At 43.7% G+C, this 72,089-nt stretch overlaps 1 protein-coding gene across 2 annotated transcripts; it reads left to right on the top strand.

The window, feature by feature from the left end:
* The first annotated feature begins 30,325 nt into the window (after positions 1 to 30,325).
* Positions 30,326 to 71,555, top strand: APMAP (adipocyte plasma membrane associated protein). 2 transcript variants are annotated; one of them, XM_073672511.1, is made up of 9 exons: positions 30,326 to 30,514; positions 43,365 to 43,481; positions 46,356 to 46,471; positions 47,222 to 47,314; positions 51,892 to 52,008; positions 52,082 to 52,256; positions 63,318 to 63,452; positions 67,512 to 67,704; positions 68,749 to 71,555. In XM_073672511.1, the coding sequence occupies exons 1-9, from the start codon at positions 30,417 to 30,419 to the stop codon at positions 68,956 to 68,958; spliced, it is 1,254 nt and encodes a 417-aa protein (XP_073528612.1). In that variant the 5' UTR covers positions 30,326 to 30,416; the 3' UTR covers positions 68,959 to 71,555. The 2 variants fall into 2 exon arrangements, with proteins under 2 accessions (XP_073528612.1, XP_073528613.1); XM_073672512.1 differs by lacking the exon at positions 30,326 to 30,514 and adding an exon at positions 41,778 to 41,913.
* The last annotated feature ends 534 nt before the right edge of the window (positions 71,556 to 72,089 follow it).

Here is a 72,089-nt window from a genome sequence, read left to right as displayed (position 1 = left end):
TGGGATAGTGGGCTAAAAATTGCTGGACAACCAGGTTCAACACGTGAGCCATACAAGGCACGTGTGTGACATTGCCCCGGCGAAGGGCCGCACCCAGGTTTGCAGCATTGTCGCACACGGCCTTCCCTGGTTTCAGGTCCAGTGGAGACAACCATTCATGAAATTGGTTCTCCAGAGCTGACCACAACTCCTCAGCTGTGTGACTCACATTTCCCAGACATTTCAATGTAAAAACCGCCTGATGACGTTGAGCCCTACTGCCAGCATAGTAAGGAGGTGTGCAGGATCCCTTCTGCGCAGTTAGAAAGCTTGTGGCATGACCAGACAGGCTTTGGGTGCAGGTGGAAGACCGAGAGGAGGTTGAGGAGGCAGAAGCAGTGGAGGAACTTTGACATAAAGAGGATTGACGCACAACTCGTGGGGACGGCAAGACTTGGACAGCAGCCCCTTGTCCTGCTGTCACCATAGTTACCCAGTGCCCAGTCAGCGACATGTAACGCCCCTGTCCATGCCTACTCGTCCAAGTGTCTGTGGTGAAATGCACCCTGTCACACACAGAGTTTCTCAAAGAAGCGGTGATGTTGTGTGCGACATGCTGGTGGAGCGCAGGCACACCTTTCTTTGAGAAGTAGTGCCGACTGGGCATCTGGTACTGGGGCACTGCGACGGACATAAGGTCTCGAAAATCCTCTGTGTCCACCAGGCGGAAAGGCAGCATTTCTGTAGCCAAGAGCTTGCAGATGGTGAAATTCAACCTCTTAGCTTTCTCATGGCTAGGAGGAAATGGTCTTTTACTTGTCCACATCTGAGGGACCGAGGGCTGGCTATTGTGCTTAGACGGGGTTGATAAGGGTGTCCCCGGCAAACTGCCGGTCTGTGAGGAAGATGCAGGCGGACATGTTAGGTTGCCTTGATCCAAAGGTGGTGCTATCGATGTCGGACAGCGCTCAACACCAGCTGGTGTTACCACCTAAAAAGAAAATGATGACCTGCCAATCACGCTGGCTGTTGCGGGTAAAGAGGTGGCAGGTCTGCGCCCCAAAACAGGTGTGACTGCTGTCCCCCCAGTCACAGAGGATGAAGAGGCCGCGGATGCACAAGATATGGCAGACGGTGATTGGCCCGGCCGGCTAGGCCGCATTGTAGCACACTGAGCTTCCCACTGCAACTTATGCTTCATGTCCATGTGCCGGTTCATGCATGAAGTACTCAAACTATGTATTTTTTGGCCTCTACTTAGCTTTTGCTGACAAATGTTACAGATAACACGAGTTGGGTCATCTTTATCGATCTGAAAAAATGCCCAGGCTATGCAAGGCTTAGCACCCATGCGACCTGAAGAGCCACCACGACTTGTGGTGAGAGGCAGAGTTGTGTTTGAGGATGCAGTTGTTGACGTGCTTCCAGTACTACGTCTCTGTCCAGGAAGGCGCAACCTGACCTCGTCGTCACTAGCATCTTCCTCCACCTCCTCTGCTGACCTCATCTCTTGGCTGACTGTGGGTTGACAGTAAGTGGGATCTCCGACCTCATCATCATCACCCTGTGCGTTATCACACCCGTCGTCCTCAGAGCCAACCTGTTCCTGCCCTGACAAAAAACTAAAGTTGTCGCTCCAATCAGGTATTTGAGTCTTATCATCGTCTTCCTCATTGTCTCCACCAACAGGAGTTACAGTTTGGGAATGAGGGTCTACATTATGGTCAGAACCTTCTGCGTCTGGTCCTGGATCCGACTCATAAAGATTCTGGGCATCAGTGCAGATCATTTCCTCGTCTGGATTCACAGAAGCGCTGGAGTCGACCTCTGATTCCCAGGCTATAGTATGAGTAAACAGCTCTGCAGACTCAACCATCTGTTCTACCTCATACTCAGACGGGCAGCTGGAGATTTGGGAGCTGTGAGGAAGCAAGTGCGATTTGGGTGACACCTTTGAGGACTGGAGTATTTGTGATGTTGAAGTTGATGTGGAGGAGAGCCCACTTAAAGGAGCACTTGATATCCGTTGAAGCACCTGCTGTTTTTGTGCCTCATCTGGAATTTGTAGCGATTGGCGTGGCCGTAAGAAAGGGATCTTATCACATTGTCCGCTAAAAGAAGTAGACATTTTAGTTTGGCTGGAAGATGGTCTTTCTTCTGCAGATGTTACTGTTGCTTTAACACCTACCCCACGGACACAACCTTTTTTCCCCTTCCCAACACGCCTATTCCCCTTTCCACCAGCAGCAGGCCTTTTTCCACTCATTTTGGTGGTTAACTAATTCACAACTCTGGAGTTGTTTGCACAAAAAAACAATGGATGGTAACCGAGCAGAGCTGAGTGGCCAAACTGTGGTATTAGGCCAAAACTATTGGCTGGGTTAGATGCAGAAAAAAATTATTTTGAATTTGCAACCTGATGGAGGTCAGTATAGATGGACTAATACAAATAGTCCCACACACTGCTAGAAGCCCAAATATTTTTTCAGAGGTACTGTAGATGCAGATAAAAATTATTTTTAATTTGCAACCTGATGGAGGTCAGTATAGATGGACTAATAGACCAAGTCCCACACACTGCTAGAAGCCCAACTATTTTTTCAGAGCTAGATGCAGAAAAAAATTATATTCAATTTGCAACCTGCTGGAGGTCAGTATAGAAGGACTAATAGAACAAGTCCCACACACTGCTAGAAGCCCAAATATTTTTTCAGAGCTAAATGAAGAAAAAAATTATTTTTAATTTGCAACCTGATGGAGGTCAGTATAGATGGACTAATAGACCAAGTCCCACACACTGCTAGAAGCCCAAATATTTTTTCAGAGCTAGATGCAGAAAAAAATTATTTTTAATTTGCAACCTGATGGAGGTCAGTATAGATGGACTAATAGACCAAGTCCCACACACCGCTAGAAGCCCAAATATTTTTTCAGAGCTAGATGCAGAAAAAAATTATTTTTAATTTGCAACCTGATGGAGGTCAGTATAGATGGACTAATAGACCAAGTCCCACACACTGCTAGAAGCCCAAATATTTTTTCAGAGCTAGATGCAGAAAAAAATTATTTTTAATTTGCAACCTGATGGAGGTCAGTATAGATGGACTAATAGACCAAGTCCCACACACCGCTAGAAGCCCAAATATTTTTTCAGAGCTAGATGCAGAAAAAAATTATTTTTAATTTGCAACCTGATGGAGGTCAGTATAGATGGACTAATAGACCAAGTCCCACACACTGCTAGAAGCCCAAATATTTTTTCAGAGCTAGATGCAGAAAAAAATTATTTTTAATTTGCAACCTGATGGAGGTCAGTATAGATGGACTAATAGACCAAGTCCCACACACCGCTAGAAGCCCAACTATTTTTTCAGAGCTAGATGCAGAAAAAAATTATATTCAATTTGCAACCTGCTGGAGGTCAGTATAGAAGGACTAATAGAACAAGTCCCACACACTGCTAGAAGCCCAAATATTTTTTCAGAGCTAAATGAAGAAAAAAATTATTTTTAATTTGCAACCTGATGGAGGTCAGTATAGATGGACTAATAGACCAAGTCCCACACACTGCTAGAAGCCCAAATATTTTTTCAGAGCTAGATGCAGAAAAAAATTATTTTTAATTTGCAACCTGATGGAGGTCAGTATAGATGGACTAATAGACCAAGTCCCACACACCGCTAGAAGCCCAAATATTTTTTCAGAGCTAGATGCAGAAAAAAATTATTTTTAATTTGCAACCTGATGGAGGTCAGTATACATGGACTAATAGACCAAGTCCCACACACTGCTAGAAGCCCAAATATTTTTTCAGAGCTAGATGCAGAAAAAAAATATTTTTAATTTGCAACCTGATGGAGGTCAGTATAGATGGACTAATAGACCAAGTCCCACACACCGCTAGAAGCCCAAATATTTTTTCAGAGCTAGATGCAGAAAAAAATTATTTTTAATTTGCAACCTGATGGAGGTCAGTATAGATGGACTAATAGACCAAGTCCCACACACTGCTAGAAGCCCAAATATTTTTTCAGAGCTAGATGCAGAAAAAAATTATTTTTAATTTGCAACCTGATGGAGGTCAGTATAGATGGACTAATAGACCAAGTCCCACACACCGCTAGAAGCCCAACTATTTTTTCAGAGCTAGATGCAGAAAAAAATTATATTCAATTTGCAACCTGCTGGAGGTCAGTATAGAAGGACTAATAGAACAAGTCCCACACACTGCTAGAAGCCCAAATATTTTTTCAGAGCTAAATGAAGAAAAAAATTATTTTTAATTTGCAACCTGATGGAGGTCAGTATAGATGGACTAATAGACCAAGTCCCACACACTGCTAGAAGCCCAAATATTTTTTCAGAGCTAGATGAAGAAAAAAATTATTTTTAATTTGCAACCTGATGGAGGTCAGTATAGATGGACTAATAGACCAAGTCCCACACACCGCTAGAAGCCCAAATATTTTTTCAGAGCTAGATGCAGAAAAAAATTATTTTTAATTTGCAACCTGATGGAGGTCAGTATAGATGGACTAATAGACCAAGTCCCACACACTGCTAGAAGCCCAAATATTTTTTCAGAGCTAGATGTAGAAAAAAATAATTTTTAATTTGCAACCTGATGGAGGTCAGTATAGATGGATTAATAGACCAAGTCCCACACACCGCTAGAAGCCCAACTATTTTTTCAGAGCTAGATGCAGAAAAAAATTATATTTAATTTGCAACCTGCTGGAGGTCAGTATAGAAGGACTAATAGAACAAGTCCCACACACTGCTAGAAGCCCAAATATTTTTTCAGAGCTAAATGAAGAAAAAAATTATTTTTAATTTGCAACCTGATGGAGGTCAGTATAGATGGACTAATAGACCAAGTCCCACACACTGCTAGAAGCCCAAATATTTTTTCAGAGCTAGATGCAGAAAAAAAATATTTTTAATTTGCAACCTGATGGAGGTCAGTATAGATGGACTAGTAGACCAAGTCCCACACACTGCTAGAAGCCCAAATATTTTTTCAGAGCTAGATGCAGAAAAAAATTATTTTTAATTTGCAACCTGATGGAGGTCAGTATAGATGGACTAATAGACCAAGTCCCACACACTGCTAGAAGCCCAAATATTTTTTCAGAGCTAGATGCAGAAAAAAATTATATTCAGTTTGCAACCTGATGGAGGTCAGTATAGATGGACTAATAGAATGATGCTATGCCCAAAAGATTTTACTTCACTAGGTGCAGTAAAAAAATTGGTATTCTATACACAGGTGTTATATCTTGCAACACAGATAGGCTACTCCACTGACTAACACACTCTGCAATAGGCCAAAAAGGATTAGCTTTGCTAGATTCAGCCAAATGCTGTGAAAAAAACTTGCACAGCACTGGCACAGACCTGCCTGGCAAAAACTGATAGGAACTCATGTAACCTAGTCCTGAAAAGGACTGCAATTACAATTAGTCTTTACTCCCACAACCTATCTATTTAAGAGCACAGACCTCCCTGATAAAAGTCGTAGGAAATGCTGTAACCTAGTCCTTAAAAGGACTGCAATCACAACTATTCCCTACTCCCAAGCTATCTGTATATTTGTGCGAAAATTGGCTTGAAATTAACAAGGTATAGCGCACACAGCAACAGCGGTGCCGTCTAACACGCAGCTGCAGCAGTGAGAAAATGGTGGCGACGGGGAAAATGGCTTGGTCTTATAGGGCAAGGACATGTGACATACACTGCCAATGACACATGCCCTTGCTTGTGTGAAAAAAAGCACTTCGCTCCGTGTGTGCGCTGCTGATAGGCTGACAGATTGCACCTCCCCACTGCAAATGAGGGAAAGAGAAAAAAAAATGGAGATCTTCATTGTTCCTGCAGAGATCCATCCCCTGCCCCTCCCCCCACCCCGCTGTACACTCAAACTGCGTATTAACATTAATTTTCATCATTACTGAGAAAAAATCCAGTTATGATTTTGGTGCACGAACAGTTATCGAACATAACCTCGAACAGCCGAATTTTTCTCAAATTGTTCGTGTTCGCCGAACGGCTCGAACACCGCTCAAAACAGCTCGAATTTGAGATTGGCGAACAGTTCGAGTAGAACAACGCTCATCTCTAGTCACCAGCCTCAGAAATCACAGGTTAACAGCAGCTCAGATTAGAGACCAGGTCAATGCCACACAGAGTTCTAGCAGCAGACACATCTCTTCAACAACTGTTAAGAGGAGACTTTGTGCAGCAGGCCTTCATGGTAAAATAGCTGCTAGGAAACCACTGCTAAGGACAGACAACAAGCAGAAGAGACTTGTTTGGGCTAAAGAACACCAGAAATGGACATTAGACCAGTGGAAATCTGTGCTTTAGTCAGATGAGTCCAAATTTGAGATCTTTGGTTCCAACCACCATGTCTTTGTGTGAAGCAGAAAAGGTGAAGGGATGGACTCTACATGCCTGGTTCCCACCGTGAAGCATGGAGGAGGAGGTGTGATGGTGCTTTGCTGGTGACACTGTTGGGGATTTATTCAAAATTGAAGGCATACTGAACCAGCATGGCTACCACAGCATCTTGTAGCGGCATGCTATTCCATCCGGTTTGCGTTTAGTTGGACCATCATTTATTTTTCAACAGGACAATGACCCCAAACACACCTTCAGGCTGTGTAAGGGCTATTTGACCAAGAAGGAGAGTGATGTGGTGCTACGCTAGATGACCTGGCCTCCACAGTCACCAGACCTGAACCCAATCGAGATGGTTTGGGGTGAGCTGGACCGCAGAGTGAAGGCAAAAGGGCCAACAAGTGCTAAGCATCTCTGGGAACTCCTTCAAGATTGTTGGAAGACCATTTCCGGTGACTACCTCTTGAAGCTCATCAAGAGAATGCCAAGAGTGTGCAAAGCAGTCATCAAAGCAAAAGGTGGCTACTTTGAAGAACCTAGAATATAAGACATATTTTCAGTTATTTCACACTTTTTTGTTAAGTATATAATTCCACATGTGTTAATTCATAGTTTTGATGCCTTCAGTGTGAATGTACAATTTTCAAAGTCATGAAAATACAGAAAAATCTTTAAATGAGAAGGTGTGTCCAAACTTTTGGTCTGTACTGTATATATATATATATATATATATATATATATACATATATATATATATATATATATATATATACATGTATGTGTGTACATACAGTATATAGTATATGTGTGACTGTATACATATTATATGTATACTGTATGTGTGCATGTATGCAGTATATCATGTAAATATAGGTATAAGCTGTATACGCATGTAAGCAAACTGTATATAAACTGAATCTATATTTCTTGATATCTGTGTTTGTACATACTGTATGTGTCTGTTTATATACAGTATATAGTGTATGTTTATATATGTATAAAGTGTATATATAAAATGTGTGTACCTGTAGAGTGTATATCTGTTATGTTCTGCATATATAGTTCAGTATTTGTAGTGTTGCCAGAATAGGGATCATCTCTAAGCTCAGTTTATGTCTCATGTTTGCGTTTTACAATAGGGCCTGTTCACACTGTTTTTCTTTACTGCGCCCATTGGGTTCCGCCTGAATCCCCTATGGAGCCATAAACAGCAATGACAGGAATTGAGTTCAAATGAATTCCATCTTTGATTTTTTTTCTGAGCGAGTCCGTCAATTCCAACAGCCACAGAAAAGTGGACACTTTTAGAAGAAAAAACACAAACTGAGACTTTAAGGCCACAGCCCCACTATCAGTATTTGGTCAGTATTCGGTCAGTATTTTTTCTCAGGAGTGGGAGCCAAAACCAGGTGATGAACAATCAGAGAAAAGGTATAATAGAAACAAGTCACCAATTCTGCATTTATCACCCACTCCTGGTTATGGCTCCCACTCCTGAGAAAAAATACTGACCAAATACTGACCGAATACTGATAGTGGGGCAGTAGCCTAAGAAAATAAATCAGACGGTCAATTTCAGAAAAAACAAACAAATTAAATTCATTTGAACTCCACTTGTGTCATTGCAGTCTGTGGCCCCGTCGGAGATTTGTGTGAATCCGATTTTAGACGGATTTAGGCATAACCCTCAGACGCACCGCAGAAGCGCAGTGTGAACAGGACTTAATATACTATTGTATGGAATAGTGCTGTCTACTATACTATTCCAAACTATCCCAGTACACCAGACAAACACAGACCAGAAGACACTTTTTCTTTTATAAATCTGTTGCATGTCAATTCTTTCAGCATTTTTGCAGCATTTTTTTTCCTTATTCAAATGAATGGCAAACAAAAATGCAATTGAAAAGGCAGCAAAAACGCTGAATTTTTCCTGCGAACACTCTGGTGTTTGATGCAGAACAATCCGCAGCAAAAAACGGTGCGCGTGAACAGACCCTACAGGGGGTTTCTGACAATGTAAAAATAATTAACATGAAACGATAAATCCCCTGTGGCTCCAGCACCGATGTTCCGGAGGTCTCTGCCATTCTTAGCACTTGGCTGTAGTGATCTTGTGACTGGACCTTCTGTTATAGCTGCAAAGTGAATAATAACCGTCAGGGACACCGGAGCATCGGCACTGAAGCCAGAGGGGATTTAGCAGGGCAGTTTGGGGGACATATAGGACTTTTTTTTTTAATCGCTTTTCATTCTGCCGTTTGTGAGGTAGGATGTACAAAAAGACGACAATTCTGCTAATGTTTTCTATTCTTTGACATATGGCCCCCTTCACACGACTGTGTTTCCGCTATGGGTGGCATCTGTACGTGTGACATTTTTTTCACAGTTGTCACATGTACCCATTTTAACCTATGCTGCTATGCACATGTCCGTGTTTTTCCGGCAGCGGATGACAAGGGCCAATACAAGTCTATGGGTCTGTGCAAACATGCCATCCGTGTGCCATCCATGTGCTATACATGTTTACCATTGAAAGCATATGAGAAGCTTTGTCATTTCATTTCCAGTATCCATACCGGAAAAACACGGACGGCACATGGAGGACAGACTGATTGAAAACACTGATGACACCGGTACTGGTGTAACACGTACACGTTTTAGACGGACATGTGAAGCATGCCTAACAGTGTTGGCTGTGGGGACACGCGGGGAAAGGGTTGCTCCACAAGCCTTGGAATCCCCAAGGCTTGCTGAATAAACCTCTGTATTTCACACTTCCTCCACTGCTTCTACCTCCTCCACCTCCTCTAGGGCCTCAACCTGCGCACTCAACCTCTGCCTTAATGAGACACGTGTTCCAACAGTGCAGACCGAATCCCCACCACCTCCGTACTGCGCATCCTGGGCTCACCGCAATCAAGCAGTGTTAAAATTAATATGCCTTGGAGATCGCAGTCATACAGCTGTAGAGTTGTGGACAGCTTTCCAGGCCGAGTTTGAGCAATGACTGTCTCCGCTGAACCTGTATCCAGGAAAGGCCGTGTGCAATAACGGTGTGAACCTGGTGGCGGCCCTATGCAGAGGCAAGCTCACACACGTGCCTTGCATGGCTCAGCTGCTGCAGAAAGCACGGAAGCTGCGTGCTCACTTTTGCCATTCACACCCCTCAGATCATCGACTTGCACCAATACAGAGGTCTTTCTCCATGTCAGTTAACTGGTTGATATGCGATGTGCCGACACGGTGGAATTCCACTCTGCACATGTTGCAGTGACTGTGGCAGCAACAATGAGCCCTGATGCAGTATATCCTGACATATGGCCTAGGCAGTATGGACGTGGGCATATGACGTTTACGGACTGGGCACAGATTAAGGACCTTTGTACCCTTCTGCACAGTTTCGAAATGGCTACTAAGATGGTTAGCGCTGACGATGCCGACATCAGCATCACTATACCAGTGATCGACATGTTGGAGCAGACTTTGAATAGCCTGTGGGAGGAGGTGGTGGTCCCAGAGAAAGAGGAGGATGCGGAAGGAATAAGAATGTCTCAGAGTTCCAGAATGTAGTCTGGTGATACCAGACAAATTGTTAGTGAAGGTGAAAGAGCCTGGAACAAATGGAGGAGGAAGAGGTGATGGGCGAGCAACAGTCAGGAGATGAAGAGGATAATTATTCCCTCTCAGTTGTTCGTGGTTGGCGGGAGGAGACGGAGAAAAGAAGTATCGTTGTTGCCCAGCCACAAAAACAGCATGGGCTTGGGCTTGGACCTCATGGAAGAGCCCGAAATATGAGTTCCTTCTTGCTGCACTTTCTGCAACATGATCCCAGTATAGTTATGATTCGAAATAGTGCTGACTACTGGGTTGTCACTCTGTTATGTTCTGCAACTAAGAACTAAGGAATAGGAGGGAAAAGCTGTCCCTGCACTGCGACTCTGCTTAAACCCCACGCTGGGGTGGGTGCCCTATTCCTTGTGAATAGCCCCACCGACGATCCTGCACTGAACTCAAACGAAGACCTGAAGGAAGAGGAAGGGTGTCCTTAAAAGATCTAAGGACTGGGAGCAAAAACAGGAGACCTCCTAAAAGAAAAGTCAGTTGCAAAATGGAGATTAAGGAAACAAAACTGGTGGAACAAGAAGTCCTAGGATATCAATTGTCCTAAGCACAAAGAACTAACAAGGCAACTTAGCCAGAGCACAAGCGTAACAACACTGATGTCCAGCGAGGAATGGGAGACAGGTGCTGAGTAATAAACAGTGAGGAGATCACGTGACTAAGACACCCAGCACCAGAGGAAAAGATTAGAAGCCAGCAAACCACAAAAAGATGGCCAAAAGTATAATAACATAGATTCTAACACTGTTAGATCCACGTTATAAGAGAAAATTTTGCCAGATGCTTCCCGCCCTGGAAAGGGACCCGCGAATGCTGGAGAATCGAAACACACTTTTACACAGCCTTAAGAGAGGTTTTCCCCAAGACAGCAGTGAGGCACACACATCGCAGCTCTAGACGTTCAACCTCCGGCACTTCAATTCGTCAACGCCAAAACATTAGCAGCAGCAGCAGCAGTGTAAGTGGCAGAAGCAATTTCTGTGAGTCCTTTCACACATTTTTTACACCAGCTCATGCACCAGCACAACACAACAGAGTACAAGTCTGACATGTGGTGAACGACTGGAGAGGATGGTGCAGGAGTATCTAGAGCTCAATATCAATACCATCAGGGAGGGTTTGGACCCTTTTACATTTTGGTCTTCAAAAACAGATGAGTGGCCTGCGCTCGCTTGTCACGCCTTGGAGGTTTTATCATGCCCAGCAGCCAGCATTCTCTCAGAACGTGTCTTCAGCGCTGCTGGTGGTATCCTGACGGATAAGCACAGCCGGCTGTCCCCTGAAAGTGTAGACTGCTTAACTTTCATCAAGATAACAAAGTCATGGATCTCCAAGGACTTTTGCACCCCAATCGCAGACTGAACAGACTAGTCGATGTTCTAGTTTTTAGTGTGCTGCATTGATCTCACGTAATTGCAGTCTGTGATATCTTTAGCGTGGCTTCTCTGCCTGCTGTTGCTGCAGCAGATGTTAACACTAATTTTTGGAAATGTGAACACTCCTGGTTGGGTCTCCATCTGTAGGGTTGGCTGTAGTGGAAGAGGTGTCGGTCCACATTATACTAGTTCTTCTCTACTGAAATTGATACCACTTCGGAGGTTTCAGGCCCTAATGTAGGGAAATGTGAACACTTCTGCTTGGGTCTCCATCTGCTGGGTTGGCTGTAGTGAAAGAGGTGTCGGTCCTAATTATACAATTTCTACTCTAGTGAAATTGATGCCACTTTGGTGGTGCCAGCCCTTAATTTAGGGAAATGTGAACACTCCTGGTTGGGTCTCCATCTGCTGGGTTGGTTGTAGTGGAAGAGGTGTCGGTCCCCATTATACTAGTTCTATTCTACTGAAATTGATGCCACTTCAGTGGTGTCAGCCTCTGATTTAGGGAAATGTGAACACTCCTGCTTGGGTCTCCATCTGAAGCTAACATCAGCTCACCGGGTTGAGAAATTCCTGGAATAAGGGTGCGGTGCACGGAGACTTCAGGCTGGATTGGCTGTAGTGGTAGAGATGTCGGTCCCCATTATACTAGTTATACTCTACGGAAATTAATGCCACTTTGGTGGTGTCTGCCACTAATTTTAGGAAATGTGGAGACTCCTGATTGGGTCTCCATCTGCTGAGTTGGCTGTACTGGAAGAAGTGTCAGTCCCCATTATGCTAGTTTTACTCTACTGAAATTGATGCCACTTTGGTGGTGTCAGGCCCTAATTTTTGGAAATGTCGAGACTCCTGATTGGGTCTCCATCTGCTGGGTTGGCTGTAGTGGAAGAGATGTTGGTCCCCATTATACTAGTTCTACTCTACTGAAATTGATGACATTTCGGTGGTGTGAGCCCCTAATTTAGGGAAATGTGAACACTCCTGGTTGGGTCTTCATCTGAAGCAAACATCAGCTCATCGAGATAAGAAATTCCTGGAATAAGGGTGCGGTGCACAGAGACTTCCGACTGGTTTCCTGAGCAAATGAACCATGGAAAAAAAGTGGAAAATCCAGCAACCGCAAAAATCATTAAAACATCACATTTATTTGTAGATTAAAACATGATAAAGAAAAGTTTAAAAAACATGGTAGTACAACGGTCACCGCGTTTTGAGCTACACTAGCTTAATTATTAAGAGCTAGTGTAGCTCGAAACACGTCGACCGTTGTACTACCATGTTTTTTAAACTTTTCTTTTTCATATTTTAATCTACAAATAAATGTGATGTTTTAATGATTTTTGCGGTTGCTGGATTTTCCACTTTTTTTCCATGGGTCTCTATCTGCTGGGTTGGCTGTAGTGGAAGAAGTGTCAGTCCCCATTATACTAGTTCTACTCTACTGAAATTGATGCCCCTTTGGTCAGCCCCTAATTTTGTCAGCCCCTAATATAGGGAAATGTGAACACTCCTGGTTGGGTCTCCCTCTGCTGGTTTGGCTGTAGTGGAAGAGGTGTCGATCCTAAGTATACAGTTTCTACTCTGGTGAAATTGATGCCACTCTGGTGGTGTCTGCCTCTAATTTTTGGCAATGGGGAGACTCCTGGTTGAGTCTCCTTCATGTGTGTTGCCTGTAGCCGTAGGCCTCCCAGACCAGCAGTCTGGGAAGCCTACCCGTCAAGTACCCGTGTTACTATCCTTAAATTACCAATACTAATCTATGAAACTGATTTTTCCACCATCTGAGTGTGGCTGAGCATAAAAGGAGCTTAAGCTGTTGCATGTGGTATCAGGGCTCCCAGCACAGCAGACCTACACCGATCCCTCACCCACCTTATCTTAATTTGAAGTTCAATTCAAAGCTGTAAATGCTGGGCCAGATCCTGATACCTCATGTATGGCCCATTGCTGATTGCTGCTGTGCCATTAAAAAATTTGTACTGTGGGTCAATGGAGGCCACTTTCCTGGTGTCTGCCCTAATTTGATCTGTTTTGGCAGCTTTTGAGCCCATTTGAAGGTGTTGTGCATGCGTTTTGTTTTGCCTCCCATTGAATCAATGGGGTTCAGATATGTTAGGCGAATGTTCGACTAATTAATCGGCGAAAATTGCAAATTCGACGATCGTAAACCGAACCGAACATTGAAATGTACGCTCATCTATACTCCTGATCTCACTGCTGAGTTGTGTGTGAGTACACCTGACACATCTGCAGGGTCCTCTCAGCTTCCATCTCTCAGGCAGGCAGGGTTGTAATATTGTTGCAATACAGCAGAGCTCAGAGAGTGGCTAAAAATATGTGTGTGCAAGAAGACAAATTAAATTTCTTCTGTTCTGTGTTAGTTCCTTGTCTCACACTGGTAACTCCCCCCTCATGTAAAATAAGGTCTGGAGGCGGAGTTATCTTCCAGGCAGCATCCTCCCCAGAGCCTGATATAGAATGCAGGAGCTCTCGTTGTAGCAAGGGTTTCTGTGTATGGGACAGCTGGCCAAGATTGCTCCCAACCGAACGAACATTGGCCTAACCTTCTTTTAGCTGAAAGCCATCAAATGTTTTATGCCTGGCTTTAGAACAGTGTCCTTGAAAAGTGTTAAGAAATACATAGTTTTCAGTATTGCAGGCTTTGTTCACTAAATGGTACATACTCTATTGAGAAATACAGAACACATACCCAAAAGATCAAAACATGGGTTTTGGAAAATGGTGACATAAGCAAAAAAACTTATGGTAAATAAAAAAGGCAAAAAACAATTGTGGAATTGCACTTTTTTTACAATTTCAATGCACTTGGAATTTTTTTCCCGTTTTCCAGTGCCTCACATTGTAAAATGAATGGTATAATTCAAACGTACAACTAATACTGCAAAAATCAAGTCTTCATACGGCTACGGGGACGAAAAAATAAATGTGTAAAATAATCTCTGGAGGCAGATTCTCATTCTCAGTGTCCGGCCCATAGCCTGGAACAGCTCATTTACATACAGTACAGACCAAAAGTTTGGACACACCTTTTCATTTAAAGATTTTTCTGTATTTTCATGACTATGAAAATTGTACATTCACACTGAAGGCATCAAAACTATGAATTAACACATGTGGAATTATATACTTAACAAAAAAGTGTGAAACAACTGAAAATATGTCTTATATTCTAGGTTCTTCAAAGTAGCCACCTTTTGCTTTGATGACTGCTTTGCACACTCTTGGCATTCTCTTGATGAGCTTCAAGAGGTAGTCACCGGAAATGGTCTTCCAACAATCTTGAAGGAGTTCCCAGAGATGCTTAGCACTTGTTGGCCCTTTTGCTTTCACTCTGCGGTCCAGCTCACCCCAAATCATCTCGATTGGGTTCAGGTCTGGTGACTGTGGAGGCCAGGTCATCTGGCGTAGCACCCCATCACTCTCCTTGTTGGTCAAATAGCCCTTACACAGCCTGGAGGTGTGTTTGGGGTCATTGTCCTGTAGAAAAATAAATGATGGTCCAACTAAACGCAAACCGGATGGAATAGCATGCTGCTGAAGATGCTGTGGCAGTCATGCTGGTTCAGTATGCCTTCAATTTTGAATAAATCCCCAACAGTGTCACCAGCAAAGCACCCCCACACCATCACACCTCCTCCTCCATGCTTCACGGTGGGAACCAGGCATGTAGAGTCCATCCGTTCACCTTTTCGGCGTCGCACAAAGACACGGTGGTTGGAACCAAAGATCTCAAATTTGGACTCATCAGACCAAAGCACAGATTTCCACTGGTCTAATGTCCATTCCTTGTGTTCTTTAGCCCAAACAAGTCTCTTCTGCTTGTTGCCTGTCCTTATCAGTGGTTTCCTAGCAGCTATTTTACCATGAAGGCCTGCTACACAAAGTCTCCTCTTAACAGTTGTTGTATAGATGTGTCTGCTGCTAGAACTCTGTGTGGCATTGACCTGGTCTCTAATCTGAGCTGCTGTTAACCTGCGATTTCTGAGGCTGGTGACTCGGATAAACTTATCCTCAGAAGCAGAGGCGACTCTTGGTCTTCCTTTCCTGGGGCGGTCCTCATGTGAGCCAGTTTCTTTGTAGCACTTGATGGTTTTTGCAACTGCACTTGGGGACACATTCAAATTTTGCCCAATTTTTCACACTGACTGACCTTCATTTCTTAAAGTAATGATGGCCACTCATTTTTCTTTACTTAGCTGCTTTTTTCTTGCCATAATACAAATTCTAACAGTCTTTTCAGTAGCACTATCAGCTGTGTATCCACCTGACTTCTGTACAACACAACTGACGGTCCCAACCCCATTGATAAGGCAAGAAATTCCACTTATTAAACCTGACAGGGCACACCTGTGAAGTGAAAACCATTTCCGGTGACTACCTCTTGAAGCTCATCAAGAGAATGCTAAGAGTGTGCAAAGCAGTCATCAAAGCAAAAGGTGGCTACTTTGAAGAACCTAGAATATAAGACATATTTTCAGTTGTTTCACACTTTTTTGTTAAGTATATAATTCCACATGAGTTAATTCATAGTTTTGATGCCTTCAGTGTGAATGTACAATTTTCAAAGTCATGAAAATACAGAAAACTCTTTAAATGAGAAGGTGTGTCCAAACTTTTGGTCTGTACTATATGTCTCACAGAGATGGCTGGTCTCTGTGATGTAACCGGAGTGTTTCTTTAGTGCACATAAGCACTAAGAGGTTCGTTTGGTGCACGTGGGAGCTGGGTTACGGGCAGTTTAGAGTGTTGGGTGGCTCTAGCTACCCACATACCTCACCTCTGAGTGTAGTTAACAGCCTATAAAATGGAGGCTGTTGTTTGGCACATGGTCTGTGTGTCTCGAAGGAGAAGGCCTTCTGTGTGTGGTTGCCTCCAGACTGAGCCGTGTACTGGATGTCTACTAGCCTGTATGACCACAGGGCTGGCTAACCAGAAACTTTGCTAAAAGGACTGTTTTCTTTGTTTCTGCGTGCACTAAAGGCTGTTTGCATTTTTGCTTTTGACCGGTGTATGAAGCCAATAAACCGTCATGGACACTTAAAGGAACCTGCCTCCTGTTTGCCTCTCATCGCACAGATAGTACAATCCCTAAAACATGTACCGTATATTCCGGCGTATAAGACGACTTTTGAAGACTGAAAAATCTTCTGTCTAGTCTGGGGTCGTCTTATACGCCGGTAATGTTTTTGAACTTTCAGAAATTGACATGCGGGGATACTCTGGGGGTGTTAATAAGCTGCCGTGGCCGTATCCCTGCCATGTGGGAGTTAATATAAGGTGGAGGGAGTTAAAATACGGCGGCGGTAGGTCCAGACAGTCAGCGCTTCTGTGCTGAAACTGACACATCGCTGCGTATTCCCAGCTCCGGACACAGCGCAGGGCTTCTGTGCCGACAGCTTTCACTTGTCACAGAAGTGCTGCGCTGTGTCCGGAGCTGGGAAGTTCGCATTGCTTCTGTGACAAGTGAAAGCTGTCGGCACAGAAGCCCTGCGCTGTGTCCGGACTTCACTTCCCAGTATTAATTACGGTATAATCATAATAGTGCGGGCTATAAGCTGACAGCCTTCACTAAGGCTGTATGCTGTCACAGGAGTAGCGCTGCTCCAATTGACAGCACAGTAACAGTAAAGGGTTAAGAGAGCCGCGGCCGCATCCCCAGCCCCTGCAGATATCAGCCCTCCACATAGCCCTCCACACAGCGCCGATATCAGCCCACCCTTGTATCCCTATTATTATACCTCCTTTTCTGCATTTTAGATCTTGCTTCTGAGGATGCAGTGCTACTGTTTATGAGAGGCAGACGGGAGGTACGGTATTAGGCTACAAGGTGGGACAGAAAAGTCTTCCCTGATGTCATGGAGACAGGGAGGGCTAGGCAGACCAATGAGAGCAGGTTTTGTATACAACAACCAGCCATTGGCTGGAACATTATTTGCCATGATTGGCTGGTTGTTGTATACTGTATTCCACATGCAATACAGCACTAGTACTGTACCTGTCTTTAAGTAAAGCACAATACAGTATAAAATGTCCAACTGTGAAAACCCTGCCATGGCTTCATCATCAAGAAGAAAGAAATATGATGCCAGTTTCAAACTTACAGTTGTAAACTTTGCCATGGAACATAACAACTGTGCTGCTGCAAGACAATATGGTGTAACAGAAAAGATGGTTCGGGACTGGAAAGCAAATGAAAAAATATTAAAGTATGCCAAGGGGGAAGTGTGCATTAAGAAAAGGCACCCCACATTGGCCAGAACTAGAAAAACATGTAGCAGATATGGTCACTGAACATCGCCAAAATGGTTACGTAGTGACACGAAATACAATACGTTTGTTTGCACTTAAGTGGGCAAAATCAAACCCAGATCATATCAACAATTTTAGGGCCACTGCATCCTGGTGTACTAGATTTATGGCAAGGCATGATCTGGTACTGAGGCAAAAGACAAAAATTTCCCAAAAATTACCTGCAGATCTTGACAATAAAGTCAATAGTTTCCATCGTTACGTCATACAACAGCGCCCTAAACATGGCTATACATTAAATAACATTGGAAATATGGATGAAACTCCAATGAATTTTGATATGATTGGAAATAAAACTGTCCATCAAAAAGGAGAAAAAACTATTTTAATTAAAACAACAGGACATGAGAAGTCCAGTTTTACGGTGGTTCTAGGATGCACAGCTGATGGCGCCAAACTGAGACCTATGATTATTTTTAAAAGAAAAACAATGCCAAAACTAAAGTTTCCTGTTGGTTGTTTTGTACATGTGCATGAGAAAGGCTGGATGGATGAAGAGGGGGTAAAGCTATGGCTTGACAATGTATGGAGCAAGCGACCAGGTGGACTTATGCAAAAATGAAGTCTACTGGTGTGGGATATGTTTAGGGCTCATTTAACGCCTAACACCAAGCAAAGACTTGCAAAGCTAAACACAGATGCGGCAGTTATTCCTGCAGGATTGACATCATTGGTGCAACCACTGGATGTGTGCCTAAACAAGCCATTTAAAGATCGCATTCGACAACAGTGGAATGAATGGATGGTTAGTGGTGAAAAGACTTTCACAAAAGGAGGAAACATGCGTGCTCCACAGCTGGATGTTCTGTGCCAGTTTGTCATAAATGCCTGGAATGATATTGATCCAGAAACAGTTAAAAAGTCCTTCAAGAAGTGTGGCATATCTAATTCCTTAGATGGTATGGAGGACGACTACTTGTGGCAAGATGAAGATGAAGCTGAATCTGACACCACACCATCTGATACCGAATTCGATCCATATGATGACTGCTTTACAGATGTGTCACAAGATCTCATTGATGTACTTATGATATCAGATGACGAACAGGAGTATTTTGAAGGCTTTTAAAGAAAGGGAAACCTGTAAAATACTGTAGCTGACGGTTATGATAGATGTTGGTAGTTTGTTTGTTGCTTTACCATATCTTTCTCCTATCATTATCAGTTCTTGTTTGGTTGACAGCTTAAAAAAAACTTAAAGTACAGTATGGTAACATTTACAGTAAAATGGATGATAGTAATGTTGTTGTTGTATGCCTTATGTTTATGAGTGACAGTTTTCCTGCTATATACCTGCATGTCATAAGAATTTAAATTAAAAAAGGACCATGTTAAATTCAAATCTGTTTTTTTTAAATTTTTACCGGTGTTTGCTATGCGTTGGAAAAGGGGTAGTCTTATACGGTGAATATATCCTAAACTCTATATTTTAACAGGAAAGTAGGGGGGTCGTCTTATACACCAGGTCGTCTTATACGCCGGAATATACGGTATATAGTACAAATTCAATAAAGAAATCTTGTCTGGACATGTAACAGACATGCCCAGATCTGTCTATAATCAGAAACATAAGTCCATTCATCAAGAAAGCATGAAGTATATTTTGGTTGTGCAATTGAGGACCAAGATAAGTCTTGGGCCCCTCATATATGTTGGACTTCTTGCTCTGCCAATCTAAGACTCTGGATAATGGGGGAACGCGATCTTCAATGCCGTTAGCTGTCCCAATGATATGGAGGGAGCAGAGGGATCACGTTAGTGATTGTTACTTCTGTATTACAAATGTGTTTGGGTTTTCAGCAAAGACTAAGAACTTTATAGACTATCCTAATATTCCATCAGTCATGCGACCAGTACTTCATTATGATAGTCTCATAGTTTCAAAGCCACCCAAAGTATGGACACTCGAGGAAGATGACGACGAAGCAACAATAGAGGTGTCGGCAGAAAAGGAGACTTCTGCTGATCCAGACTTCGAACCATCAACATCCAGTGTCAAGCTGATCTGAATGACCTGGTGAGAGATTTGAACTTATCAAAGAGCCAGGAAGAATTACTGGGATCAAGGCTGCAAGGATGGAAACTGTTGTCACCAGGGACAAAAATGTCTGTATTTCGTAGTCGTGAAGTACAATACAAAGTTATATTGTGGTACCATGTTAGCCAGAAAAATTGATGTAAATACTTTTATGCCCAAAAATGACAAAAGTATTCTCGGCATGATACCTTTATTGGCTAACCAGAAAAAAAATACCTATGCAAGCTTTCAGAGCACAGAGGCCCCTTCTTCAGGCAATATTACAAAGGCGCAACATTTAAGAGATGTTACAGCAAGACATTTGTTCATGAGGTGTAAGGGGTGATGCCTCCTACTGATAAATCAAGGAGATCAAATAAGTTTTTTTTGTTGCAAATGGAGAGGCCCTGGGAATGTTTAATTATCTGCAGTCCATCTGGTGGAAGTGTGAATTGTGTCCATGTAGTGAATCATAAATCCAGGTGTTAGATTGAGTCCTGTTGTCAAGGAATTGAACATTATTATTAATTTGAATTCCCAGATTTTTCTCTCTCTGTTGTCCTTGAAATGACCTTTCAGTATTAAGACTTTTAGATCTGTCATACAGTGTCCCGGGCCAGAGAAATGTTTTCCCACAGGTGTGTCCAGTTCATTCTTGTCTTGTGTGTCTGTGTAAATTCATTCTCGTTTGCAGTTTTTGCATAGTTTCTCCAATATAAACTCTTTCATGGCATCTTGTACATTGTATCATGTACACCACATTTGAGGATGTACATGAAAAGACATCCATGATTTTGTAGTCCTGATTTGTGTTTGGTATGCAGACTCTATTTGATGGTAATATGTGGGTACAAGTTTTGCATTCCCTTGTAAAAATAAAAAATGCAGAGTAGCTGCTGGAATTGATGTAATTTCCAACGCATACACAGTATATATGCACCCTTTCTAATACCCTGTGGTGGGGACTTTATAAAGGTGAGCGTGGACACACAATAGACTATTGCCCCCTGAGGAAGCCAAAACGAAACGCGCGTTGGGCTGTCAACGTGGTACCACACATGGGGTAACAATGGGTAAGAGTATTTTATGTTAGTGTGTATGGATTCGGGATTTTTATTTGTGCTACTACTCCAGTAATTACAGGGAATACATAATCAAAGTATAAACTTACTATTTGCATAGCCGGTAGCAACACAATGATCTTTTTGCATCCTATCACACAATTGATTATGAGAATTATATATTCATTTGCACTTTACATAATTATGTGTATGTGCCCCAGCAATGTGTGTGTGATACACATGCTTTAGTACCTGAGTCTCTGTTCTAATTGACTTTGTAATGACACGATTCTTGAGTTATATATATATATATATATATATATATATATATGTATGCCTTGCTGTATTGTGAATTTTTGAATAAAGCTTTTTGAAGTTTTAGTGGACAGGTACTCCATGTATCTAGTATTCATTCCATGTAGGAGTGTCCATGTGGATATTTTGAGTAGGCCCCTTTAATTAAGGCCTAATTACATTTATATTTTTGAATATGTTTTCTGTTTTGAAGATATTGTTTAATTTCTTACAACATTGTATGCATTATATATCAATATCATGGTAACCAATTTCCACCGCCCTCATTATCTGGTACATTGCACTGATGGTTATTAACCTGTGTGAAATAAACTGTGGTATATAATCGTCTAGATCAGACCTGGGCAAAGTGCAGCCCACAGGCCACATTCGGCCCTCTGGCTGTTCCAGTCTGGCTCGCGGACCGAGACAACTGAAGAGTTGAAAACATTGAGCCATAGGCCGCACCATGCGGCCAACCTCTACCTCCCAAATGTCCAGAAGTCACCGCTATCTGCACCTTCAGGATGCCAACAGCCATAAGTATAATGGTGGAGAAGGTATGTGCCGGCTCCTTCTTCCACTATTCAGTGTGTGCAACTGGGTGTTATGAACGTAACACACACTCACTCAAGGGTAATGGAAAAAAGGGAACACCTACTATAGGGAGACGCTGTGCCCACACCCAACTGGTCCCTCTAAAGACTAGAAAGACCCTAGCCGGACAACTCAAAAACAGCACCTCAGACCTGGTTTCCTAAAAGGCAATCAAGGGGTTTCTCGTACCTCCTGAAGAACCAGAGGGGAGGCTGCAACACACTGCCATCAAGAGGAGAGGAAAGTGTGCAGTAACAATCAAAAACCCAGGATGAAAAAATTAAAACATGTTCATTTAGAGTAGAGAGGGAAAGCGAAGGAGAGGCAAAAGTAAATTGAATAAGTATAACCTCCCAGAAACCTAGAGGAGAAAGGCAGAGGAATTGGGCAGGAAAACAAACAGACAAACTGCAGGAATTCAGCTGGTGCTTACCATTCAAGGAAAACTCCTTAGCTGAAGGGCTGGAACTCTTAAACCCAAGTCCACCTATAGGTATAGCTAGCAAGGAAGTGCAGTGAACATATAAAACCCAACCCAGAATGTGATAGGTCAGACCAAAACAGGAAGATGAAAAGCACCTGGAGAGGAGTAAACCAAGAAGGGAGAACAAAGACAATTGGAACCATCAGTATTTGGACAGGGAAAAAAAGGCAAAAGCTCAGCAGACAGGAAAAATGTCCATGATACAACAGCTCACCGGATCGAATCACCAAACCGAGCCAGGACACTGGGACAGCAGACGCGATGACGTCACTACACTGCGTCTGCTGTGATGTTTGTCTGAACGTAGGAGGACTATATGAGGGCTCATACTCTATTCAGAGAGGATACATGGGGGCTCATACTGTATATATCTTTGTGGGTTCATATTGCACATAAAGTGGCTATCTGGAGGCTCATATTGTAAATAGGGAGCAATGTGGAGGCTCATACTGTATATGGGGAGCTGTGTGTGTGGGCTCATAGTGTACACAGGGAGACTGTGTGAGGTCTTGTACCATATATAAAGGGGCTATGTGTGAGCCCATACTGTATAGATGACTGTGTGGGGGCTCATATTGTAAACAGGGAGGCTGAGAGGGCTCATACTGTATATAAGGGGACTGTGTGGGAGCTCATACTGTATATAGGGGACTATTTGGGGGCTTATACTGTATATAGGGGGCTGTGTGTGAGCTCATACTATATGTAGTGGATGTCAGCATTCTTAATTCTGCTCAATATTAAGTGATAAGATTAATATAAATATAACATAACAATATAAACAATATGTTAATATTAGTATTGAGCAGAATTATGTTCAGCCTATTGGTTCAGACATCCATAACAGTCACAGTCTCTCATGTGGCTCCTTGGAAAATTTAAATGTCCACCTCTGATCTAGTTTGGTTTTGGACTTTATTCAGTATTTGTAATTGTTGTGACCTAATGTATATACATTTTAGGAGACAAACATTGACAACTGACAATATGACGATCTCTTTGTTGGGTACAAATAGTGCTGCATGCAACACAGTTGTGAACACGGCCTTAGCCACTGAAACTACAAGATTTGAAGAGTTATATGAAATAATTGAGCTACAAATGTCCAAGCATTCACCAAATGATCTCACACATCAACTTCTCTGACCATATAGACAATTTCCAAAGAGAATGTGGAGCTGGTACATGAGACCTCTCAGTACTTTTCGTTGGCCAAGACACCCACCTATATATTTATATAATACCTTTATGCTCTTTATAAGACTTGTATGCGCTAATGTGCATGTTACACCTCAAATCTGTAGATGCGCTCACTAATTAGATGTTTGTTGGGGCATCTTGTAAATTTCATAATGATAATGTCTAGGGACAAGTTTATTTTACAGGTTTCTGTAGAAAAACACAATGCCAGTCATTAAAGGGTTAAAACTATGGAACACTGAGAGGGACTTTCTAGCCAATGAAGCATCAGTAATAAACACCTGTGGCAACTACGGCAACTTTGCTGATGTCATAAACACATACATCTATGATATAGAAGAAGATTCTGGAAACTAAAGGGCAGACGGCCGTAGGAGGCGCCATACTTGATGTGTCTGGAGACCTGGAGCTTCATCACTCCACAATATACAAGGGAGGAAGGGGACATCGGCCTAGCCAGCCAGATCAGCCATCCCGCCTAGCCAGCCAGATCAGCCATACCGCCTAGCCAGCCAGATCAGCCATCCCACCTAGCCAGCCAGATCAGCCATACCGCCTAGTCAGCCAGATCAGCCATATCGCCCAGCCAGCCAGACCAGCCATACCGCCTAGCCAGCCAGATCAACCTAACCCTAGAGATCAATGGGGTGACAAAGGTTGCAGCCAGATCTTCCTCACGTCCAGTAGTAGCCGCCTTCACCTTTATGTGTACGGCCTGGAGAGGTCGCATTAGGCTTCTCCATATGTCGCTCGCACAGGGCACCTGCTTTGAGCTTCTCCATTACTGTCTGTTTTCTGCTGATGCAATGTGTAACCTGTGTGACTATGTGATGTCACTGCTATCATATCTATAGTGGATGTATATTATGTCTCACTGTAAATATGATACAACGTACAAATTCTGATACAATTTGCTGTTACATGTTGGCATTAACCTTCTAAGCCCAAGGGAAGGGCAATCCTCCAGCCATGGTTCCCTAGAGGTTTCCTCCAAAGGGGTTTTTCCTCTCCTGAGTGCTGAAGGATGATTCTTTGTGAGTCAGAGGTTTGCTGCCATTTTCAGTGTCTTTTTCATAGTAATTGGCTGATTCTAAATTTCAGACACTGAATGAAATAATAGTAATGTGATCTGTAATAAAACTCGGTCTATTTAACATCCAATACAAGTGTTTTGTGCGTTTCTTTCACAATCTTGGGTTGCTGTGATTTTCTTTGGAATCAGGATCCAACACCTATGACCGAGCCATGAAGTCAGATGTGGAGTCTGTGTGACAATAACCCTGTGCTGGAAAACAGGACTGAGCAAAGATGACTAGCGATACTGCACAATTAGCACAAGTTCACACTCATTTTTGGACTGATATAATAGGGGTGATTTATAAATAGTATTGAAAGATGCATGAAATTACTAATCTATTTTTAATGGGTGATTTGTGCCACTTTTCTCAACACGTGACATAAAAAAACACGGTGCACCTTGTTCTTCATGTTAAAAAAATTCATAGTTAAAACGAACTAACTAATGACACAAGTGACATAAACCAACCACAGCTAAAGTAACCAATAGGGTCACGGTTTTCACATTTGTAATATTTTTAATATTATACTGTATCAGACTGGAACTTAAATTCAGCCCTGGCATTTGCAAGCACACAGGCCCACTTCCTATGAAGTGAATGTGATATATGTTAATCAATTTTTGTGGGCCACTCCAGATATATATCACATTTACAGAATACAAACTGCTGTGAAGCCAGAATAACACTGTGTGAAATTTAAAGGGAACCTGTCAGGTCAAATAACTCTATTTATCAGCAGATGTAGGGTTAATCTGCAGGTTAATAGAATTTTGAAGGTGCCCAGCCGCTCTACTGAAAGTGCGGCACCCGGGACAAAATACATTTTATTTCTCCGAGGAACCAGCGGCTTTCAGTCATGCAGGCGTGTCCGGAGCAATTACATTCACCACTCACAGCAGTGAGATCGGCAGCTGTAAACATGCCCCTGCACTTTGACTGACAGCCGGCTGTGCACTGATGCACAGCTGGCTGTCAGTCAGGGAAAGAATGCAGTAAGCAGGGACCAGGCCCACCGACGAAAGAGACTTCACTGTCGGGGCCAGGGCTGGTCTCTGCGCTCCTTAAAATGTGCCCTAACAGGGTGCTCTTTTTCCCGCTCATCACTTCTCATTAGAGCCGCAGAGGTTGTGCACTATCAATGTGCACTGATGTAATAGTGGGGAAGGACGCAGCCTTCCTTTGGCACTGAAGTAGTTAAAGAAAGTGTTCCTGTAGTTAGACCTCTCTGAACTGTTGGTAGGCCAAGCTAAGGGGTTAGCTTCAGTGGTCCAGTCAGTAGAGTAGAGGGGGAACTTAGTGCCCTGATCAAGCCTTGAGTGTTATAGAGCTTGTTCCTGGCATAATTCCTTGTGGGCTGCAGTACCTGTAACCAGCCACAAGATGCCACTGTCCTGGATGCAGATGTCAGGTTGAGTCTGCTAGCAGTGTTACAGACAGTAATGGGGTTAATGCTGTGTGATGGCAGCCCACGGAGGGTGGGCACATTAGGAAAATCCCTACTTAGTTTCCAGGAGCAGGAAGTGATGAGTCAGTAAGAGTTAGGACAGTGAACCGTACGGGCAGCCTGACTATATGGTGGCAGCTAGGGTAGACGGGAGCTCCATACCCTCAGACAGTGGGATCACCAGTGTAAAGTCTCCCTACGGAAGAGTCCTGTTAGCCGGCCGGAGAAACTCAACAGAGGTATTGAGGACCCGGGGCACTTCTAGTCTGCAGCAAGCAGAGGAAGATAAATAGGACTCCAGGCTAAGACGTGGGGGAGATATTGGATCCGGAACACTGTTGGTATTGCAGAAGAGTCTCTTGGGCTAGAGATTAGAGTCACAGAGTTGCTTCACTTAAAGAGGGAACCAGGGCTGAAGATGTTACCAGTGCCTGTGAGGGAGATAATAACCTGTCGGGCCTTATCCATTATATCTGCCTGTAAATATTGTACATACTCCTCTTCCCCAAGTAAAGTCCAAGTTATGGTTAAGAACCTCGTGTCCTCTGAATTTATTGTTGCCCTGGTCCCAGAAGAGAAATCCCTTGAGACAGCTGCGATCGGATGGTTTGAAGTAAGTGGAGAGCCCCACATACACAGCCACACATCAGAGGGAGGACACAAATTGTCTGTAGGGTGCCAGAGCGAGAGAGGGATACAGCTCGCCCACGACTACCTCGCTGGGGCACCTTACACTGAGAAGAATATTGCACAGTAACAAGATCCTACTGAGTATACAACAGAATTGACAACTGATACATGCTCAGTTGCTCAGTAGAGCAGGGACTAGCCCAGTACCTGAAAAGGACGTCACTGATGAAGATGATGCCATTGGCGGACACAAACAGAAAAGGGCCCTTGTGCAAAAACAGTATATGGGCCCTTTGTAGTCCAATAGCTCATCATAATGCACAATTCCACCTGTTTTGGAGGTGAAAATGAGCACCCTGACCTCTTGGGGCCCTGTGTGGCACCACAGGTTACATCAATGATATGTCCGCCCATGGATGACACTTCGTTTTGGGGTGGCGACAGAGGCTGCGGCATTGACCACAGCCTCTGCCTCCTGTTGATTACTCCTTTGAGTATCCCAGCATGCAATGGGGATTTTCAAACGGAACATAATCAAAGAGGAAATAGATAAAAAAAAAAGCACTTTCTCTGCATGTCTGTATTTGTCCAAAAGAGGGGAGAGTTTTCATTTTAGACCGGACAACCCCATTAAGCTGACTGGCTGCATCGGCGTCATGCCCTCCTTCTTCCTTCATGTACTGAATGCAGATAGGAAGAAGCAGAGGTCAGGTCACCACTGGAGTTAATCCCTGTGCAGCACAGAAAGTAGAAGAAATGGGGTGTCAGGGGGAAGGTTTGCATGTGCGTCCCTGGAGTGAAGGAGAGGCCCACAGCTGGCACCAGCCCATCTGGCATTTGCCAGAATTGCCAGAGGGCCAGTCCGACCCTGATATCATGTACAGGTCATCTCTCAGATAGTGCTGCATATCTGCTACTAAGACATAACCCTCTATCGGATATTTAAATAAAGATATTTAATATTGACGCTAAATATAGAGATTTGGCAGTAATTGATAAAAAAAAAAACTCTCTGAATATTTGTTGAGCACTGATCCTGTTACACCAGTTTTTTACATTCTGCCAAAGATTCATAAAACCTTGGCCAATCCCCCTGGCAGCCCGATAGTAGCATCCAAGAATTCAGTATTGTATCCTTTGTCTATAACCTTAGAAAAACTTTAAAAAACACCATTGTTCAAAAAAATTTTATTTATTTTTATTAGACACATTTTTTAGGAAATATTAAAAATATTGCAAATGTAAAAATAGAGACCCTACTGGTTACTATAGCTGTAGTTAATATATACACCTCCATTGAACACCCGAAAAAGTTATCTGCCATTGAATAGCTATTAGATCTCAATGAGTTTCTACCTACACAGATGAATTTTGTGTTGCAGCTCCTGGAAATGGTTCTGAATGAAAACTATTATTTATTCGAAGATACCTATTATTTACTGAAATCTGACTCGGCAATGGGCGCAAATGTGGACCCCTATATGCAAATGGTTTTATGGCATATTTAGAAAAAAAATTGTTTATACCTACCCTTTATTTTGTGAATATGCCAGAACCTGGAATAGGTTTATAAGATGATATTTTTGGACATGGGAGAAGCCCCTTGATTCACTCCTGACAATTCATGATTTTCTTAATAGTATTTTGGATGAACTGAAATTCAATATTTCCTATGACCTAAAAAAGATCATTTTTTTTAGTCACTATGGTTATCAATAATAGGGAAAACACGCTATCCACTGACCTATTTAAAAAAGCCACTGCTAGAAATAGTGTGCTACATTTCAATAGGGATCCAAGGGGTAACGTTTCTCCTTGTGGAGAGTGACGTGTTGATCAAAGCTTGAAGTGGGCAGAAACGTCCTATCTGTTGATTCAATTAAAAACTAATTCACCAGATCGATAGTGCCGGGACTTTATTGCAATCTATTGTGTTTGAAACTGGGCTATGAGCAAGACGTCTGGCTACAGGTGTTCGATTGACCTCATGTCACCGCTCTAAAAGGCTATCATGGTGCATGGCAAAATGGCAATGGAGGCTGGAAAGGAGGTCTATCCCCTTCAGCAATGAATCCCACTTTTGTCATGGACAAAATGCTAGCCAGAGATTGGTCTCCAGACCACGTAGGTAACGCCATGAAGAGGCCTTCATGAGGGAACATCACAAAGGTCCTACTCCCGGGTTTATGGTGTTGAGTGGCATAATCTAAGGTAGCTTGACCCCTCTACTCTTTATTTCAAGTACACTAAGAGGTTGCCATTGTATTAATGTGGTCAAAGAACTAGTGGTACGGCCATTACCCAAGTGTCCTAGGAGCCGTTTTTCAACTTGACGCCAGCCCGTATGTTGCTTGTACTACTGTGTGCGGTCTGCATGGTCTAAACATACTATCATGGTCTGCAGAGTTGGCTCTGATCGAGCACATCTGGGACATAATTGGTCGGCAATTGCAAAGGGAGCTGCCAGCAGTGGATCTTGATGATTTGTCCAAGTGCATTCTGCGTTTCAGAATATTCCTCAGACAACCATTAATAAGTAGTGATGAGCTCAAATGCTTGATACTTGAGTTTGCCTAGGGGACTCGGGTATGCACAGAGTATCGCGGGTGCTTGAGTGACATGTTCAAGTTCACCTGCCCGCATGTTTCACGGCTGTTAGTCACAAAACATGCAGAGATTACCAGTGTTTGTCAGGCAATCCCGCATGTTTTGTGGTTGTCTTACAGCCGCGAAACATGTGGCTGTGGGGACTTCAACATGTCACTCGGGCACCCGCGATACTCTGTGTATACCCAAGCACCCTAGGCAAACTCAAGTAACGAGCCCTTGCTCTCATCACCATTAATAACATCATTGATAGCAGCCAGGTGTGTAAGTGCGGGGAATTCTGCATGTAGTGCTTACACCTAATACTGAATAAATGAAGATGTTATGAAAATTTAGTTTCCATTTTTTTTAATAATTTCCATATCATTACCATGTCTATAGATCCTGTCAAATCCATAACGCCACAACTCCTTCTTAGTTTTGCTATTTCAATGCCAAGGAGTGTATCTAGAGCTGGTATTTTGGGAGACGCAACTCTATGACGCTATTGTTAGGCGCTATCATTACATGTGCGGCACTTGGGGGCGCCACTATTTGTATGGAGCTAGTTGCAGCATTTAATGTGGGGTAATGTGTGGCACAACTGTCTGGGGGCACATGGGGTATGAAGGCTCCTTTAGGGGGCACTTAGTGACTTGCACTATTTTTAGGGCCACTTTCTGTTTGGTCGTATTACACTTGAGGACACTTATGAAGAGCCATGTTTCTCCATCGCAAAGATGAAAAGTCACATGACAGAGGCTGCAGTGAGAGACCCTCCATGGAGCCCGCCGACCTGTGCCCCCCGCTAGGGGTGTCCTGAAAAACCCATCGCGGCAAAGTTTGTACACTGATGAAGTGCAGCCTGGAATATTGCAATACACTGCAAGTTTGTGGATTTCTTCCCCATTTTTCAGTACATTACACGGTAAAATAATTGGTGTCCTTCAAAACAATAACGTCCTGCAAATAAGCTGCTACCCACGGGAAGCATATATATATATATATTTCTGTATATCCGCACACACGCATCTGTATACTAGTATGGGCGCCCGCAGAGGCACCACAAGCCCCAGCATGCTGACCCCAGCTCCCCCCCTCGCCCTGCGCACACGTCGGGTTACACAGAGGTCACCCCCGTCTCTCGCGCTGAATTCTTTACAGCTCGTGCTTTCCTATTGGCCGAATGCGGTGTAATCCTATTGGACCGTGGTGTTGACAGATGGTTGCTGATTGGCTGCCGCAGACGTCCTCTCACTCTGTGACAGCGCCCGTGCACCGTGCCCTTGGTGTGAGCGCTGTACGGGCAGCTGATGACCATGGAGGAGGGAGACGGGCTGCGGCAGCGGAGGCCTATCCGACCGCAGGTCATCACCGACGAGACTCTGATCCAAGAGACGCACAACACCAGGTGGGCAAAATCAGCTGCAGCGGGTGGTCTTGGGCATGTGAGATCCACGCGTGTATGTGACATACTGTGGGTGGGGTCATTACACAGCGTGAAAATCATGTGTTTATGCTCCTTATTATCAAAATTGGTACAAATATTCCATATTAGATAAACTGCCACCACCGAGACTCTAATCCTTAACTAGCGCTATAGGGTCAGCTGTAGGACCCTGCAGCCACATATACATGTGTACTGCACCCATGCATGCATAGATACTCCGCACATACATACTGCGCATGCATATACATACATCACACATGGATGCGTGCGCATTCCACACACACCCCCGCACGTGGATGCGCGCGCATTCCACCCACGCCCCGCACGTGGATGCGCGCGCATTTCGCCCACGCCCCGCACGTGGATGCGCGCGCATTCCGCCCACGCCCCGCACGTGGATGCGCGCGCATTCCGCCCACGCCCCGCACGTGGATGCGCGCGCATTCCGCCCACGCCCCGCACGTGGATGCGCGCGCATTCCGCCCACGCCCCGCACGTGGATGCGCGCGCATTCCGCACGTGGATGCGCGCGCATTCCGCCCACGCCCCGCACGTGGATGCGCGCGCATTCCGCCCACGCCCCGCACGTGGATGCGCGCGCATTCCACCCACGCCCCGCACGTGGATGCGCGCGCATTCCGCCCACACCACCCCCGCACGTGGATGCATATAACTCGCAGCTGTAAATTACCTGCAGCCCTGCATGCACATATGCCATGGGACCTATCTGGAATCTTTATCCTCCCCAGCATCCTATGCAGATCATTGGGCGTGAATGAAGGGGTGCGGCCTCACAGACCCTTATTCGTCTATTTCTTTTACGTCTGGGACACTGGGAGATATACAGTGGTGGCCAAAAGTATTGGCACCCCTGCAGTTCTGTCAGATAATACTCAGTTTCTTCCTGAAAATGATTGCAATCCCAAATTCTTTGGTATTATTATCTTCATTTAATTTGCTTGCAAGGAAAAAACACAAAAGAGAATGAAGCAAAAATCAAATCATTGATCATTTCACACACAACTCCAAAAAAGGGCCGGACAAAAGTATTGGCACCCTCAGCCTAATACTTGGTTGCACAACCTTTAGCCAAAATAACTGCAAACAACCGCTTCCGGTAACCATCAATGAGTTTCTTACAATGCTCTGCTGGAATTGTAGACCATTCTTCTTTGGCAAACTGCTCCAGGTCCCTGATATTTGAAGGGTGCCTTCTCCAATCTGCCATTTTGAGATCTCTCCACAGGTGTTCTATGGGATTCAGGTCTGGACTCATTGCTGGCCACCTTAGAAGTCTCCAGTGCATTCTCTCAAACCATTTTATAGTGCTTTTGGAAGTGTGTTTTGGGTCATTGTCCTGCTGGAAGACCAATGACCTCTGAGGGAGACCCAGCTTTCTCACACTGGGCCCTACATTATGCTGCAAAATTTGTTGGTAGTCTTCAGACTTCATAATGCCATGCACACGGTCAAGCAGTCCAGTGCCAGAGGCAGCAAAGCAACCCCAAAACATCAGGGAACCTCCGCCATGTTTGACTGTAGGGACCGTGTTCTTTTCTTTGAATGCCTCTTTTTTTTCCCTGTACACTGTATGTTGATGCTTTTTCCCAAAAAGCTCTACTTTTGTCTCATCTGACTAGAGAACATTCTTCCAAAACGTTTTAGGCTTTCTCAGGTAAGTTTTGGCAAACTCCAGCCTGGCTTTTTTATGTCTCGGGGTAAGAAGTGGGGTCTTCCTGGGTATCCTACCATACAGTCCGTTTTCATTCAGATGCCGACGGATAGTACGGGTTGACACTGTTCTACCCTCGGACTGCTGGGCAGCTTGAACTTGTTTGGATGTTAGTCGAGTTCTTTATCCACCATCCGCACAATCTTGCGTTGAAATCTCTCGTCAATTTTTCTTTTCCGTCCACATCTAGGGAGGTTAGCCACAGTGCCATGGGCTTTAAACTTCTTGATGACACTGCGCACGGAAGACACAGGAACATTCAGGTCTTTGGAGATGGACTTGTAGCCTTGAGATTGCTCATGCTTCCTCACAATTTGGTTTCTCAAGTCCTCAGACAGTTCTTTGGTCTTCTTTCTTTTCTCCATGCTCAATGTAGTACACACAAGGACACAGGACAGAGGTTGAGTCAACTTTAATCCATGTTAACTGGCTGCAAGTGTGATTTAGTTATTGCCAACACCTGTTAGGTGCCACAAGTAAGTTACAGGTGCTGTTAATTACACGAATTAGAGAAGCATCACATGATTTTTCAAAGGGTGCCAATACTTTTGTCCACCCCCTTTTTTAGGTTTGGTGTGGAATTATATCCAATTTGGCTTTATGACAATTCTTTTTATGTTTTTTTCATTGAAGACAAATTAATTGAAGAGAATAATAGCAAAGAATTTGTGATTGCAATCATTTTCAGGAAGAAACTGAGTATTATCTGACAGAATTGCAGGGGTGCCAATACTTTTGGCCAGCACTGTAGAAGGGGATTAGCCAATGTATTTGTTTTTAAATAGCAAATCTTATAATAAATTAAACCGTACCTGGTAATTTACCGCTCGGCATGTTACCTCCGCAGCCAACCAGCGGCCATGGTGGCCCTGACATGTCCCCTGACATCATGGCTCCCACATCTGAGCAGTGGTGGCAGCAGTACGGCATTTGACTGCTGCGACCACTAATTGGCTTGTAACCAAAGAACAGGAGCAGCAGCAGGACTGTGTATAAAGCACATTTCCAGTGGGGTTTTTTATGTCAGTGCTGGAGTGGTGCTACTAATCCATATTCCCGGGCGCCACTCCAGTCCCGTGCCGCCATCTTGTGACTACAACTTCTGACTGACCGGAGGTAATAGTCACAAGCTCTCAGTGTAAGGCTGCGTGCCCACGTAGCGTTTTTCAAGCGTTTATGCTGCGGAATTTCCGCAGCGTAAACGCTTGTTAAACGCTAGGTAATCCGCTCCCCATGGTCCCCAAGGGGATTCCGCAAGTTCTATGCCCACGCTGTGGATTTTTCCGCAGCGTTTATGCTGCGGTCAAAAATCCGCAGCATGTTCATTAATTTTGCGTTTCCGCAAGCGGAATTGCCTTTTTCAATGCATTAAAAAAACGCAAGGCAATTCCGCATGTGGAAATCGCACGATAAACGCGTGTGGAATTCCGCATGCGTTTTTACTTGCAGAAATGAAGCAGAAATTTTCTGCTTCATTTCTGCATCGTGGGCACATAGCCTAAGTCTATGGGTGCCTTGTTCTGGCCTCATATACTTTACATGGAGTTGTGACTTCCGAATCTCCCAGCAAACACTGAAGCGATCCGATCCGGCAGGTCATAGAAAACCAAGTGGAGCTTTGCCGATAACAGAAGAAAAGGGTGACTGGTAAGTATAAGGGCTCTTTCACACATCAGTATCTCCGGTACATGTGATGACAGTTTCCACACGTACTGGAGACACTGACACACGTGGACCCATTCAAATGAATGGGTCTGTTCACAGCTCAGTGTGTTTCCACGGACCGTGTGTCACTGTGCTCCACACGCTGACATGTCTGTTTTTGGACGACAGCATGGATCACACGGACCCATTCAAGGCAATGGGTCCGTGTAAACATGTGCCGCACACGGATGCCATCCGTGTGACATATACAAGCGCCTGGGAATCTGTGTACAGTACTGAACACTGCCCTCATCATGGTTCCCTGCCGGCGCTGAGAGACACCGCTCTGGGCCCGCTCGCTGGAGCGAGTCATTTTCCCCGGCTCCTATGCTGATCAGTCGCATGGATTATAGCGAGGGGCACTTAGGAGAGGCGAGTATAATGATTATTATTTTTTTTTTATCTTATTTTTACACAGGGACACTGTGGGAGCAGACTACCACTACCCTCATCATTGTCCCTGCTGTGCTGATCTCAGCGCCGGCAGGAGCAATGATGAGGGTAGTGTTCAGCACCCAGCGCTTGGGAACAGCGCTAACTGTACACTGATTTCCAGGCGCTGGTCCGCGTGCTCCTGATGTGGCACACTGTTGCCACATGTGTGACACACTCGGACACCCGGGACACGGATATCTCTGGTACTGTTTTTTCCAGTACCGGAGATATGCGGACGTGTGAAACCGGCCTAATACTGGAGACAGGGAACTTAAATTAGCGGCGCCACTACAGCACTGCAATACAAATATAAAGCTGAAGTGGTGCTTTAAAGAGGACCCACCAGTTCTCCCGGCTGGTCTGTTTTATTAAAGGGAATATGTCATCAGAAAATGATGTATTGTTTTTATGTTATGTGTTTGTATATATTTTTTTATATACCGTATTTTTCTTTTTCATTCCACTATCACAATGTAAATTAGAAAATTTTGCAATTTTCACACTGGCCCCTAGGTCTTATGATGGACTCCTATTACCTGTTCTTCACATGGACATTAGTTAGCAGTAATGCACTGACTCAGACTTTTCTTGTTTACATAGAAGTTCTCCGAGCTTCTCATCTGAGCATCCTATAATCCGGACAGGTCACTGTGCAGGGAGGGGGAGGTGAGCTGTGACATCTATTGTGATTGGTGGACCCAGTGTTATCTACTGTATATAGAGGTATTACCTGCCATTTTAATCCTGTCTGAAGATAATAGGATTACTGAAATTTATTCTGTGCAGAACTGGAAGTATAAGTCAAGATTTCGACCTAGTGACCAGTGTGACTTGCAAGGTTTTTAGGGATGGAGAATGCCCCATGCAAGATATCACTCCCCTGTCTTTATAATGCCCCATGCAGGATGTCACCCCCCCATATAATGCCCCATGCAGGATATCACTCCCCTGTCTTTATAATGCCCCATTCAGGATGTCACCCCCCAATATAATGCCCCATGCAGGATATCACTCCCCTGTCTTTATAATGCCCCATGCTGGATGTCACCCCCCATATAATGCTCCATGCTGGATGTCACGCCCCATGCTGGATGTCACCCCCCCATATAATGCCCCATTCAGGATGTCACCCCCCACATATAATGCCCCATGCAGGATATCACTCCCCTGTCGTTATAATGCCCCATTCAGGATGTCACCCCCCCCCCCATATAATGCCCCATGCAGGATATCACTCCCCTGTCGTTATAATGCCCCATTCAGGATGTCACCCCCCCCCATATAATGCACCATGCAGGATATCATCCCCCTCTCTTTATAATGCCCCATGCAGGATGTCACCCCTAATATTATGCCCCATGCCTCCATACATTAAAAAAAAAAATACTCACTTCTCACCTGCTGCCGCTGCTCAGGTCTGGACTCCAGCGTCGCCGGCTTCTTCCCGCTCTGCGCTGCCTGTGATGGCTCAGGGGAGGGCGCGGTGGAAAGACGTCACCGCACCCTCTGACCTGAGACATCACAGGGAGCGCACAGCAAGAAGACAACGGATCTGCAGAGGCATGGGGAGAGGTAAGTATCCGGCTGCCGGGGCCCTGAGCAAGCGGGAGGGAGCGGGCGCTGACACCGCTCCCCTCCGCCCACAGCCCGGCGGGCCGGATAAAAATCCTCCGCGGGCCGCATGTGGCTCGCGGGCCACAGTTTGAGGGCCCCTGATTTAAACAATTCATTTACAGGTGACGCCTTCCCTTTAAATCTTGAATTCTTGTTTTACTGCACCTCCATCGTGTGCAAAGTGTGGTGGTCTACCCGGCCTATCAGTTCTGAACGCTTTCTCACTTAGTAAGGCCGGTTGCACATGTCCGGATATTTCCGGTACCAGGAAAACCGGTTCCGGAGATGTCCGTGTGTGTTTCACGTGTTGCATCCATGTGCGACACGTATACCGCATCAGGATCACAGGGACGGGCGCTGTTCCCAAGCACCGGGTGCTGAACACTGCCCTCATCATGGTTCCCTGCCTGCACTGCGATCAGCACCAGCAGGGACAATGATGAGGGTAGTGATACTCTACTCCCGGTGTCCCCACCTGTAAAAATAAGAATAAAATAATAAAATCCATGTACTCACCTCTCCTAGGTGTCCCCTGCTGTAATCCATGCGACCGCTGCTGCCGAGGAGCCGGGAAGAATGAGCCTCTCAGGAGCGGTGTCCTGTCACTCGCTGAGCGCAGCTCCGCCTCATTCTCCCTGGCTCCTCTGTAGCAGCGATTGCATGGATTACAGTGGGGTACACCTAGGAGAGGTGAGTACATGGATTTTATTATTTTATTCTTATTTTTACACAGATGGACACTGGGAGCAGACACTACTACCCTCATCACTGTCCCTGCTGGTGCTGATCACAGCGCCTGCTGGGAACCATGATGAGGGCAGTGTTCAGCACCGGCGCTTGGAAACAGCGCAATTCCCAGGCGCCGGTACATGCCACACGGATGTCATCCGTGTGGTACGTTTTGCAGACCGTGTATCCGCAAAAAGACGGACTTGTCTCTATGTGGAGCACATGGACACACGGTCCGTGAAAACAGACTGAGATGTGCACAGACCCATTGATTTGAATGGGTCTGTGTGTGTCAGTGTCTCCGGTACGTGTGGAAACGGTCATCACTCGTACCGGAGACACTGACGTGTGAAAGCACCCTAAATCTGCAATCCCCCCTCGCCGCGTTGCTTTAATTTCCTGAGTTTGGGAATGTTATCACTGTCACATTTTGAGTTCCCATGTGACCGTTCGTTCATGACGGCAGAGCTGCTCCTATTTCCATTCACTGAGGCTTTTTACTGTAGAAAGCTAATCCGTGTGTACGGTGTGACATGTGCGAGGCCTGCGACTCCTCCTCGGCTGTAAGCCGAAGCTTCCGTCATTAAGGGCTGACACATGCAGGGCGGATGAGGGCAGTGGAGGGAACCTGCTGTAATGTGATAATTACACTGACGTTTTAATACTCTGTATAGTGAGGAGCTGCTCCGGTGCTCTGTCCGTCATCCCGGGCTGATCCAGGAGTAAGATCTGTGATAAATCAGTGGTGACATTGCAGGGCTGGGAAGGATGAGTAAAGGTTTAAAGGGAATCTGTCACCAGGTTTTTCCCACCTCATCCTAAAGCAGTATAATGTAGGAAAAGAGACCCTGACTCCAACGATATGTCACTTACAGTCAAGGCTGAAAGTGTTGCCACCCTTGAAATTGTTCCAAAAAGGAAGTATTTCTCCCAGAAAATTATTGCAATCACACGTGTTTTATTGTACACATATTTGTTTCCTTTGTGTGTATTGGACCAACATTAAAAAAAAAACCAGAAAAAAAGGCAAACTGGACATTATTTCACACACAACCCCAAAATGGACCAGATCAAATTGTTGGCACCCTCAACTTAATATTTGGTTGCACACCCTTTGGCATAAATAACTATAATGAATCACTTCCTATAAACTTCACCATATTTGACTGTAGGTACTGTTATTTTCTTTGTAGGCCTCATTCAATTTGTGATAACCAGTAGAATGGTGTGCTTTAACAAAAAGTTCTATCTTGGTCTCCTCTGTCCCTCAGAGGCTTTCCCAGAAGGTTTTCGGCTTACCTACATTTTGGCTAACTGTAGTCTAGCATTTTCATGTCTCTGTGTCAGCAGTGGGGTCCTCCTGGGTCTCCTGCCTTAGCGTTTCATTTCATTCAAATGTCGATTGATAGTTTGCGCTGACACTGATGCACCCTGAGCCTGCAGGACAGCTTGAATTTCTTTGGAACTTGATTGGGGCTGCTTATCCACCATCCGGACTATCCTGCGTTGCAACCTTTCATCAGATTTTCTCTGCCGTCCACGTCTAGGGAGATTAGCTACAGTAAAAATGGATTGTAAACTTCTTGATTATGTTGTGCACCGTGGATAAAGGAACATCAAGATGTCTGGAGATTGTTAATATTTTTCAAAAATTTCAAGTCCTCAGACAGTTCTCTTCTCCTCTTTCTGTTCTCCATGCTTAGCGTGGCACACACAGACACACAATGCAAAGATTAAGTTAACTTCTCCCCTTTTTATCTGGTTTCAGGTGTGATTTTCATATTGCTCACACCTGTTACTTTCTCGTTCAAACTCACCTGCTTGAAACTAAGTTGTTTACCTACAATTTCGGAAAGGTGCCATCAATTTTGTCCTGCCCATTTTGGGGGTTTTGATTGAAATGATGTCAAATTTCCGTTTTTTTTTACTGTTTTTTTTTTTTTCTTGTGTTGTTTCAATAACAAAGGAAATAAACTTGTATAACAAAATATATGTAATAGCAATCATTTTCTGGCAAAAAAATACTTAATTTTCTGTAACAATGTCAAGGGTGCCAACAGTTTAGGCCATGACTGGAGTTTACTGGGTTCAGCTGTTCTGACACAATCAGAGCTTTTAGATTTAGCAATGTAGCAGAGCTGAGAAAGCTAACCCCGCCCACTCCAGGCTCTGTATGTACATAGCTATAGACAGCTGCTTATCAAAGTAGGGGCGGGATCGTACTAGCCTTGTTATCAATAATTTATAATCCCTGGACAAGCCCTTTAAAGAAGAACAACATGTCACCACGTCAAATGTGATCTTTTTCTGCTCTTATTTTATTCCCACTGTTCCTTTTTGTGTTTTTCACTTTTTTTTTATTTATTTTTTTTAAATCCACCATATTGTTCCAGAGATCTGGACCTTTTTATTTTGTAATAATTTAAATGGTTTTTATTGTGGGGGCGTGGCTCACAGGGTGATAAAGCAGAGCAGACTAAAGACACGCCCCCAGAGATTCCTGTGAGCCACGCCCCCTTGTTAAAGACCATAAAAATTAGCACAAAAGAATCCCATATCTTTGGAATATTATGGCGGATTAATAAAACAAACAGAAAACTCAAGGGAGCAGCGGAAATAAAATAAACAAAAATTGGTCGCTCTTGACCCGGTGACAGAGCCTCTTTAATTTCCGGCTGAGCTCTTTATTTCTGGCTGTTTACGACTGAAATGTCAGAGCTTGGCCAAGGGCTATAAATCTACAGTACAGACCAAAAGTTTGGACACACCTTCTCATTTAAAGATTTTTCTGTATTTTCTTGACTATGAAAATTGTACAATCACACTGAAGGCATCAAAACTATGAATTAAAACATGTGGAATTATATACTTAACAAAAAAGTGTGAAACAACTGAAAATATGTCTTATATTCTAGGTTCTTCAAAGTAGCCACCTTTTGCTTTGATGACTGCTTTGCACACTCTTGGCATTCTCTTGATGAGCTTCAAGAGGTAGTCACCGGAAATGGTCTTCCAACAATCTTGAAGGAGTTCCCAGAGATGCTTAGCACTTGTTGTCCCTTTTGCCTTCACTCTGCGGTCCAGCTTACCCCAAACCATCTCGATTGGGTTCAGGTCTGGTGACTGTGGAGGCCAGGTCATCTGGCGTAGCACCCCATCACTCTCCCTCTTGGTCAAATAGCCCTTACACAGCCTGGAGGTGTGTTTGGGGTCATTGTCCTGTAGAAAAATAAATGATGGTCCAACTAAACGCAAACCGGATGGAATAGCATGCCGCTGCAAGATGCTGTGGTAGCCATGCTGGTTCAGTATGCCTTCAATTTTGAATAAATCCCCAACAGTGTCACCAGCAAAGCACCCCCACACCATCACACCTCCTCCTCCATGCTTCACGGTGGGAACCAGGCATGTAGAGTCCATCCGTTCACCTGTTCTGCGTCGCACAAAGACACGGTGGTTGGAACCAAAGATCTCAAATTTGAACTCATCAGACCAAAGCACAGATTTCCACTGGTCTAATATCCATTCCTTGTGTTCTTTAGCCCAAACAAGTCTCTTCTGCTTGTTGCCTGTCCTTAGCAGTGGTTTCCTAGCAGCTATTTTACCATGAAGGCCTGCTGCACAAAGTCTCCTCTTAACAGTTGTTGAACAGATGTGTCTGCTGCTAGAACTCTGTGTGGCATTGACTTTGTCTCTAATCTGAGCTGCTGTTAACCTGTGATTTCTGAGGCTGGTGACTCGGATAAACTTATCCTCAGAAGCAGAGGTGACTCTTGGTCTTCTTTTCCTGGGGCGGTCCTCATTGTGAGCCAGTTTCTTTGTAGCGCTTGATGGTTTTTGCAACTGCACTTGGGGACACTTTCAAAGTTTGCCCAATTTTTCACACTGACTGACCTTCATTTCTTCAAGTAATGATGGCCACTCGTTTTTCTTTACTTAGCTGCTTTTTTCTTGCCATAATACAAATTCTAACAGTCTATTCAGTAGGACTATTAGCTGTGTATCCACCTGACTTCTGCACAACACAACTGATGGTCCCAACCCCATTTATAAGGCAAGAAATCCCACTTATTAAACCTGACAGGGCACACCTGTGAAGTGAAAACCATTTCCGGTGACTACCTCTTGAAGCTCATCAAGAGAATGCTAAGAGTGTGCAAAGCAGTCATCAAAGCAAAAGGTGGCTACTTTGAAGAACCTAGAATATAAGACATATTTTCAGTTGTTTCACACTTTTTTGTTAGCTATATAATTCCACATGTGTTAATTCATAGTTTTGATGCCTTCAGTGTGAATGTACAATTTTCATAGTCATGAAAATACAGAAAACTCTTTAAATGAGAAGGTGTGTCCAAACTTCTGGTCTGTACTGTATATCTATATTTTTTAACCCAGTATAAATACCTCTATATTTCTCAGTCTGGTGCTGGTTTTCTTTTTTGCCTGTGCCTGAAGGATTGCATCCTTTTCATTTCTGTGCCTTGTATGTAAAGCTAGTCTTGTTAGTCAATGGGAGTTTATTCTCAAGAAGACCCTGAAAACTGAGAATCCCACACCCTTGGAAAAAGAGGCTAGATGTACATACAAGGTGCAAAAAGGAAGAGCCTTATATCAAGAACATATGAGTACCAGATTCTGAAGATAAGCAGCATTTAAACAAAGAAATAAATTTTTTTATGAGAAGTGACAGGGGCTCTTTAACAATATTTTTGATTTAGGCTGCGTGCTCACTATGCGTTTTTCAAGCGTTTTTGCCACGGAATTTCCACATAAGAGATCACTGCTGATTGGGAGGAGAAGGAAGGACATGGTTTTAGCTCCTGAGACACTGAGAAGATTTTAATATATTTTTCTTAGTTTTTTTATTGTACTATACAGCAAAATAGGATCAAATGAAAAGAGGCAAATAACTGGGAGAGTTGGACATGAGGGGAATTTCATCACTTGTAACATTATGACACAACAGCCCTATGATTACAAGCGACACAGTTGTGTAATATGTGCACAGTGCTGTCAGCAAATCTTCCGGGAACAGATAATTTTTGCAATAATTAGGTAACAGAACGAGTGTAAATACTAAGCACCTTGCTGCACCTTCATTCCATGGTTATTACTGGAGCAGTGCACGTGTCAGGCTGGAAATGTGGTGAGTATTTGTTCCTTTTGAAAATCCATTTATTATTTATGGGGTGTTTCAGGATCAGCAAAATTCTGAGTAAAAGCAGAACATGCCATACAATAACCTGACTACCAGCCATGACTTGCCTAATGGATCTCCTATCACACCACACGAGACTCTCGGGTTCCCTGGGTGAAGCATCTGCAGATGGCATACACTAGGGGCACCAGGTGTGCTATGGTATTAGACAGAACCTAGGATTAAAACAAAATGAGAAAATATCCTGCAAGTAAATTAGTAAATACATACTATATGTAAATAACATAAGGGTACTTGGTTGACACTATTTTGGTCAAAAAAGCGTAAAAGCCACCACACCACGACAAGGTCAACCCTAATAACTCTAGTTCCTCACCTCACTATGTGACAGGAAGCGGAGCAGGACCGGGACCTGACTTGGTAACTGGATCACAACCATGTTACTGGCAGCTATCACAAGAGTAAAGGCATATGACTTGGTCATATCCTTAAAGGGGTTGTTCCCCTTCAGAAAACTTTTACCAACTAGCTCATTTTCTTGTTAAAAACCACTGCACTTTACTTAACTTCCCCGTGTCCAGCACTCTGTCTATGGCAATACTCCAGTGATTGTATATAGGCTCCCGATGTGACATCACTGCTGCAGCCAATCACTAAACTCAGCATCTCAGCGAATGTAGATGACATGAGCTGATGAGCTCAGTGATTAGCTGCAGCGCTGTTGTCACCACTGCAGCCAAACAGATCTGGATAACACTTGAAACTCAGAGGGTGAAAAAATTGCGACACACACACACACACACACACACACACACACACACACACACACACACACACACACACACACACACACACACATTATATAATTGTATATATTTTTTAACAGCCAATTCTTCCTGCAGGAAACAGTTTTCGAAAAGGGAACAACCCCTTTAACTCGTTAAAGACATATGGGATTGCTTTTCTGTTCCCTCGAGTCGTGACTTTGTTTTGTAGCTGTAGCTTTCTGGACATGCTATATATTCTATATATTATACCATCGTTTTAATGTAGCATTAAAATGTTCTTAATTGATTTTGGGGTGGGAGGAAGCGAAACTTAGAATTGTTCTAGGGTTGTAGCCGGAGAGCATGTCCATGTATCACCTCGTGCAGATGGAGGTCAGGCAGCCGCAGCCTTGTGTTATCACTGGGCTGGACCTGTGACTGTGGAGAAGATCAATAACTCTTTCTCCGTCAGTGAGCCGTCCTATCACTGATAAAACGTATGTGATAAAAATCAGTTATAACTAATATACGGTATGCTGGGCATTGTATATACACTCAGGTCAGATTGATGTGTTTTTCATGGTGGTCTCAGAGTCCCGGTGGTGATTTGTGTCCGTCATTAACCCCTGTTATATGGTAATCTCTAATATATCCGTCTTCTCTCCTCCTCAGCTCGTACAGTGGAAAGGTTTTCCGTGCCACATTCACATGCCTGGCGCTGTCACTCTTGATACCGTTGGTGGCAGCCCTGTGCCTTCTTGAGAGCCCGATAGAGCCCCAGTCTCTAAGGTACGTCTAAATGTGATATGGTGTTTTCTCTACCCGTGAAGATTTGTCTACAGAAAGCCTGATGCCAAATAATTAAGTGCTTCTGTCTCCCCTAAGATTTCTTTTGCTTTGGTTTTGTATTCTTAAAGGAAACCTGTCAGAAGCAGGGCTGTGGAGTCGGTAAGCCAAACCTCCGACTCCTCAATTTCCATGTCACCGATTCCAACTCCACGACTCCGACTCCCTCATACATGGCTCATGTTTAAGTGATAAATTTACTGTAGCACAGATTCATCTCAGCTAAAAGTCTAGACCCTTAGATCAGGAATAGGACAGACATTTATAGGACATTTCATAACTTTCCCAAATTCTTATGAAAAAATATTCCCCACAAACTGCATTGAACTACTGTACCCAATTTATTATATATTTTAGGAGTTGGAGTCGGTCCATTTTATACCGATTCCGACTCCACAGCCCTGGTCAGAAGGTCTTTGTCGTTAGTAGCCCCAAAGCTGTCCACACCTTATTCACGCCCTGTAAGATTTGCGTGTATTTGGGGATAAAAATAATGTAATGTTAAATAAATTCTGTCAGCAGGTTTTTGCTATGTAATTTGAGTGCAGCATGATGTGTGGATAGAGACCCTGCTTCCGGCAATGTATCACTTACTAGGCTGCTTGCTGCATTTTTTTATAAAATCACTTTTTTTTTCTGTGTAGCCCCACCCACACCACTGATTGGCAGGTTGTGTACACTGGCTGCCAATCAGTGGTGGGGGGCGGGGTTACCCAGCAGTAGGACTACATGGCACTAGACAACTAGTCCTGTAGAAATTATCTCCTGCTGATAAAACACTGATTTTATTGAAACCACAACAAGCAACTCAGTAAGTGACACCTCACTGGAATCTGGGTCTCTTCCCCTACATTATGCTGCTATCAGATTACATAGTGAAAACCTGCTGACTGATTCCCTTTAAAAGTAAATGTTTTCTGCAGAATCTTCCTTACATGAGAGAAGCGATATCTTGGCGCCCTTGCTTAACCTCTTTGGTAGCCTGAGGAGCAGCCATAAGATAACATGCCATAGGTAAAGACTTGGAGCTTTGGATGACGTGTCGGAAGAAGTAATGATTTCAGGCTAAGGGATTATTTCTGAAGTCTACACATGACTCCTCTTGATGACACAGGTCAAACCCATAGTGGCTCTGTCATCCTGAGATGAGAGGTCTCGGAGTACCTGCTAGGTAGTAGAGTGCAGACATTTCTCTTTCCAAATAATACTTAAAAATGAAATGTCCTGGTGGGGTGTACTCCTTACTAGTTGGGTAACATCCGGTACTGTAGACATACCTGCCAGACTTGTTACACTCTGTTTCTGTCGACCTAATACCCACTTTCCGTGTACAATTAACTTTTCTGTAAAACTAATTTCATGGTTCTTCAGAAGGGAGCGGTAGACAAGGAAAGCTCAAGGACAAGTGTCTGTATTTTTAGCCATGAAAAGTCCTGGCTGTTTTTATTTGGAAGGAGAGTAAATCCTTCTGCGTTCTGTTCTCACACATGGCCAAACTTTGTGGAGGCCAACTATTTTTTTTTTCTTTGAAATGTCATCAGATAAATGGAGTGAGATCAGATAATGATCTGTGGTTTAAATCAAGAGATTTAGTATAGATCAGTCACCTGACATCAGATGGTCGTTGAGGCCGAAAATGATTCAGAGTGAAAACCAGGATCGAATTGTGATTAAATCGTTCCAATTTTTATTTGTACAGATTAAAAGCATGGTGGGAATAATTCCACAAAGAGTGAATGGGTAGCACAGGAGCGCACGTGTTTCAGGCCGCTGCTTGTGGATTCATACAACACAATTTTAATCTGAAGAAATAAAAATTGGAACGATTTATTCACAATTTGGATGCTAATTTTTCACTCTGTCTGGATGATTGAGGGCCAGATGAAAACTTGCATAATTTTGACGCGACATGAGGCTGTGCTAAAATTTTCATGCTTTATGGCGTTCTCATACCATTTTCGATCAGCGCCAACAAAGTGGGTGAAGCTAAGACAGTGGCGTGGCAACCACCACCTATCAAATTCATGATGAGCGGCAGCATTCCTTACTCTATAAATCTTACTCCAGTCCCTGATTGGAGCAATATTTGTGGTGTGGTCTACATGGAGGTGCACGCCATTTGTCTGACGGTCCTGATTCATTAAGATCCCTGCATGTGTGGCTCATGTACAGAAAAAAGTAAAAAGCAATTACTTGGGAATGGAATAAAGAATTGAAAAAACCAAAATTACGAAATTAATCTGCAGTACAGCGACCTAACACAGATTAGATTAGTGGGGATACTGACAGGTTCCCTTTACTATTAAGTTATTCTGTAGAGATCACTTTTCAGTAGTTATCTCATTATCATCGCAGGCAGGATTACAGTAAAATGTAATCTGTACAATATACACAGGATCCACCATTCACAATATGTTACAGCTCGCCTCCTCCTCCCTCCCTCCGTAGTGACTGCTGCACAGATCACAGAGCATGCTTAGAAACTGCTCCCATAAGTCATTCCTTGTCAGTCAGATCAGTCACACGCTGGATGTCGTCCCATGACGGAGAGGTCAGAGAACCATCCTTCATGTTTCTAAAGCACGTAAGATAACCATGCTAGGGGCCCAGGATCTAGACAGTGATTTTTGGTAAAGGACAGACACTCAGTACTGTGGTCAGAAAGGAGATGAGGAAAAGCAATTGATTTTCAGTGAATTAGTGGCAAAATATGAAAATGCACAAATAAGTAAGAAACTATCCTGTCCGTGTCGGGGAACCTATGGATCACAGTATTATAATAGACTTCTAACATTGACATTGTGTTGTATATTTCAGCTTTTCACCGCCGCCTTTGATGACTGGTGTTCTGGAGCCAAATGTGAAACTTAGAAAAGCTGAGCGATTGTATGAAGGCCAATTAGTGGGACCTGAGTCACTGGCAAACATCGGAGGTACGACAGTACTTGTATCTGTGCTCTGTGTGTGGAGGAGAGCAGAGGGTTTGGAGCTCTGTGGAAGAAAAATGCAAGTTACATGTTAAAGGGTTTCTGCCATAGACAGATAGATGATAACTTGCTGATCACACGAATTCTAGACAGTCTAATTGGAGTAGGGGGTCTAGCATGCACAACACCTCCTTACTCATTGACTATGAGGCTGCTGGAGATAGCCGAGTGCTAGACCTCAGTAATCAGCAATTTATCATCTGTTCTATGGACACCTGCTAACTTTAAAAGGGTTGTCCGGATTAAATTGACAAGTCTGTAGTCGCTCTATGTGACTGCAGACTTGTGAATCCTCAAATTGCGCTCCGTGCGTGCTGTGAGGATTCTCCAGTAACCGCTCATGTGACCTCATGTATGCCATATGCATATTCCCGGCCACGATCCGACTAGACGCGGCCTCGTTCAATGCAAGTATAAGTATGCATATTATATACTTGCGGTCACATGACTGCTGTTACCCGGCGCTGACATCGGAGAATCCTCACAGTGTGTAATGCGCACAATGAGGAGATTCCCAAGTCTGCAGTCACATAGCGTGACTGCAGTCTCCTTTTAGACCAGACAACCCCTTTAAGACTTGGTACAAACCCTTCTAAGGGGTTCTCCCAACTAATATTAATATGTTCCATTATCATATCAGGACCTTATTTCGGGTGAGTGACGTATCCTTATGTTGGTACTTATGATTTTCTCTAGATGTCCTGTTTACTGGCACTGATGATGGCCAAATTCTGAAGATTGAAGATGACAAAATCCACACCATAGCGAGACTCGGGAAACCCCCTTGTGGTGAGAAATATAATCTGCATGTTTCTTAACAGAATGTAATGCTCATTTCTGATTACTGATCTCATATAAGGCTGTGTGCCCACTATTCGTTTCTTAAGCATTTCCACAGCGGCAATTCCGCCACAGAAACGCTTGGTAGAAGGCCTGCCATGTTTCCCAATGATAATCCGCATGTGCTGCGGAAATTTCCGCTGCGGATTATCATTGCGGAAAAAAACGCAGCACTACCAATTATTTTGCGTAATCGCTGCGTTTTCGCCACCATTGACTTGCATTGAATCGCATGATATACGCATCACTACATGTCCACATGCGGATATTAAGCGATTCAATGTGCGGATGGTACCCGGGTCTGGAGAAGATTAGACTCTCTTCCAGACCCTGGTGCCATAGTACTTGTTAAAAAAAAGAATTTAAAATAAAAAAAAAAATACATTATACTCACCTTCTGATGGCCCCCGGTCTCCATAGCGATCAGTCCTGGCTTGCCGGCAGCTCGCGATGGTCTAAAAGGACCTTCCATTAAGTCATTTAGTCATGTGACAGGTCACGCGACCACGTCAGCGTGACCTGTCACATGACTAAATGACGCCATGGAAGGTCCTTTTAGAGCACCGCGAGCCGCCCAACAAACCGGAGGAGACCATTGGAAGGTGAGTATAATGTTTATTTTTTATTTTTTACAATTCTTTTACTATAACTTGGTCACACTATATGAATCCATGCCGGTGGCTGTTATTTTTATGTTGCATTTGAGAATATAGTATTTAAAGGGATTTTCCCATTAACAAAGTACATTTTAATTAATAAGTCTTTGTATAAAAATTAGTTCTACGATTTTATGTGTTAAATAAAATGTTCCTGTGCTGAGACAATCTTATAAATGTGCCCCTGCTGTGTACTGTGTAATGGCTGTGTCTGACCGTGTACAGAACATGGTCTGATCATACCACAGCTCCTGGGCAGGGGAGGAAGCAAAAGAGTATACAGACAGGACAGCAGGGGATCGCAGCTAATTCTTTTTGTGAGGTAAAACATTTCCCTGCCTATTTTTAAGCAATGTTTTACCTCACAGATCACCTGTGATCCCCTGCTGTAATTTTTGTAAACTCTATTGCTGCCCAGGAGCTGTGGTATGATCAGACCATGTTCCTGCACGGTCAGACACAGCCATTACACAGTACACAGCAGGGGCACATTTATAAGATTATCTCAGCACAGGAACATTTTATTTAATCACATCCAATTGTAGAACTTATTATTTTTCAAAGATCTATTGATTACAAATAACTTTATTCACGGGAAAATCCCTTTAGCAAGAAGTTGTACGAGCAGTGGACAACCCCTTTTAGGCAGGTGCTAGCTGCAGGTTAATACTTCTAGTGACATACCGGACTATGAGGAGGTCTGCAATCTGCTGCAGTTATACCAGCGGTTGGTGTTTGCTCCTCTAGTTCAGTCTTCTGTGTCTGCTGGAGGATCTGTAATTCCACATAGCTTTGCATTTTTTTGCATAACATTTTTCCTATGTGTATAGTAAGAATTTTCTACTATTTGTCATTTATACGATTCCCTGCAGTTCTCACTTTAGGTATATAGGGGAAATCTTGTTAGTGTCAGACACAAGGTGGTAAGGGAAGGAATACTGTGAGGGATCTGTCTGTCTTGTGTTCCCAGCTTGTATCGCAGACAGGTCTCGACAAGACATCGCCGGAGGATATCCGTCTGCGCTGTCAGCCGCTCACTGGGTAAAGCGGTCGTGTTGATAGATGATTGACAGCGGAGGCTCATTGTGGGAAAATCCTTAAGTTTGATAAATTACTATTTGTTACATGATCCCATCAGTATAATTAGAGGCTTCAGGAAATGTTGTGTCTCTTTGTATTGTTATGTTCCTGTAATCCTGGTTTCATCCAATATTGGCTCGCACATACGCTTACTGAGCTTTGTGTTCTCGTGCGAGGCACAGGAGTAAATATAAAAATCTCTCTCTTGATATTCCACCTTTGCTGATGAGGTCAGTTGTATACATGTCCCATGCAGTACCGCTATAGGATGTTATATAGATTAATGGGTCCAAGGAAACGGCTCAACGGCTAATACATTTGCATAATTTGAACAAACATGATTGCCCTTTGTCATAATGGGCTGTTTGTAAGTTGATAAAAACTAAGGAATTCTATATAATCACCATTAGGCATTACTTTGCATCCATCGTATTATCGTAACTATAGTATAGTCTTCTTTTCATACATAAGAAAGAATAAGAAACTGTTGTACAGATCAAAATAAGGATGAATTATGGCGTTGTATACTGATCCAAATTTATGTTGGCACAACCAAATCGCTTTTCCGCACCATCACTCCAATTCACGTTTCGCGATATGCTTTCTCAGGGGGTGTAGGAGTGGAGATAGTGATTGTCTTATAAATCCCAGTAAAAAGATAGTGTTCAAAGACTATAAAAAATCTAGAATGAGTTGGAATTTTTTCTGTCGTATGATGGTCATTCTAACTGTCAATGTTGTGGTGTCAATGACGTCAGAGGGGAGCGGTTTGGAGATCAAAGTTTGTCAGATTCCAACATGCACACTCCTCGTGTGCTGGATATCTTGGAAATGGGCAGTGGAATCTCCAATATAATTGTTATTGTGAATAACAGTTATAATGTACGTTTCAATTCCGTATGGCCATTTCAATAGACCTAATATATGAACAAAATAAAATAAATTGGTACAAAAGAAAACCTACTGAGCTGTGTATTAATTATACATACAGTGATCAATGGAAAGTGTTAGGAAAAAGATATGTGAGATTGAAACATGTGGAAGAGTATACCAGAAGCTATTAGAATTTGAGTGTATCTAAAGTACAGCAGTGAGAGTGTTAATTATATCTTTTTATAGTCATTGGACGTTTGTATTTTTACTGGGCTTTGTAAGGCAACTGTTATGAACGTGTTCACGCTCACCCAACTAATTCCCGTACAGACTAGAAAGGCCCTAGCCGTACAACTATAAAACACCACCTCTGACCAGGATCCCTAAAAGGTCGTTGAGGGGTTTCTCTACCTCCTGAGGAAATAGAGGGGAAACGCGCAAGACGCTACCAACAAGGAGAAAGGAAAGTGTTAGAACAGATAGTTTTTCACCTTGGATTCTCCTAAGACGCATTCAAATAAGGTGAAGGTTAAGGGGTAGCAAACATAAAAGGAACAAGAAAGATCTCCCAAGAACCTAACAGTGGTAGAAGGAAAAGGTGTTGGGAGGGAAAGCAAACCAACTTGCAGCAATTATACAACTGGAGTCTACCCAGCAAGTTAAAACCCTAAGATATAGAGCTGGAACTCCTAAGTATACATCCTCCAGGAAATATAGCCAGCAAGGAAGTGCAGAGAATGGGTAGTATATAAAGCCCCACCCAGAACCTAATAGGGCAAACCAAAATGGGAAAAAGGAAAACACCTAGAAAGGAGCAAACCAACAAGGGAGAATAAGGACAATGGAAGTATCAGCATTTGGACACGGAAGGAAAAAAGCCATAGCTCAACAGGCAGAAGAACCGATCATGAAGCAACATGTCAGTGAATTGAATCGCCAAACCAAGCCATGACAGCAACCACTATACTTTTGCCCTTAAACTCCCTGAAGAAAATCGAGTCACGAAATGTGTATTGGAGTGAGGGTGCAGATAAGCAGCTTGTTTATGACTACATGAATTTGGGTCTGTAAGCAGTATATTCATACTTATTTGCTCTATACTGCATTTTCTTATTCTTTGTGATGGACTTTATATACTTCAATCTTTCAATCTGGATTGAGCATATGCTTCTTTGTTTCCCACTTCGGTTACTACACTATGTTTACCTAGGATTGTTTGCAGGGTGGCATTGATAGGTCTGCTTCTCCGCCTCCAATGTTTGTACAAAGATTGTTTTTAGTTTGTTTAGTTTTAATATTTCCCGGTTCTCTGTACCAGATGACATATTGAGGTATATTATGCTCTTCCATTTTATCCATGTAGTATTGGGTTTCATGTTCATGGCTGATCCTATGAGGACTCTCTTTTGGCCTCTGACAGATAAATGATGGTAAACATTTGGTGAATAAACCAGGAGCTTTATGCTGTATACAGGGCTTTGGAGTCTGAGTCAGTGTCCATTTTGGTGGAGTCGTTATAAAATAGACCGACTCCAACTCCTAAAATATATAATAAATTGGGTACAGTAGTTCAATGTAGTTTGTGGGGAATATTTTTTCATAAGAATTTGGGAAAGTTATGAAATGTCCTATAAATGTCTGTCCTATTCCTGATCTAAGGCTCTAGACTTTTAGCTGAATCTGTGCTACAGTAAATTTATCACTTAAACATGAGCCATGTATGAGGGAGTCGGCGTCGTATAGTCAGTGTCTTGGAAATTGAGGAGTCGGAGGTTTGGCTTACCGACTCCCCAGCCCTGGCTGTATGTATTCCAAGCTTCAAAATCGCCTGTTCTGAATGAATCTCTTTACCATTTTTGCGCTCCTTTTTTTGGATTTGGTGCTCTCGTCTTACTTATATTATGCTTTTATTAACAGGAACCCGAGACAATGAACCAACCTGTGGAAGACCCCTTGGACTCCGAGTCGGCCCTAATGGGACACTTTTTGTTGCCGATGCTTACCAGGGAATATTTGAAGTGAATCCTGCCACAGGTTTGTAGCGGGGGAATGTTGGCCCCTGTGAGGGTCGCATTGTACTGTTGTAATAATGGCTCTTGTTGTGTAGGAGCCGTGGTGCAGCTGGTATCTTCTGCCACGCCAATTCAGGGAAAGAAAATGTCCTTTGTCAATGATCTTGCGGTGACCAGCGATGGCAGAAAGATATACTTCACCGATTCGAGCAGTAAATGGCAGAGACGGGATTACCCTTATCTGGTCATGGAGGGCACAGACGATGGACGGCAAGTATTACCTGTATTTCTGCTTTCCATAAACAAGATGTTACCTTATTAGTGAAATGAATATCAAAAATATCAAATTTGCACAATTTTTTTGTGGATATATATATTTTTTTACTTGCTCATTTTTTCACCTTGAGTTCCCTACAAAGAAATACATTTTCAATATTGTGACGATGGTCCTCCTTTCTAATTCCAGCAGCATTATAATATGGTCTCACTAGGCCACCCTGGAGGTGACTCCAGCGCACATTGTAGCTACTCTGCACTTCTTTTCTTTTTTGGATAAAAAGCGGCTAGTGTCAGGTTCCATGACCCCTTTATAATTTACTTATTTAAAGGGAATCTGTCAGCAGGTTGTTATGTAATCTGAGAGCGGCACAATGTACAGGCAGAGACTGATTCCAGTGATGTGTCATTTACTGGGCTGTGTTTTGCTGTTTCAATAAAATTAGTGTTTTATCAGCAGGAGATTATCACTTAAGGACTAGATGCCTTGTGCCTCCTAGTCCAGTCACGCCCCCAGAACTGACTAGCAGCCTTCGGTCACTATACAATGTACACTGAAAGCTGCCCGTCAGTGGTGTGGGTGGGTTATACAGGGCTCAGCATTCTGAGCACTGATACATCTACATAAGCGAAAACTGATTCTATTACCGCTGCTGCACTCAGTAAACTAAGCGATACATCGCTGGAATCGGGGTCTCTACCTTATGCTGCTCTCAGATTACACAGCTAAAACCTGCCGACAGATTCACTTTAATGGTCGCCTATGATAATGACACTTAAGCTTTTTAACCTTTTAGGGACAACCACTGTGAAGGTAAGATAGATGTGTGCAGCAGCCTAATGAGCGGAGCCTATTTATACATACAGTGGGTACGGAAAGTATTCAGACCCTGTTAAATTTTTCACTCTTTGTTTTATTGCAGCCATTTGGTAAATTCTAAAAAGTTCATTTTTTTTTGCATTAATGTACACTCTGCACCCCATCTTGACTGAAAAAAACAGAAATTAGAAATTTTTGCAAATTTATTAAATAAAAACTGAAATATCACATGTTCTTAAGTATTCAGACCCTTTGCTCAGACACTCATATTTAAGTCACATGCTGTCCATTTTCTTGTGATCCTCCTTGAGATGGTTCCACTCCTTCATTGGAGTCCAGCTATGTTTAATTAAACTGATAGGACTTGATTTGGAAAGGCAAACACCTGTCTATATAAGATCTCACAGCGCATGTCAGACCAAATGAGAATCATGAGCTCAAAGGAACTGCCCAAGGAGCTCAGAGACAGAATTGTGGTAAGGCACAGATCTGACCAAGGTTACAAAAGAATTTCTGCAGCACTCAAGTTTCCTAAGAGCACAGTGGCCTCCATAATCCTTAAATGGAAAAAGTTTGGAACCACCAGAAGTCTTCCTAGACCTGGCCGTCCAGCCAAACTGAGAAATCGTGGGAGAAGAGCCTTGGTGAGAGAGGTAAAGAAGAACATCAAGATCACTGTGGCTGAGCTCCAGAGATGCAGTAGGGAGATGGGAGAAAGTTCCACAAAGTCAACTATCACTGCAGCCCTCCACCAGTCGGGCCTTTATGGCAGAGTGGCCCGATGGAAGCCTCTCCTCGGTGCAAGACATATGAAAGCCCGCATAGAGTTTGCTCAAAAAACACATGAAGGACTCCCAGACTATGAGAAATAAGATTCTCTGGTCTGATGGGACGAAGATAGAACTTTTTGGAGATAATTCTAAGCGATACGTGTGGAGAAAACCAGGCACTGCTCATCACCTGCCCAATACAATCCCAACAGTGAAACATGGTGGTGGTAGCATCATGCTATGGGGGTATTTTTCAGCTGCCGGGACAGGACGACTGGTTGCAATTGAAGGAAACATGAATGCAGCCAAGTACAGAGATATCCTGGATGAAAACCTCTTCCAGAGTTCTCTGGACCTCAGACTTGGCCGAAGGTTCACTTCCAACAAGACAATGACCCTAAGCACACAGCTAAAATAACAAAGGAGTGGCTTCAGAACAACTCTGTGACCATTGTTGACTGGCCCAGCCAGAGCCCTGACCTAAACCCAATTGAGCATCTCTGGAGAGACCTGAAAATGGTTGTACACCAACGTTCACCATCCAACCTGATGGAACTGGAGAGGATCTGCAAGGAAGAATGGCAGAGGATCCCCAAATCCAGGTGTGAGAAACTTGTTGCATCATTCCCAAGAAGACTCATGGCTGTACTAGATCAAAAGGGTGCTTCTCCTCAATACTGAGCCAAGGGTCTGAATACACCATGTGATATTTCAGTTTTTCTTTTTTAATAAATTTGCAAAAAATGTCTACATTTCTGTTTTTTTTTAGTCAAGATGGGGGTTCAGAGTGTACTTTAATAAGAAAAAATATGAACTTTTTAGAATTTACCAAATGGCTGCAATGAAACAAAGAGTGAAAAATTTAAAGGGGTCTGAATACTTTCCATACCCACTGTATATAAATGAACTTCTTTACATATGGAAGGAGCAAATTATATTATACAGCTAACGCCAGCATGCAAATCCCTTAGTTATTGTGCAGGTGGCATCTAAAAGGTTAGACCTATAGCCCCCCCTTAGGTGTGTGATGTGATCATGGAGTGCCCATGGGTTATCATGCCTGCTAGGGGCCTGCTGAACTCCTTCCACAATGTAGAATTTGGTATTGCTACATCTATAATAGTCTGAACTCATAAAATATCCTTTTTTTTATCCTACATCATTACAAAGAAAAAAATTAAAAGCCTGAGTCACGTCGCCTTCCCAAAAACTATAGTAAAAAATTACCAAAAATGGCTCCAGTATATTGTGTTTTTGGTCACCTCCTCCTATAACAAGTGGGATATAAAGCGATAAAATATGGTAGCAGTATAAACTAGAACTTGTCCTGAAAAAAACAAGCCGGTCTGTATATTGACCTGTGGGTAGTGTAGGGTAAGTCTGCATTGCAGAGAGGATTTCCAGGTCCGGCCATGTCATATTTGGGACACGGATGCAGAAAGAAAAGCCATAGACGGTGAGGTAAAGGGGGCACCGCTGCAATGGTTACCTGCCGCAGCGATTAGTTTAGTGGGCTCTTTTAGTAGAACTCCTTTAATAGATGCTAGTCTTTTTTATTTTAGTGACCTAAAACGCTGAACAAATTGACATTCTGCAAAAAAAAAAACACTTTTATAGTTCAAATCCGCAAGCAGCATCTTCGATTTCAGAACTGTCATTTGCTTTCCTGGTAAAGTAAGACACTGTTTGTTTGTTTCTTTCTATGGCAAAAATGTGCGGACAAAAACGCAGCATGTGAATAAGCAAAATTTTCAAAATTTTAGCAGCATTTTTCACTCATTCAAATAAATTGAAAAAAATTGCTTCAAAAATACAGCAAAAACGCACATATTTTACAGAGCGTTTTTTCCCCTTCTCCCATGACAGCACCACCTGAGAGAGGGTATCCGCCCACCAAGGACAGGAACCTACTGAATAAAAAGGCGGTACCTCTCCTCCGCATCAGTTTTTGGTTCCTGTCCCTGATGGGAGCCTCACCAGGTGGTACCTCACGTACCTGGATTATGGACGATGCGGCCTGGAGGCCGTGGAAGCAGCAGATGGTCCCTGTTCCCAGCCCGTCTGGCTGCTGCCCGGGTCTGCGTGTGGGGAGGAGGTGCTGTTTCCTTCGGATGCCTCCCCGCGTGCGCCGGGGCCTGCGGCCGGGTCTGCGCCTCGCAAAGATGAACTGAGCGCGCCGGCCGGCAGGTCTTCCGGGCTGCGCACGTGGGGGTCGCGTCGCACCCTGTGACGGAGCGCGCCGGAAGTCCGGGCTGCGCACGCGCGGGGTGCTGACGCGCCCTATCACGGAGTGCGCCGGAAACCGGGTCTGCGCATGCGCGGGTGGGAAGCTGTCATCCCGCTGCAAGCGCGCCGGGTGCCGCTGGGCTGCGCACGCGCAGAGGCAGGTGGATCTGCGGGTAGCGCGCCAGCTGGCTAAAATTAAAAAAAAAAAAAAGAAAAAAAAAGAGAAAAAGGGGAGGAGCCTAAAGGAGGTGGAGCCCTACTGCTTTTAAGGATGGGGAGCAATCAGGATGGCGGTGTCTGCATCCCCGCCATGATGGATGAGGAACCGCAGTCACCTGGGCAGCAGCTGTCACCGCCACAGGAAGTACAGCAGCAGCCACAGCCATCAAAGCAGCGCAAGCAGCTCAAACAAATGGAACGGGAATCTTCCCATCGACAAAGTCACAGCAGTGAGGGGTGTACGAGTTCCGGCAAGACTGGTCAGAAAAGACTTCGTCAGTCCACCTCCGCCAGATGGGAGCCCTCATGTGAACGGCAACCACCGCCTCCGGTACCCTAGTCTGAACGGCAGTGTGGTGAGTGATCTTCGTGAAAGTCTCACCTTGAATAATGTGCTCTTCTCTCTCTCTCTCTCTCTTTTCCTCCTTCTTCTCCTTTTATTTTCTTGGGGCAGGAGGCGAAGAAGTGTAGTGCTAAAAATAAAAACAGGGAGTGTGCTTTATGCAAAATCGGTCTTCCCACCTCCTATGCCAAAAACCTATGCTCAGACTGTATTCAGAAAACCATTGCAGAGGAGTCCCCCAGGTTTTCTTTAGAATTAAAGGATCTAATCCAGACAGAGGTCAGAGAGTCTTTAAGAGGCTTAACCTCACTCAAAAAGAAGAAGCGAAAACTAGTTTCTTCAGAATCAGAGGAATCAGTGGAGTCCCGTTTTACGAGAGAACTGCCTTCCTCCTCTAATCACTCCTCATCGTCATCGGAGTCTTCGGATGATAATGGGGGGGGCAGACCTTGTTTTTCGGTTGATAATACTGAGAGACTAGTTAAAGCCGTCAGAGGGACTATGGGTATTACCGATACCAAAGTGCCCAGAACAGTCCAGGATGTTATGTTCGGGGGCTTAGACCAAAGGAGGAGACGCTCATTCCCGGTCAATGACAGGATTAAATCTCTGATAGAAAGGGAATGGAAGAAACCGGAGAGGAAGGGTCAGCTGCCGTCATCCTCCAAGCGGAGGTACCCCTTTGAGGATGAGGATGCGGCTAAATGGGACAAAACCCCTAAGATTGACGTGGCCATTTCAAAATCTTCAAAAAAATCCACTCTGCCCTTTGAGGATTTAGGAGCCTTAAAAGACCCGCTGGATAAAAAAGCGGAGTCCTTCCTTAAGCAAACCTGGGAGTCGTCAGCAGGGGCCCTTAAACCGGCAGTAGCAGCGACCTGCACTGCTAGATCTATGATGATCTGGCTTCAACAATTGGAAGACCAGATCAGGGGGAATGTGTCCAGGGAGAAAATTCTATCAGACCTTCCTCTTGTGCAGGGAGCGGCTGCATTCCTGGCAGATGCATCGGCAGATTCAGTTAGGCTGGCTGCCCGGTCTGCAAACCTCTCTAATGCAGCCCGTAGGGCGCTATGGCTCAAGAGCTGGCCAGGAGATGTGCAGTCAAAGTCTAAACTGTGCTCAATCCCTTGTGAGGGGGACTTCTTGTTCGGCAAAGGTCTAGATGACATCCTAGATAAAGCCGCAGACAAAAAACATGGATTTCCCACGGTGTCTGGTTCCCGATTTAACAGTTCCTTTCGGAAGAGAAAATACAGCCGCAGTAAAGCTCCCAGAGACCAAGGTAGCTGGAAAGACCGAAAGCCGTATAGCAGAGGCTTCATGTTTGGGGGTCCCTCCTCCGAGAATAAAAAAGCCCCTAAGTGACAGTTCCCCCCAGGTGGGAGGAAGATTGTCCCACTTCCTGCCTGCCTGGAAGAAAATTTCATCCAATTCTTGGATCTTAGGGATAATCAGGAGGGGGCTCACACTAGAGTTCAAGAGCAGGCCCAAGAACACTGTCAAAATATCAGCCCCCAGAGGTTTAGTGGAACAGATAGCCTTACAGCAGGAAGTTCTCTCTCTGCTCAGGAAAGGAGTTCTGGTGGAAACACCTGCACCCGAGCAAGGAAGAGGATTCTATTCGACCCTCTTCCTAATAAAGAAGCCGGACGGCTCCTTCAGGACCATTGCGAACTTAAAGAGACTGAACGACCATTTAATCTACAGGCCTTTCAAGATGGAAACAATAAGATCAGCCATAAAGATGTTATTTCCGGACTGTTTTATGTGCGTCCTCGATCTGAAGGACGCCTACTACCACGTCCCGATTTTGCCAGATCATCAACAGTTTCTAAGAGTAGCTGTACAATTCGGCAGGCACGTAAGGCATTTTCAGTTCGCAGCTCTTCCCTTTGGCATTTCCATGGCGCCGAGAGTCTTCACAAAAATCATTCTGGAGGTCACAGCGCACTTGAGGGAAAGAGATATTTTAGTCATCCCTTATCTGGACGACTTCTTAGTAGTGGGCAGATCAAGTCAACTCTGTGCTCTAGCCCTGGCGGACGTCATGGCCAGTCTAAGACGCCTAGGTTGGCTGTTAAATCTGGAGAAGTCAAGGCTGGAACCAAAGAGGGTTCAGTCTTTCCTGGGTCTCATTCTGGACTCGGAAAACCAAACCTGTCTTCTGCCAGAGGAAAAGAAACTGAAGATCAGATCCCTAACATCTCAGATTGTCAGCAATCCGACCATCACCCTGAGGAGTGCAATGTCTCTGTTGGGTACAATGACGTCTTGCATTCCGGCGGTTCAGTGGGCCCAGCACCATTCCAGATGTCTTCAACAGGAGATTCTGGCAGCGGACAGGCGGCTCAAAGGTCGCCTGAATGGGAAAATATCTCTTCCAGATGTTGTGATCAACTCCCTGGACTGGTGGACATCTCCGGTCAACCTATCTTTGGGGGTTCCTTGGACCTTCCAGGTGTCGGATACAATTACAACAGACGCAAGTGCGGAAGGTTGGGGAGCTCACCTAAGGGATCGTTCTGTACAAGGCCTCTGGTCGGACAGCGAGACAAGCCTCTCTTCCAACATGAAAGAGCTGTTGGCAGCCAGAAACGCGCTAAAAGAATTCAGTTCTGTTCTTCAGGGTCCTCACGTCAGGATAATGTCAGACAACAGATCATCAGTCGCCTACATCAACCATCAGGGGGGTACCAGGTCTCTCCCTCTGATGTTAATAGCGGATCAGATCTTCCGTTTTGCCGAGAGTCGGCTGGTTACGCTCTCGGCACTGCATATAAAAGGGGAAGAGAACATAAAGGCCGATTTCTTGAGTCGTCACATCTTGAAACAAGGAGAGTGGGAGTTGAATCCAGCCGTTTTTCAGCAGATTGTGGATCGGTGGGGACAGCCCCAGATAGATCTATTTGCAAACAGACACAATCGGAAGACCGAAACCTTTTGCTCCCTGAATCCAAAAGAGGGGGCGTTTGCGGTGGACGCGCTGCAGATTCAGTGGGATTTCACTCTAGCTTATGCCTTTCCCCCTTTAGTACTGATCCCTACTATCCTGAGGAAGATCCGAGAGGAACGGGCGAGGGTTATATTGATCGCCCCGTTCTGGCCCAAGAGACCATGGTTCACTTGGATGAAGAGAATGTCCCAAGCAGATCCATGGGTTCTTCCGGACATCCCGGATCTCCTCAGGCAGGGCCCAGTCTGTCATCCCCAAAGAGCGGGCCTGCATTTGACGGCCTGGATTTTGAGAGGTCGCTATTGACGCAAAGGGGGTTTTCTCCAGATCTTGTTACTACCCTTCTAGCAAGTAGAAAGCCGATAACAACTAGAATCTATGGTAGAACCTAAGTTCTTGTCTACCTCGGGTCAGTCTGCCAAAGGGAGGGTTCCTATTGAGGCCATACTAGAATTCCTCCAGAAGGGGTTAAACTTGGGACTAGCCACCAGTACTCTTAAGGTACAGGTATCTGCTCTGGGGGCACTGTATAATTATGACTTGGCAGCAAATAGATGGATCATTAGATTTATTAAAGCCTGTCATAGATCCAGACCTATTCCTGTTCCAAGAATGCCTCCTTGGGACCTTAATTTAGTTCTGGAAGCATTAACCAAACCTCCCTTCGAGCCCTTAGAGAAGGTTTCAGAAAAAATCTTAACTTTAAAGACTGCGCTATTGGTGGCCCTGACATCAGCTCGTAGAGTCAGTGACTTACACGCACTATCCATTAACCATCCATTCACTCAAGTATGTATGGATAGAGTAATCTTAAGACCAGACCCGGCCTATCTTCCAAAGGTAGCCTCCAAGTTCCATAGGACTCAAGTAATCACTCTCCCTTCCTTCTATCCTAATCCTAGGGATTCTGAGGAATATAAGCTTCACACCTTAGATGTTAGGAGGGTGTTAGTCCAGTATTTGGAAGTGACAAAAGCCTGGAGAAAGAGTGACGCTTTATTTATATCCTTTCAGGGGGATAGGAAAGGACTTAAGGTTACAAGGGGGACCATAGCTAGATGGGTCAGGGATACTATTACCTTAGCCTACTCTTCTAGCAATCTGCCGGTTCCTGAGAACCTGAAGGCCCATTCCACCAGAGCGGTAGCTGCTTCCTGGGCTGAGAAGGCGGATGTGCCCATCGACATTATATGTAAGGCGGCAACTTGGTCATCCCCTGCTACATTTTACAAACATTACCGTCTTGACCTTTCCTCTTCTACTGATCTTTCCTTTGGTAGAAGGGTGTTGCAAGCGGTGATCCCTCCCTCTGGTATTTAATCTCTATAAATCTCTCAGGTGGTGCTGTCATGGGAGAAGGGGAAAAGATCCTAGTTACTTACCGGTAACGGGATTTTACAGAGCCCATGACAGCACCCTATTAATTCCCTCCCCTTTATCACTGTGGTGTGCACTTTTTTTAAGGTGTTTAGTACATATGTTGAGGTGGTGGTTATGTATTAACCTGTCTTCGGAGGCCCTCTCATGCTCTGAAACAAAAAACTGATGCGGAGGAGAGGTACCGCCTTTTTATTCAGTAGGTTCCTGTCCTTGGTGGGCGGATACCCTCTCTCAGGTGGTGCTGTCATGGGCTCTGTAAAATCCCGTTACCGGTAAGTAACTAGGATCTTTCCTGCCAACAAAATCTGCTGCAAATACTCAACGTGTGCACATACAAAGACATACTGATAGGGAATTTAGATTGTGTGACCCAATGGGGAATGTCAAGATAATCACAGCCAGGAGGGGGTCGTCAGTTAACCCACCCGCGCTGTTAACTTTGGAGTTAACAGCTGCCCCCTATCGTCCGGACAATTACACGATTGGGCAACGATTAACTGAGGAGGCCGCAGGCTGTTTCCACTAATAGGCTGGTTATCGGGAAACTAACAGAGAGCTTATAGTATATAAACCTCCGATTTCAACTCGGGGAGTATATTTATATACCCCCGGTACGATCACGGCTAGCTCTGCGATAACCCAAGTACTACTTGCTGCCACCACCAGTCGGGTTTTATACAGGCTGACTGGAGGCCTGTACTGGTTCTGGTAGCGTAAGGCTTCAGGTGCGGGTTGCAGAACAAAAGGAACAGAACTATTACATTTTATATTTAATCCAAAATGATGGTCAGTGTTTAAAAATATATATATATATATATATATATATATATATATATATATATATATATATATATATATATATATATATATATATATATATATATATATATATATATATATATATATATATATATACAAAACATTTTACAAAGGGGACAAAACAATACAGCATATACAGTTACATAAAATGGAAAGGAATAACGAAAGAAACTTAGTACGCCGCTCACAGAGATGAGTCAACTTAGTCGAAGGAGAGCACTTCAATTGGGGATGTTCAGTGAATGGGATTCATGCATACACGATGTGTATCTCTCTACAGAAACCCAGATCATAATTTGCCTTGACCTTTCATCACTGGAGTTACACGCACACACACCCCCCTTGATGACCTCACGTGGCCCGTGTTGTATTTTGTTCTGTTCTCAGCCCTTCAGGATTTTATGAAATTCTTAACTTATGATATATCTTCACTCAAGGCGATCGCAGAAGTTCGAGATCGCCGCCATATTTTTTATCAGGATTTTACCTTTCCCCATAAACCAAACATGATATGGCTGGTGTCAGTTATCTGTCACTATTGATTTGGGGTTTTATAGGCAGATGTCACAGTTAGTAAGAAATATGCAATTCTTCCTCTATTTACCCTGAAGCTGAAAATGTATGTCTCATCAGATTTATACACACTACAATATTCATAATTTTCTTTCGGAGTCATACGTCTAGGCTGGCTATTGTAACATTTCCCTTGCAGAAAACCACACTGTCACTTGAATTCAAGATGCATTTCTTAGGGACAAATACCCTTCCACTTTGCTATTTATGTGTAAACACCTGTACCTTTTTGTTGTCCAACCCTCTGAAAAGACTTCTCCTGTCTTAATTACCTGTCTATTCTAAATCTCAATCTTTCACAAAAAAGACATCCTCTTTTCTATTGCAAGGTCCTTTGTCCTAAAAGGAACTGCCTTCATTCTACTTAGGATTGTTCACTATCCAGCTATAACGAATTTCCTACTCCTTTATGTCCATTGTACTAGTCTAATTTCTAGGAGACTCCCTGTCAGACCTTGATTTCCTTACTGGAAATCTGTGTGAAAGGGGAGGAGGGAATGCCCCTTCGCTACAGTGGCTTTAGAAATCTTAATATTTTCTATGACCGGGACAGCAATGATAATGTCTGTAAAGCGCTGTGTAATATGATGACGTTATATAAGTAAGCATGATAAATAATGTATCATTGCTAAATATACAATTGTAACAACCATTGTACAGTTGATCTGAGTCAGAGGAGAGGCATAAAGGGCAGGATATGCTATAAAGCCGTGTATAGTCGCACGCAGCTCCTTCTCTTGTAATTCTGGGTTTAGCATGTGACAACCTGTGTAGGACAGACATACAGAAGGTAGAGAAATGTGGAAAGACTTTTGAAGATTATCCGCAATTGTGTTTGCTGTAAGAAAATCTGTTGTGGCGGATGCTGCTGACACTGATGAGGCACTGTCCATTCATCCACATGACATCCTGGGATTACCTTTAATCCTTCCATTATGTTTCCTTGTAGATTGCTGGAATATGACACATTGACAAAGGAGGTGAAGGTTTTGATGGGAGGATTGCGATTTGCCAATGGCGTGCAGCTTTCTCCAGCGGAAGATTTTGTACTTGTTGCAGAAACCACAATGGCACGTGTGAGGAGGTGAGTGCTGGCGGCGTGGAGTTCTTTGCACTCGTCCTTACGTCACCCAGTGCCAATTATTACCCACAAGGAAACTTTAGGTAGCGGTGAACCTGGAAGAAAACAAAGGCTCACTGTCTTCTACTTCTTGTATGCATTTGTAAAATGAAAGGCGTCACATCAAAATGTCTGGTCTGTGACCCCTCATAATTATTTATATAGTGAGCGCATTAAAATACTTACCGATCGCCGTCTTCTCTGGCCTCCAGCGCCGCTGCGGTCACTCATGATGGCTTTGCCATCTCACACGGCACCTACTGCGGTGCTGCTTTCCCAATGTAAGGTCTGGGACACAGGACAAGGCTTCATAGACTTAAATATTGACAAAGTGACTTCCGCTCCATGCACAGACTTCTGTGCCATCCGGTGAGTCTTTTTTTTGTCATGTGAGCGGCAAATATTTTAATCCATGTACCCACCCTTACATACATAATTAGGACGGATTATGGAATAAACACTTTGAGACTTCTTTAAGATGCTAAATGTCACCTAAAGGGGGACGTTAAAGGGATGTGCCAATTTTATTTATTTTTTTTCATGGTGCCAAGAACTGACAGGCAGGTAGTTGCTAACTACCTTCCTGTTCTGCCCGGTGTCAATACAGAGTGATCACAGACCGCTCCTGCCGGAGATTCTGCTGCTTCATTTGACCTCGCGTCAACACAGCAGAGCGGAAGTGAAACAGCTGCTCTGTCGACGTGACGTCACCAGATGCCGCAGGAGCGGTCCGTGACCACTCTATGCCCGCAGAGATCGGCAACAGGCAGGAGCAACTACTTGCCTGTCGGCTCTTGACCCCATGAGGTAAAAAGGAATAGTCCCAGATAACCCCTTTAGGTTGACTGTTAAGGATTCTCGTACACAGCAGCCCCCTTTTTTTCATTGTAATCGCAGCAGGTCCCCCTTTCCTGTAACAGTCAAGAAGCTTTTTTTTCTATCCACACTACTTCCCAGTAGTTAGAGCCATTCCGCTTCCCCCGTTTACTTACTATATGTTGCCATATTCTCCTGCAGTGTGCCCCCTGCTGGCAGGAAGCTATATACAAGCAGTCTCTTGGCACGTGGCTGCTTGCATTACTCTCAGTGAGTCCTATGTAGAAGTCACCATTAGTGCTGCCATTATACACAAGTGGACTCTTATTGGTTTCTGCACAGTGAGATGGAGCCTGATCTGATAAGGACGTCCACTTGTTTGCATTAAGAAACCCTTTTTTTTGTGATGGCAACTTAGTTTGACTATTTCTCCTTTATAAATTCTTATGGATGATAATACAGAAAAGGGCAATTTAATTCCCACTAGTTATTCATAAATTGATCCAGTATGCACTATGTAGCCTGCTGATATCTCTCCGGGCTGATGGACGTTGATATTTCCAGCCCGTATCGTAGTATTATGATTTATTTTACCGGATCGGTTGCCACCTGGCAAGCATCCTGTAGTAACGGCAGCAGGTTTATTTTAATGCTTCTTTGGGCTCTTTCAGATGAGCGTATTATATGTGTACAGTGCTGGCCAAAAGTATTGGCACCCCTGCAATTCTGTCAGATAATACTCAGTTTCTTCCTAAAAATGATTGCAATCACAAATTCATTAGTATTATTCTCTTCATTTAATTTGTCTTCAATGAAAAAAAACACAAAAAGAATTGTCCTAAAGCCAAATTGGATATAATTCCACACCAAACCTAAAAAAGGGGGTGGACAAAAGTATTGGCACCCTTTGAAAAATCATGTGATGCTTCTCTAATTCGTGTAATTAACAGCACCTGTAACTTACCTGTGGCACCTAACAGGTGTTGGCAATAACTAAATCACACTTGCAGCCAGTTAACATGGATTAAAGTTGACTCAACCTCTGTACTGTGTCCTTGTGTGTACCACATTGAGCATGGAGAAAAGAAAGAAGACCAAAGAACTGTCTGAGGACTTGAGAAACCAAATTGTGAGGAAGCATGAGCAATCTCAAGGCTACAAGTCCATCTCCAAAGACCTGAATGTTCCTGTGTCTTCCGTGCGCAGTGTCATCAAGAAGTTTAATGCCCATGGCACTGTGGCTAACTTCCCTAGATGTGGACGGAAAAGAAAAACTGAAGAGAGATTTCAACGCAAGATTGTGCGGATGGTGGATAAAGAACCTCGACCAACATCCAAACAAGTTCAAGCTGCCCTGCAGTCCGAGGGTACAACAGTGTCAACCCGTACTATCCGTCGACGACTGAATGAAAAGGGACTGTATGGTAGGATACCCAGGAAGACCCCACTTCTTACCCCGAGACATAAAAAAGCCAGGCTGGAGTTTGCCAAAACTTACCTGAGAAAGCCTAAAACGTTTTGGAAGAATGTTCTCTGGTCAGATGAGACAAAAGTAGAGCTTTTTGAGAAAAAGCATCAACATGGAGTGTACAGGAAAAAAAAGAGGCATTCAAAGAAAAGAACACGGTCCCTACAGTCAAACATGGCGGAGGTTCCCTGATGTTTTGGGGTTGCTTTGCTGCCTCTGGTACTGGACTGCTTGACCGTGTGCATGGCATTATGAAGTCTGAAGACTACCAACAAATTTTGCAGCATAATGTAGGGCCCAGTGTGAGAAAGCTGGGTCTCCCTGAGAGGTCATGGGTCTTCCAGCAGGACAATGACCCAAAACACACTTCCAAAAGCACTATAAAATGGTTTTAGAGAAAGCACTGGAGACTTCTAAGGTGGCCAGCAATGAGTCCAGACCTAAATCCCATAGAACACCTGTGGAGAGATCTCAAAATGGCAGTTTGGAGAAGGCACCCTTCAAATATCAGGGACCTGGAGCAGTTTGCCAAAGAAGAATGGTCTACAATTCCAGCAGAGCATTGTAAGAAACTCATTGATGGTTACCGGAAGCGGTTGTTCGCAGTTATTTTGGCTAAAGGTTGTGCAACCAAGTATTAGGCTGAGGGTGCCAATACTTTTGTCTGGCCCATTTTTGGAGTTTTGTGTGAAATGATCAATGATTTGATTTTTGCTTCATTCTCTTTTGTGTTTTTTCCTTGCAAGCAAATTAAATGAAGATAATAATACCAAAGAATTTGTGATTGCAATCATTTTCAGGAAGAAACTGAGTATTATCTGACAGAATTGCAGGGGTGCCAATACTTTTGGCCAGCACTGTATATAGCCGTCCACTGATCGCACACAGTCACCGGTGTAGTTCACATGAACATTTTACATGTGAACCGATGGTCTATGTGTTTAAAAAAATCACTGCATGCAATTATTAGCACAGAAAAATGTATCTGGCCTATTATTTCTATATTAAATTATTGATTCCATACGACAGGGGTGGGGAATCTTCTTTTTTTTTTTTTAACAGGGGCCATTTGGATATTTATACCATCCTTCGGGGGCCGTACAAATTGCTCGCTGACTCCGCACACAAAGTACATCCTGGCACTGGTGAAGAAACAGAGATGACTTACTGATGAAAAATCATCCTTTTTTGGGGGGGGGGGTGGTGGGGATGAATAACAGATCATTTTACATATGTTTGTTTGAACCCGGCCTTAGAGGGGTTGTCCACAACTCGGACAACCCCTTCTCAATTACTATATTCCCCGTGTAAAATAAAAGCAGCATGTGCCAGCACCATTCCAGCAACGCTGGCACCTGGTTTCCCTTGAGGTTTTTATGATACATCAGCTCTGCAGCCAATCACTTCCTTCAGATGTAACGGTCATTCGGAGGGCGTCATAAAGCAGCGGCAGCGCTCACTTCTGCCGGGAGTTAGTTTTGTTTGAGGGAAGTGAAGCAGACACTGATTGGCTGCAGGGCTCATGTGTCATAACAATATTTCAGGAATGGCGCACACATCGCGGGAACAGCATCGGAGGAGAATATAGGCTGTTTTATATTTTACACAGGGAAATCTAACAATTGAGAAGGGGCTGTCCGAGTAGTAGACAACCCCTATAAATGCACAAGTCTTGATCAGCATGTCATTGTGTTTTTCATTCTTCTTTTACTAATGTACATTCTTGTTGCTCTTTCGAGATATTACGTGTCCGGCCTCACAAAAGGCGGAGTAGACATGTTTGTGGACAACTTGCCTGGATTCCCTGATAATATCCGTCTTAGTAGTTCAGGAGGATACTGGGTGGCCATGTCGGCTGTAAGACTTAACCCTGGATTTTCCATGATGGATTTCTTGGCAGACAAACCATGGATTAAGAAAATAATTTTTAAGGTATGTGTACATAGGGTGGTACAGCATCTTCATTTATTAAATAGATGATATTCCCTACCAGTGATGCCACATTAAAGGGAACCATCACTAACAGTAAGCATGACTGTGCGCTCGCTACACTTTTATCCTTCTTCCTGAGCTAGGAAATAACACTGGTCATGAGCCAGTCTGCAGGGGAGCGTTATAAGATTATAATTGTCGGGCGATTATATCTTGGATTCTATATATTAAAGGGGTTGTCCTCTTTCAGAAAACTATTGGGTAGTTTAGAAAAAAAACAAAAACCAGACGACTACCTTCCCTCTCCAATGGTTCTGCGCCAGCTCTCCATTTCTGCCGTAGTCTGTTTGTTTGTCTGCAGCGCTGACATCATGTCAACAGCACTGCTGACATCTGGATAGCAGCTGCCCTGCCTTTGTGGATGACACGAGCCGCTGAGCTCACAGATTGGCTGTAGTGCTGGTGACATGTTGCCAGTGCTGCAAACAAACGAGATCGGGGCAGCAGTCCAGAACAAGGGAGGGTAAATAATACTCAGTTTATTTTTTTATATCTACCCAATAGTTTTCTGAAAGGGGACAACCACTTTAAGGAGAATAAGACCAGCACTTGTATTCTTGCAGTGTCATAACTGTGCAATATGTATACAAGGACTAGACTGTGTAATGTACCCACTAGTTGTGGGAAAAATGGCGACATGGTTTATTTTGATCTTATTTGTGGATTAATATAGCCAATTTAAGTGAACGGGTCTGTGAGAAATAACTGCACTTAGATTCTATCTGTGTGTCCACCGAGTGCTGTCCGCTTTTCACTGTCTAGTTGCGGATAGTGAAAACTGGCACATTGACTGACTATAGAGGGATCCAGCGCATTGAAGAAGACAAGCAATAAAAAAAGCTGATGTGTGAATTGGGTCTAATGAAGACAACATAATGGATACTTTTCCTTTAATTCCCTGCAATGTGTCCAACATCTTTAATGAAAACTTTAGTATATTACGTTCATAATAAAGTAATTTTCCGCCTCTTTTTCAATCTCCAGCTCTTCAGCCATGACACAGTGATGAAGTTTGTCCCCAGGTATAGCCTCGTCCTGGAGCTAGGAGAGAAGGGATCTTACAAGAGAAGCTTCCACGATCCTAATGGAGAGGTGGCGCCCTACATAAGCGAAGCTCACGAGCACGATGGATACTTGTACTTGGGATCTTTCCGTTCCCCATTTATCTGTAAACTGAATCTTAAAGATGTTTGAAGTTTTGGTTACCTGTGACTGAAGGACGTGCCCCTTCCAGAACCTCAGAACCCAGCTGTCATCATGGCGGCTGCCCCGGACCGTCCTCTTCTCTGGATCCTAGAAGCACACTCTAATTTTGTGATACGTTTTGGACGATATCAGTATTTTGGGTTCTGAACCTGCCAATGTATTTTTGTTATTTTATCAGATAATCGGTGATGAACGCATTGCCTTGCTTTACTGTATAGAGAATGTGTCCAGTAAGGCTTCTTCTGGGTTGGGAACACATCCCAATAGTGTATATGTCGGTAGCGGAGGTCGGGTAGTTTGTGCATTTGTGTTTTCTACGTTGTGATGACATGTAATTCATCCCATCACTAGTGGCAGTGCGCGTTCATTAATAGTATAGTTCAGGGGCTGATCGTTGTGATTGATAACCCTGAAATAGGAATATTCTGATTACGCTGGGATTTAATTTTTTTATAGTACCAATGAATTTATAATGACATTTTTTCAGCCCCTAAAGAAACTTGAAAGAGATGTTTCCCCCTCCACCCCCCCCCGCAAGGATGGGGCATATTTATATATAACTATCGCATCTCCTTTTATGCATGGGTAATTGCATGAATCTATATGGTTTGTGCACGCAGCAAACTTCTGCTATAAATACATGCTATGACATAACAATCCATTCACGGAAAGTGAGTGGTCTCGTGTGTTCGTTATGTGGGGTAATGAGCACGTGACGGATGGATTTAACCTTACCAAGATTTTGCTGCCCGAATATTTCAGATTGACAAGTGCAGCATTTTTCTGTTTCATAGGTATCGGCAAGTTCTTGTGTTTCACCAGATGAAAGGCTGTGCAATCTTAACCACTTATTTTGCTCAAGGACATTTAAATTACTCAAAATTACCATTTGGGGTCTCCATCTCATATGCAGACCTCTGTGTCTCCATGGTTACAGACCCACCTAGGTGTAATCTGATCCTTCAGTGCATTACTTCCGACAAGACTGCAGTATCAGACTATATGTAGCCATGGAGATGCATACCACTGCAAAGCAGCTGCATACACAAAACGGTAGGATAATTTTAACCGAAACTATTTTCAAAGTCAATTAATTTTCCATTTGTGATGGATCAATATAAATTCGATAAATGCACTTATTTTTCAGTCTATGGGTACTAGAACTAATCAAGATGGCACAAACCAGACAGTCACTTAAGTTCCTTATACACATATGATAAAAGTGAGCTGATGTCGCCATTTTCGGCAGGACTGGCCGATCATCTGATGTGTATGGGGGCCTCCAGACTCTACTCCGATAGATGATGTTTGGGGACAGAAGGTCGAGGCAGTTGTAATCTGGTTTCAAGGGAGATAAGCCGCTACCAGAAAAGTCTCTCAGCAACTTCCTCAATCGAAAACGCGTGAACACTTGGCCGATCTGAGAGAGGTCATACATGTGGGGAGTTGGGAGAGAGAGCTGTTGGCTGAACCTCAACAAACAGCTATCCCGTGCTACGCCAGGTGTAGAGCAAAATTTGAAACCTTCAATATACTTTACATGGTTGTCAGCTGAACTATGGTCCCGCTAGTCATTTGGTCGGCAGCTATATCCCCCCCCCAACTCTCACAGACACTGGAGCATTCTTTCTGCCGAGCTCCTGTTTTCTCTATGAAAAAGCCACCTCTAGACTCCTCTGTTGGTGGCTTATCTCTTAGAAAACAAAAGATCGGCAGACCAAAATCAGACTCGTCTGATCCTTATCTCACTCGACATCATCTGTTGGGGGTGCCCCCATACACATTAGATTGTTGTCCAAACCCGTCAATATTGGCAGTTTTGGTCCCATTTTATGGGGACCTTTACTTTAGTGTTTCTTGGGGTGGGGTGCAGAAGCACAAGTAGCAATTTCCCATCGGCTGGTACAGATCTGCTTGTATCAGTGACATGATGGAAAAAAACAATGAATTGGTTGCCATCTTCTTGGACCTCCTCCATTAGCTAGGATAGAGAGCAACTCAGCCCGGCCTTGTGTCACAAGGTTGCCCAAGTATTTGAATAGGGGCCATGGCTTAGACTTCCCAGGCTGACTGCTGCAAGGAAAACATGCAGCAAACCATAGCAATTATATGATGGTCAGCGTGTTTTTTGTTTTATTTCATTATTAGGAGAAGGGTCATCTTGTTCAGACAGCCTTATTATATTTATAATTGGGGAATCAAATTAATATGCTGCTAAAATGTTTCATCTTTCACATAATATTTATATAGAATCCTATGAGGAGTCGACCAAGACCGCAATGTCAAAAGAATGGAGGCTGATGTCTAAAAGTCCAGACTTCATGGGTTTCTTCATGTTGGTCCACACTCAGTGTAGCCATGCATTCCTACACAAGACTGTTAATTTACCAGTGCAAGACCTATGGCACTAATAGACCTGCGATAATCTCTGAACATTTTTGTTTATTAATAGATTTTTTTTTGTCATGATCATTTATGTAAGAGGTGAAATGAAATAATGATGAAAATAACCACTGCATCAATGTCATCTTCATGGTAAAGATGTCTGCACATTGTTCATATAATAAAATGTTCCTTTTTTTTAATTCGTTGTTGATAATAGTTTTGCATTTAATGATCAGTTGCTCATAATCCCGGAGTAGTAGTTGCATAAACTGCTCCCAAATATAAACTGTTGAACACTATGTCCATAAGCCTTTTTTTTAAGGGTCTTCTACAGGATTAGAAAAACTTTGTTTCTTAAAGAGGACCTGTCACCAGGTCAGAAGTGGCCAGTTTTTGCTCCTATTTTATTTTCTGGTCTTTTTCCTTCGTAAAGAGCATAAATATTAGCAGTAAATAAAAGCCCCCATATCTCTTGAACTGTATTGCAACTTATTAAAAAAAACTGGAATACTCAGGAGAGCAGCAGGAATAAAATAGGAGCAAAAGCTGGCCACTTTTGACCTGGTGACAGGTCTCTTTAAAGAACAAGCGCCGCACTTGGCCATGGATTGTAAATTCCTATAAAAACATGGTGTCAAAAGTCCACAAATATATATTTCAAAAGTTTATTAGATTTCTAAAGAAAAAAGTCAAATATATACATATAAAAATATCAGTAGCAAACAGACTCAGGT

This window comes from Phyllobates terribilis, unplaced genomic scaffold (assembly GCF_046119375.1).
Source record: "Phyllobates terribilis strain yellow unplaced genomic scaffold, ASM4611937v1 Scaffold_3__8_contigs__length_932513732, whole genome shotgun sequence".
In the NCBI taxonomy this organism is placed as follows: Eukaryota; Metazoa; Chordata; class Amphibia; order Anura; family Dendrobatidae; genus Phyllobates; species Phyllobates terribilis.
This window is presented reverse-complemented; position numbering and strand designations above follow the sequence as displayed.

Excerpts from the sequence above, each read along its gene's own strand:
- APMAP (XM_073672511.1), top strand. The coding sequence starts at position 30,417 with ATGACCATGGAGGAGGGAGACGGGCTGCGGCAGCGGAGGCCTATCCGA. Across the intron at positions 46,472-47,221 it reads GTCACTGGCAAACATCGGAG|ATGTCCTGTTTACTGGCACT; the intron begins GTACGACAGTAC and ends GATTTTCTCTAG. Across the intron at positions 63,453-67,511 it reads ACAATGGCACGTGTGAGGAG|ATATTACGTGTCCGGCCTCA; the intron begins GTGAGTGCTGGC and ends TGCTCTTTCGAG.